Raw genomic sequence first — 72,089 nt, forward strand, 5'->3', positions numbered from 1 at the left:
CCCAGGTTTGACAGATGAGATACGAACTGTATCGTCTGTAAGCCGCTTCCTCCCTTCCTGGAGCGAGCCAGCCACAGCCGGTCGTCCAGGTAAAATAACACTCATCCCCATTCTGAGTAGCTGCTCCAACCGGCTCCACCCACTTGAAAAAGTGTGTGGAGCCAGGAATGAGAAATGCAGGACATTCTGTGTTTCGGGATGATGGTTACGTGGAGGACTTCATCCTTCAGGACTATGGATGTGCACCTCCCTGGTGAACACACTCCAGCACCTGTTTGATCGTCAGCATGGGAAAAGGCCATTCCCTTGTTGGACACTGACAGATCGAGGATGGGTCTCATTCCCCCCACCCCGTCTCCTTCGGGACCAGAAAATACCGGGAGTAAGAACCCCTGATTTTCTTCCCCATGAGGAACCCTGGAAAAAAGCTTCCTTTTAACCAGAGTTCCTGCCGCTCTGCACGGAGCGCGAGACACTGTTCCCGGGATGACAGGACTTCCTGTATCCCGTAGAACTGCGGGGGGGAGAGGCGAACTGCAGAGACTACTCTCTGCCCATCCGCCTGCTCATCCATCTGTCCATCAGACACACGCGCCGCCACCCTGAGTACCATACAGTACTCTGATAGCGCCAGGTGTACATTCTCTGGATGTGCTGTGGTTGGTGGAAAACCACGCCAGAGCCCTCCACACGCTGCATTTCACACAGGCTCTCAATATGTCGCCGTTTAGGAGAAGACTCGTAAACTGCGCGTTCACGCTCAACATCACTAAGGGATGAGCGGAGGTGTGTGCAGTGCTGTCCACCCGAGGCGTAATAATGGCCCTCCATGGGCTTATTACGACCGTGGGTAGGAGGTACGTCTGAGACAGAGGAAAAATCCGTGCTGCCTAAACCCAAAAAGTTTAAAGGTAGACGGATTGAATAGTAAGCCCTGCTGTTTTATTAACCGATAAGTTAAAAAACCCAGCCGGCTTAGGCAGCGAGCCATGCTGCCAAGTAACCAATAGGCTATTGGCAGCCGGCTTAACCGGGGAGCCTTGCTGCTTATTATCTTCCATCTGTCCATTGAACACAGGCGCCGCCACTCAGTGCGCCAACCTGCTCTGGATGTGCTGTGGTTGTCATGGTGACGAGCCACGCCAGAGCCCTCCAGACGCTGCACTTCACACAGGCTCTCATTATGTCCACTGTAACACATTTTCCTGTCAAACAACAGTAAAGCGCCGGCAGTCTCTTCACAGACGCCTGCACTTCACTGCCATACCACAGTACTCATACTGTGAAATGATTTTACAGCCTTTCTCATTAACAGTAAAATACCGACAGCAGAGACGCCAGCAATACACTGAAATTATACAGTATTCATACTGTTGAACAATTTCAGTTTATTACTGTACACAATTTAATAATTCACAGAAACATTCTGGTTAGGGGGCTGCCAGTAGATTAGTGCCGAAAATCAGCTGAAAAATAACAGTAATTGCTTACAGTGTTAAACTGGACACCGAGGTGCGTTCACGCTCAACACCCCTAAGGGATGAGCGGAGCTGTGTGCAGTGCTGTCCTCACTGTAATAATGGCACTCGTGGGCTCATTACCGTGTGTAGGAGGTAGGTTTGGGACAGAGGAGAAAAACTGAGCTGCCTAAAAACCAATAGGTTTTAAAGACACCCCATTCATGCAGCGAGCCATGCTGACTATAACCGACAGGTTAGGGGCAGCCGGCCTTGCTGCTTATTATTATTCATCTGTCCATCGAACACACACGTCGCCATTCTGAGTAATATTCTGAGAGCGCGCGACATGCTCTGGATGTGCTGTGGTTGTCATGGTGACGACCCACGTCAGAGCCCTCGCCGCCGTTGCCCATGAAGCAACCCAAGAGGGGGCCGGACCGAAAAGCTGCGAGGGGCCCTCCACACGCTGCATCTCACACCGGCTCTCATCCTGTCTCTGTTTAGGAGAAGGCTCGTAAACTGGACATTGAGGCGCGTTCACGCTCAACCCCGCTGAGGGAATGAGCGGAGGTGTGTGCAGTGCTATTCACACAGTGCGTAATAACAGCCCTGGGCTCATTACGGTGTGTAGTAGGCACATCTGGGACAGAGGAAAAAAAAAAACGTGCTGCCTGCTAACCGACAGGTTAGGAGCATCAGGTTTAAACGTCAAGCCTTGCTGTCTAATAACCGCCTGGTTAAATACAGCTGGCCTGCGCCACGAGCCCTGCTGCCTGCTGACTGACAGGTTACAGCCGGCTCTTGCACCTCCACACGCTGTATTGCACAGCGGCTCTCATCATGTCGCCGTTTAGGAGAAGGCTCGTAAACCGGACATTGAGGCGCGTTCACGCTCAAACCCGCTTGAGGAATGAACGGTGTGTGGAGGCATATCTGTGACATAGGAAACAAGCCCGTGCTGTCTAATCAACCGCCAGGTTTTAAAGACAGCCGGTTTGTGCCGCGAGCCCTGCTGCCTAATAACCGCCAGGCTATGAGGCAACCGCTTATGTCATCCGGAGGAGAGCTCTCCTGAACCGGGGGAACAGGGAGATCTCCTTAGGCGGCTGCCTTTCCGATGATCTCCGGGAGTTCCTGGAGAATACCGCCTCTACGGCAGAGCCGAGGTGGCGGATAGTGTCAGCCCGGCAGCCGAACCCACAGGCTCGGCCGCCGGGCTGACACCGGGCTGACACCGGGCTGACGCCGGGCTGACACCGGGCCCCGCCCTGTCTCCCCCGTCCGGAGGAGAGGGAGGATGGGGCCGGGGAAACCACATAGTGATCCGTGAATGGAGGGGAAGGAGTCGCCTGACTGCTGCCCGCCCGCCACTCGGATCCAATAATCAAGGGCTTGGCCAATCATCCCCGGCCGCAGCCGCGAGAGCGTTCGCTCTCCGCTGTCTATGGGCCAGAGGAAGACGGACACAATGAGTGCGCGACACCTGGGGATTGAGAGCCGCGCTTGCTTGCTCCAATCCCCGGCAGGACTCACCTGTATCGTCTGTGTAAAGCCGCTTCCTCCCTGGAGCGAGCCAGCCACAGCCGGTCGTAATTCATATGTCGGCTAACCCCGAGCCCCGCCCTGTCTCCCCCGTCCGGAGGAGGGGGAGGATGGGGCCAGGGGGAAATGTTTGCTTTCTAGTAAACAGCTCTGAAAAGAGCTTGTGCCTGTACAGTGCTTCTGCAACGGAGTGCTGAAGAAAAGTGGGAGCAGTTGGACGGGCCATCTTCCTATTTATACGGAAGTGAGGCCGGAGGTGGGGCCCAGGTGGGCGTGGATTAAATCTGTCAGTGCTGCACACGTGCAGTGGGATTACCCAATAGCGATAGCCTTAGAGGGCGAAGCCTCATACGAAATAGAACTCGAAATTTCCAGGGAGTTTCTCTCTCACACACTCCTCCCCTCCATGAATTACATGTAACAGACTGTCCTTGTTTGTTGTGCTTTTCTTTCTGTTATTTAGTTTTTGTTTGTTTTCTGTTCTGTTTTTTGGAATGTCTGTATGACGTTGCATGATAAGGCCCCTTCAAATAGTGAATCCATTCAAATGATTTCAACTTTGGTTCCCCCTCACCACACACATTTGCACCATTAACCAAAACCAAACTGTCTAGCGAGAAATGAACTTTAAGTTAACAAGGAATACAACAAATTAATTTGTTGTAGTACTACAACAAACCAAGTACGGTGGCTGTCACATGCAAACATGCTACAGCGGCCCAAAACACTTCCATTAGGAGAAATGCTTTGCACTATCGAAAACGATGCAAATAAAAAAAAACTAATATGCCAAAACACATGCAAATGAAGAAACATCTTCACAAACTTGACAACTCAGAAAACATTCACCAACTAGATGAAACACACGCAGGGTTTACTCAAAGCACTGCATGGACAGTTGTTGTTGTTGTAAGGCATTAATTATTGAGTGTTCTTGTTTTTTAATGTGTTATTTTAGACCTCGGGACTGTGGGAAACAGCATTTCGATCTTTCTGTGTGTACAAACATATGTTGAGATTGACAATAAAGTAGACTGACTTTGACTTTGATTTGCCCCTGTCGGCCACCATACTTTTGCTCTCCAAAGGGACTGTTTACCTGCATGAAACCAAACCCTTCAAGAATGTGAATAATCAGTACTACTCGGACTACAACCGTAAACCTAAATCTTCTCCTAATCCAACAGGATTTGTTTATTGTAAAATGAGGGGAAATACAAACACACACATACAGCCATCTCAACTGCAAACATATTACGTCCCAAATGAATCCAAAACACAGAATCAGAACATATCATTTTAATCTTACATTTACACCTTCATACAATAATGTACAGCAGTTGCTCAGATCACACGCTGAATAGCAAACAGCCTAACCAGTGTTGAGATAATAAAAGCCCTTTCATTAAGACATTGCTTTCTTAATTTATTGTGGTTTGTGTTAACACCAGTAAGCTGTATTGCATTGACCCACTGCTGTCATAGAGATAATGCAAAGATTTCAGGTGTTTACTTTGACAATGTTAGGTTAAATGAGACCTTTTAAGGTTAGGCTCTTGGTTTTTGTGTTTTCACTGTTTGCATATTTGTGTCATTTTATCCTCACGGCAGCGACAGGTGAAGATCACAGGAAGGCTAGAGGTTTTCTGACATGAACAGGAACGATTTTCTCTCATAAGAAAACATGATAAGCCATCTGTGGTACACAACAGTAGTTAGGAACCGAAGACATGGAATAAAGTTACTCTCAGAACCAGAATCATGCAGAAAAGGTCCATCAGTGGAGCATTTTTTCACAACCAATCAAGCAGGGATCAAACAAGTCAGAGGAAATTATATTGTCATAGCAGATGCTGAATACATACCATTACATAGAAAAATGCTTTATAAATAGAACATCAGCACAGTGGGGTCATTGGGAGGTTTGATCCCCCTGGCAGCAGCTGGTGTGACCGTTGCACCGGAAAAGTCCTACTGTTAAACTCTGACCCCTGCCCTAAAGCCCTGCTTTATTTATAAATCCTCTCTACAAAAGCTGCTTGTAAGGTCTCAATGATATAAAACAAGTCAATTAGAACTGGACAACCTTCACCTGCTGAGGATCAGGTGATTCACATCAACTTCTAACAGGAACTTGCTTCTGAGGTCAAAAATGTACGTTCAATTTTTTCAAAGTGATGACCCTTGTTATAATACACATTTATAACAGCACATAAATGATCCCAAATGTCTAGATCAAAATACTCTGTTAAACTGAATACACATGAAGGTAAACTTTGTATCTTGAATCTTGAATCTTTTTTTGTTTGGATGCCCCTAAGGCAGAAAATGCTGTTTTCAATTTAAAGGGAATACTTTGTGTTTCAGACCAGCAAGAAAATACATAAACAAAAATCATCTTGACCTTTGACAACCCGTGATTGACATTTTTCACTTTTTCCTACATTTGATACATTTATTATTAAAGAAAACAATCAGCAGATGAATCCATAAGGAAAATAATGGTTAGTTGCAGCTCTATTTAACAGGATCAAGCTGACTGGGAAACTGTGACAGACTTAAACATAAAAACTGTTATCAGTCTCTCGGAAATGTCTGGTTCAGCAATGTGAACCTTCCCTGTTAAATAAACCAATACATAAAGTACACAGTACATTACAACAGCAGTGTTGTAAACTGTGGTTTGGTTTTCGGTTCAGTTTTACAATTTACCAATCATTTTTAAGGGAAAATGTACATTTCTATGGCATATTATTTGTAATGATAGATTCTGATTAACTGTTGTAAGATGCCTTTAGAAAAAGTGTTTTGCTAATTAATGGATATTAGGAGCCCAAACCTTAAAGACAGCCACAGATAAATACACCATGTGGTTCGGGCCGTGCATTTAGCCATATAGTGTTTTCCTGAACAATTCTCTAAAAGATTCTCTTTACTCTTCTTTTTCCACAACTATGTTTTAATCAAGAGCAAGACGCTATCAGAAAAAACATTTCAATGTGACTTTAAATTTGTCCTGCAGTATGTAAAAAACAGGTTCAGTCTCTGGGGTAGAATGTCGGACATCTTGGCTGCGAGAAATAAATTATCTTTAAAAACATCCACATTTGTAACCCCGGGGGTCCTCTTTACAGTTAACCACTTTTTAAATATTTAAACTACGAAGTATATTTACACCAAGCCACAAGCGGTCACTGGCTCTTAGAAAAAGTGCTCTGACCCTCTTGCCCTCCGTGGTCGAGCTTGTGATTAAACTTGTGTTTCACTTTACACTCATCTGAACAGCCATCCACTGCTGGAGGGCAGATAAGAAAGTTTACAGATAACAATGGAGTCAGTCTTTGCATGGAGGCCATGTGGATCCCCGCAGATAGCTGATTGATCATCAACAGTCGACGAGGCAGGAGGAGATTATCTTAAGACTCTTTGTGATTTAAGAGTCATGTTCTGTTTCAGCGGAGATCCAAGGCAAACAGCCCGGAGGCTTAACAAAGTAGGGCCGATAAACCTGAGGAGCAAACGCAAACAGAGAATAAAACTCTCCTAATAAATTAATGTATTGTCATGTTGAAGAAGACACGCCACTGTCTGCCATCAGGAAAACCAGCAGCCACCATAAGAAAGCAAAGCTAATTCTTGAATCAACAATTTCATGTGAAACCCGAGACCTGTGTAAACATACTTGAAGCTTCTCACAAAGAACCAGCTTCAAAGAGAGAAAACCTTTTGATTAACATTTGAAATAAATCTTTTGTCTTCTCATTGAGAAATACTCTTGAAGTCCATCCGATTCACACACATGCTGATTATCAGATGAAAGATGTTTCACACACTCATTAACTCATTAGCATCTGGTTTGCATTGCCTAATCTACCCTGAAAGAACCAAGACAATTGTATTTTCTAGTCAGGTTCGGAGAGATTTTTTTTGCATTTCAGCGGATCACACAACACAAGTCTCGCTGTGCTTTCCTTTTTTTGCATCTGGGAGTTGTTAGTGCAGGCAGGAGTGCTTATTAAATCATCTGAAGTGAAACACATCTTATTCCTACTGTCCCCTTCCTCCACCGACATCAAACTGCTTTACTCCCTGTTGTCAGGTTGTGATCTTTGCAGCCGTGAAAGAGCGGCATCACAGTGAAGAGCATTCGTGAAAGCTTCCCAGCCTCCACAAAATCAGCCATGGAGACAACCAACAGGCATCTGCACAGGTACCTCTCCGTGCTCCATGCAGGGGGTCCCCAGCACATTTCACTGCGGGTCCACCTGTGTCATGCTACGCAGCTGAACAAAGCACACACAGAGGGCGGATGCCCCCAAAGTGAACAATCCAAAACCAGAGGTGTCACACTTGGCATTGGGTGTTTGCCCGGGGACCAATAGGAACTGGCGCTTTTTTGGCCTCCATGCAGCCGAGACAGGAGGGGAACAACGGGCTAAAGAGGCGGCCCAGACCTTTCCGGAAGACGCTGTTTGAGAGGCTGTAGATGAGACAGTTACAGAAGCTGTTGCTTATTGCCAACCATGTTGTAAGGAAGGATGCCACCTTATGGTGATACAGCCCAGCACTCTCCAAGAGGAAGTAAAGGATGTACGGCATCCACAGCACGTAGAAGACGCTGGTGATGCGGAACAGCACCATGGCGTAGCGTTTGTCCGGGCACCCTTCACACCGCTCCCCCCGCTCGCCTTTATCGCCCTCCGCCTGCGAGCTGAAGCGGGCATGCCGTTGGGTGATCTCTCTTGTGTGCTGCCTGCAGATCCGGAATATACTCCCGTAGGTGAAGCAGACGGTGAGCGCTGCTGGTGCGTAGAGCAGCGCCGCGATGAAGGTGCTGAACCCTGGGTTGGTCTTCCAAGAGTCTGCGCACCACTGAAATATGTCCCCATGGTATCCTGGCTTCCCCCAGCCAAAGAAGGATGGCAAGAAGATCAGAGCAGAGTAAACCCAGATCAGGACGATGCACACTCTCAGTCGGCATGGCGTCACCAGCGTTGCGTAGGACAGTGGACGGGTGATGGCGATGTAGCGGTCCACGCTGATGCATGCAAGCGAGGCCATGGAGACGCTCTTCAGCACAGAAACCATGTAGCCAAAGGCCTTGCAGGTGAGCTCCTCATTCAGGCCTCGGAGGTAGTGGAGGAGGGACAGCGAGGGCACCAGGCAGCTGACCCCCACCAGCAGGTCGGCGTACGCCATGGTCTGGATGAAGTGGCTGGTGGTGTGGTGGTGCAGCAATGGGGCGCAGTGGAAGACGAAGATCACCACCAGGTTGCCAGCAATGATGAGCACAGTGAGGAAAAGGATGATGACCACCTCCAGCACGCAGGTATCCAGGCTGCGGGAGTAACCCACGGAGCCCAGCAGGCAGAACGGGGGAGAACCACTTTGGTTCGCATCAGAAGAAGAGTTCATGTTTGAACTGGAGCGGGCAGGGAGTAGAAGGGGGGCGGTTTCAGCTCAACGTAGCCATTGACCTGTCCATAAAGTCTTTTTTCCAATCCTGAAGTTGTTCATCCGGTGCTCCTGTTATCCCTAAATCAGCATCTTTCTTCCCTTAGTGGGCAGGGAGCCCGTCCTTAAAGTGACAGTAATCCATTGTGTATGAAAAATGCAAACAGGCTCCACTGCTTCTGCTTTAGGTTGTGATATATGGGTGTAACCTCGAGAAGCAAACAAAACCCCATCAACGTAGAACAATAGTCTGATGCTGCAGTGCTAACCATCCTCGCCTCGCAGCTGTTTATCATAGCGTCCCCCCCATCCCACCACCCCTACACTGCAAATCCTGAGGTAAGCATTCTGCACTGGCACACTGCCTCCGGAAAAATACAGGGTTCCACTTCCTCTCTTGCAAAGGAAAAAGGGAGGGAAAAATAATGCCGATATTCGAGACAGCTGTGATGTTGTAACTCCTTCACGTTGACAGTGACGACTGTCTCAGCAAACAAAAGCAAGAGAGTCCAAGGAAGCAGTGTCAGACCTGGAAGTGGCAGCCTTTTCTGTGGACCGCTAACAGGGAACGAGCACACACTCAGAGCGCTGCCAGCAGGGAGAGTGCAGGCAGGCGAACATCCAGAAGTGGTGGATAATGTCACCGGGATCTCTCCTCTGTGAGGCTGGTAGTGAGGCTCAGAGGCAGCTGGCTGACTTCTAGTGTATGTGTGTGTGTATAGCATGAATGTGTGTGTGTCTAAGAGAGAGAGATAGATCAGGGAGGCAGGCTGCCTCTCCTCTCTGCTGTAGTAGCAGTAGTGATGATGCAGCGCTGCCACTGCTGCTTCCCCCCACTGCTCGCTCACACACACACACACACACACACACACCACACACACACACACACACACACACACACACACACACACACACACACACACACACACACACACACACACACACACACTGGTGTTCCCTCCCTTCTTCTCAAACACACACATTTTTCCACCCTTCCCTTTCTGTTCGATCCCCCTTTTCCTCCCTTTCTCCCTTTTTTTCTTTGACACTCCTTCTCTTCCTCACCCCTCCACACTGTTGATATATTTCCACTGTTCAAACACCATTTATTAATGAAAGCCCATCTGGGTGAAGTCAATATCCCAGTAGGGATGGCATTTTTTTATTTGCTGATGGTTACATAATACCGTTTTACCAGCGTTTCAAATGTATTTTAATGTAAAGCAGGTCCTAACATCACAATAAAAAAAATATTTTTTAAAAGTTTTTTTTACTGAATTAAGCAAGAGTGGACAGCTTTTTACTTGTAAATGACAAAATATATACTTGTCAGGTTTATGATTTTTCAATATAGCGGGCCATATTGTCATCAGTATGTCGTCAAAGATAGATTAACTTAAAAAACGCCTCAATACAATTTTCTGTAGTTTAGTTACACACAAGGCTGATGTTATCCTTTAAATCAAATGGTATAGATTGCCAGCCTGCCATGTGAATCATACTCAGACTTTGTATTTCACATCTTTTCTCCAAGCATTTTGTTTCTCTGGCTTTCGATTTCAGGCCACTTCAATATTAGACTCTCAAAGCAATGGCTCTGGAAGTCAGGTGACTTGGTTTAAGGGGGATGGGGTGGATGGGTGGGTCATTCAAACACATGACCCAATCTAAAACAAATGCTCAATGCCTTAATGTTGACTACCTAATTTGCATGGGTAACCTAATAAAATATAAGTCCGTAAAATTGCTATCGATCAATCAACAATATAAATACCTAGTAATCCCAGGGGGAAATTAGGTTTAGTGACTGTCACGGATGTGATCTCTGGGTCATAGATGTCGGCCTCCGTTACGGGTTGTATAGCTTCATTGTTGTTGATTGTGTTCACCAGGTGCCCTGTGTTGTCCCCTCCCCCCCCCCCCCCCACCTGTGTCTTGTTGATTGATTAGTGTGTGTGTATTTAGGCTCTGTTCTCCCTGTCAGTGGACAGGTAGTGTGGGTGAGATCCTTGTGGCTGCTGACTGTGTTTAGGTGGACAGCAATTGAGGCTGTGAATCATGTGCCCATGATTTGAATAAATGCCCACACCGGGTTGTATTTGGACGTTCTGCCTCTGCCTCCTTGCTTGGTCGGGCCACTCAACGGTCAGCTTCACAGTGACCATTGCACAGTATTTGAATACAATAAATAAATATTAATAGATATTGTGCATTAAAACTAGTTAAGAGAGCTTAATAAGTAACTAATAAAGTAACCAATACAAACATAACAAGTAAGATCAAATATGAAAGAAAACAATAAAAAAAAGTTTACATCTGTCAGGAGCAACAGCAACAGGCTGCATGCACTGTTGCCGCATGTGCATTGGATTATTTATACGCCATTAAATGATATTACGTTCAGAAAGCTGGTTTGCACCACACTTATGAATGATAAGAGGTGAATGGGAATAATCACATTTTTGGAGTTCCTGTCTGCCTACACTAGTTTTAGGGATTGTTACCGCTTTAGGATGTAAACTAAAATGATTTGATCTTTCAATGGCTTTCACTGATGCATGGATCTTTGTATAGTGGATATGAATTCAACCCAAAATTGTACCTATAACTCTCACGCTCCTCTTACAGAGCTCCGCCCCTTCGCATATGTTAACCAATGAGCAGCAAGCAGGTCTCCATCCCAACAAAGACTGTTCACGTCTACCCACGTGCGACGAAACACACACAGATACCCTCGCGTGCAGGCATCCCTCACATAGAAATGTACCCATGCAAATGCTAAGACATTGTAACACACATGTCTTCTGCAGTCAAATGGGTGGGCTAGAGAGGATTTGTAATGCAGTTGGGTGGGAGTTAAAATGTATAGCTTTCGGTGGAAAGTTGTGTCGGGCATTATTGTGGGATATGTTGATAATCACAAATAACAACAGTTTTACAATTATTATGTGCACAATTTATTCTCCGGACATTTTCTGTCCCGTCTCCTTTGTTTACTTCCTTAACATAGTGACATCACTATGTTACACTTGCAGTTCTATTGGTTAGCGCTCCAACACATTGTACTGGTCTGATAAGGGGCGGGACATCTCTAAGGTGTTGATTAATCACAACAGGGCCGGCCAGCTAACCAATCAGAGCAGACTGGGCTCTGGTTTCATTCAGAGGCTGAAAAGAGGTGCTGCAGCAGAGAAGAATAAAGACCTTTTTGAACATTAAAGCATGGAAACATGTCACAGTAGAGGCACACAATACAAAGTATGAACCTAAAAATGAGCACAAGAGGGACCCTTTCAAAATAATTTGAGCTTCATGTTTAAAATTAACTATTAAAAATGTAATTTAATCCATAACTTCCCGTGTCTTTTTCATGTGACCACAGAAAGCAATGGTTCTTTAACAGTATGCGTCACAACCAAACTTAGCTGTCTGCTGATGTACCACATAAAACCAAAGCCTCTCCTGTGATATTAAGACCATGGGGGACCCGAGGGATTACTGTGAGGGTGTCTTCCCCTTCCAGGCCTTCTGTCGATGGGAAACAGAGCAACCTTTCAGACACTGTTTGTTTTTTTGTCACCATATGGTGAGCACTGAGGTGGGTAGACGGCTATGTTTACGTGTCTGTTTTTGCTTTTAGTTTCCAGGTCACAGGTGAAAAGGTGCCTCATCTGGCCGAATGATGAGGCTGAACGCCGAGGCGCCTGAACAAGCAGTGGGTTGTCTGACATGTTGTAAAAAGACATGTTAACATGAATGGCTCCACCATGATTACAACATCAGCATGTTGGTCTGAGTGAACAGCAGACAGGCCGGCGGGGGGGAAAGCCACCTTGTGACCAACGTGAGGAATTGAGAGCTTGTGATGCCTCGGTGCGAGTCCCAGCAGTCGAAAGGTAACTCCCAACCAGGGCAGATACAGAGCAGTCTTAAGACCTGAGGGCCTGAAGCACAAGCGCAAAAAGGCTCTTGTTGTGTCAACATTACTTCAATTCATTTTTAAATATTGCTGAAGGATTGTTTTAGATTTTATGAGGGAGAATAAAGGATTCAGGGGTTTAGTATCAGCTGTTCATGAATGACACTGTGTTTATGCATTTTTAGTCTAGCCCCAAAGGCCTTTGGACCGAGAAATCAGTACTAGGAAGATCAGGTTGCTCTGTTACCGTTATAATACCCAATACATAAAGTGAAAAAAGTACAATAGACACTTTGATTGTATTTCTATTAGGGCTGTCAGTCGATTAAAATATGGAGTGGACAAATATGCTTTATGCAAATGTTTATTATCATTTGAACAATGACAAATATTCTAATGAATATTAAACACAACAACCTCTGAACATTACAAATATTCGCCTCAATTCAACCTGGAACCTCTCTCATACAATAATACAATACAAAGTGTGTGTGTGTGTGTGTGTGTGTGTGTGTGTGTGTGTGTGTGTGTGTGTGTGTGTGTGTGTGTGTGTGTGTGTGTGTGTGTGTGTGTGTGTGTGTGTGTGTGGTGTGTGTGTGTGTGTGTGTGTGTGTGTGTGTGTGTGTGTGTGTGTGTGTGTGTGTGTGTGTGTGTGTGTGTGTGTGTGTGTGTGTGTGTGTGTGTGTGTGTGTGTGTGTGAGTGATGGATCATTGGAGCTATGTGCAACTCAAGGCATATGCTCGAACGGGAACTGCCTGGACGCTGCGATCATGTTGCACGCACTATCCGTGCTGAGTGTGCTGACTTTTCGTACAATGTCCCACTGTCTGGCTTCCTGCATAAAGTCAAGTGCTCGGCGCAGTTGTCGGCGAAATGTCACTCCTCTGTTTTCATTGAAACAGCTCCTTATATCCGTTAGTGCAGCTAGCTAACACCAGATGCTAACAACAACAATACACGTAAGGTCTCTCCCGGTCCTCCCGATGGCCAGTCAGGGCCTGCCGGTGAGCGTGGAAGTGTGGTCTGCAGCAAGCGGGCGGCAGGAGCGGGGCTGTCAGCATCAGCTTGTAAATGGTATTTTAAACTCGATGCGCTCTGAAACTACGGGGTGGCCGAGGACAAAAAATGTACATATGCGTTAATCGCGTTAAAATAATTAGTGGCGTTAATTTTTTTATTAACGCGTTAACTTGACAGCCCTAATTTCTATGAATGTATTATGAACAGGGTATTCAGTGTTGTTTGGTCTGCAAAATACCGGATGTTGGCAAATATCTTGGAGCAATGAAAGATATTAACTGTAGGGTACAAGCCACTTCCCTTACATGATTTGAGTTGGAAAATGCATAACGACATCACTATGTAACACTCACGCTCCTATTGCCTAGCACTCACAACACATTCTACGTGAAAGGCTAAGGGGCGGGACATCTCTATCCGTTGACCAATCACAACAGAGCCAGCCAGCTAACCAATCAGAGCAGACTGGGCTCTGGTTTCAGACAGAGGGTGAAAAGAGGTGCTGCAGCACAGGCAGTATGAGACAAATAAAGTATTTGTTGGACACTAAGGCATGTTTCATAGTATAAGAAAATTATGATAACAGTTGGATTGTTTTCTTACGACTGTATACTTTAACGAATGTGTTCAGTTTCCTTAAATCAAAGGGGAAGGCTATGTGATTAGTAACAGCAAATCAAACTGATTGTTGGTCGATTCCTTTGTGCACTGTTCATGACCCAACAGGTTCATATATAATTAATGCACTCATACATCATTCATGTGTTCATGAATTGACTCTCTTTGACCCACTTTTTTTTCCAGAAAAACACTGTGACCAGCGAGTCCTCTTGTCCGTAGTAATCAGCAGCGAACCGCTTCAACACGTGTATTTCGGTTTATTCACGGCATTCAATTTGTTATTCTACAGTATTGTTGTTTTATAGTTATTTGTTAATGTAACCCAATTTGTGTTCTTTGAAATTGAAAAGGATATCGCCTTGTGTTTGTTTACTTTCGTTGCATTTGTATATGTCTTAAGTGTAATTTGGCTTGGCTTCCTATTTATGGACATGCTTTTATTTTGAAGGAGAGTTAGCGCAGTTGACAGGAAGTTGTTGTTGCTTTGGAAACAACGTGAACGAAATTAACGAAGAAAAGTAATATCTACATATAAATACGGAGAAAGTAAACAATAACGTTTATGGTTAAGTATTAGCACCCCCCGAAGAGGCTCAAGCTCTTAGGTTGAGTCTGGAGTTTCAATACATTCGGAATTTGGCCGTGTAAAATGTCCTCTTGGGCCCCGTCTCAGGTCGGTTAAATTAAATCCTTGCTTCCCTCACTTGCGTCGTTTCCCTGCCTCTAGTCCCTCCCACCAGGGAAGCATGGAGGGACGCAAGGAAACCACGAGAAGCAGGGAAATTAGTTTTAAGAGCACTGGGACGTCCTTTCCTCCGGAGTGTCACGTGAAGCGACGTCCGTTTGTGATGACGCCGCACAGCTGATCGTCTGACAGCAGCCAGCTCTGTCCCCGTTGTTTTCACAAACACCCACGCCTCTGTTAGTGCACATCTACTGACACAAATCATCTGTTGTAGACCCCAATACATTAAATAAGATAAGAACTCATTCTCAAAAAAGATAAACGCCATTCTTAAAATGTATAAACGAACAATAGTTTGATTAATATTGATTAGAGTGCACAATAGAAAAAAATAATTGAGAGAAGAAAAAGAGATATGTTATCTATCAAAACCCAGTTAGATTAACATTCATTGAAACAAAACACGGAAACTGAGGAGTGACTCCCGTGAGTTTCATGTGTTTTCTTCACTCCGCTGGGAAACTTCTCTCATGTCAAGAAGCATGAAATCAGTGCATGTACTGCATCGTCCAATCAGTGAGCGATACACAGTAAGGGGGCGGGGCGAGTATCTGAGGATTTCATCGGAGGATGGATCGGTGGTACCTCCATTATCGCTCCTCCATTATCGCTCCTCGATCCTCGGTCCTCCTGCAGAAATAAGAGCCATGGGACGGTACTCAAGATGGCGCAGACAAATCAACTTCCAGTGAGACCGAGGAGCGAGGAAATTAAAATAGTCGACATGAGACAGGGCCTTGGGTTGCCTTACAGCCAATGTGTGACGTCATTGGTAAGCGTAACGGACCCCGAACACATCTGGTAGGCCGAACACACATGGGCCCTTTCTCATTTCATCAAATCCCCCTCCTCGACTCCTCAACTCCTCGGTCCTCCGGTAGTGACCCGGAAATGAAATTTAGCGCGCCATGTTGAAGGACATCTCATTTCTCTAAATGCACTTCGAGGACCGAGGATCGAGCGTCGAGGAGGCTCTCTGGAGGAGCTATAACCGAGGATACACTGATGGGTCCTCCACGGTCCTCCACGGCCAACACACTCTCACTCCCTAAGCGTCCAATAGCGACGTTTGGTCAGTGTCCGTGGCGTCCAATTGTGACGCTCCTAGGCTCCTTCAGCGTCATAAAGGGACGCAAATAGCTTTCAACTGATTGCAATGTATTCCCATCTGCGTCGGGATTTGACGCTCATGGAAGAACGGCATTCGTTTATGCCGGCTGCCCTTAAAGGCAATGTGAGCATCCATTCCCATTGGATAACGGAGAATTTTACACCCGGAAGTAAGTACTCCTCTTACTGTCGATTGATTTTACAGTGATATCTGCACTACTCATCGACTAAAAAACACCAGATTATCCTTGTTAATTACACAACATTGATTGGTTTAAATTGTGTGCAATGCTTTTGTATATTTCCCCTTCGATTCGGAGAAACAAATATGTTTTCTGAGTAAAGGATGACACTACACTACCTGTGAGAGAGATTTTCTTTTCAGCAATGTTGATGGAAGAAATGGAGGCTGGAGTCCGCTTTATATCAAACACTGGGTTTATTGAGAGCCACGGCCGTGAGTGAGCTCAAGACATTCACACAACATGCTCTGAGAAAACCCTTCAACTCACTAAAGCATTACACAGAAAACACAGACAATCTACCAGAGGATTCCGGGAGGGGCCTCTGTTGCGCGTCTTCTGATCAATAATTACAAACACATGGATTCAGAGACAAAGACAGTCTGTTAAAGTCCTCTGGCAGTTAGTCACAGTCCCCCAACAGGAAAGCGGAACCTTTAACCCTTTAACCTATAACCCCCTGCTCTAAGTTATGGCAGACCTATGTGAAACACCAAAATGCACTCTGGTACAAACACTAAACAAAATATTTCTCTCACACTACCCAGAATCCCCAGCTATCGTTTGGCCTACACCATGTGCTCTGTTTGACAAACCCCGTTTTTTTTCACCATTCATTCCGATGGCTGGCGTCTATGTCACGTGATCTTCAAATTTCTCCCTGCAGAAAAAGAAAACATGGCCGAAATTCGTTTTATTCTCGGTTGAAAATGCCTATTTTAAAGTTAGTTTGGCCATTAAAATGTGTTTTGATGTCATTTGATGCGAGAAATATGAGTTGTTATTTCAGATTATGTGTGCAGTGGATGTACATGATCTTTAGTTTGCTAGTTATTACGAAGATTACTTCAGGAAATCGCGACGTTTTCATTGTTACCAAGGTGGTTGCTAGGGACGCTGCTATCGATATTATTTCTGTTATGTTGTGTAACTGTTTAATGGTGTTATCTTTATTGCTACCCCCTTCCCCGTCAATGTATAGTGTTGGTCCACAGCCTAAACATATTAGTTTAACAAAATCCGCATCTAAAGATAGCCTACGTTATTTCCCCCCTGTGCAATTCCAGTCTCACATCGTCATTAACAAATACCGGAAACAGACCAAAATAATAATAATACCTTATTCCGAGTGTGCTTGCTTTTCTCTTTGAAAGTCATCACATAACGGCATTGTAATACACGGTTTGGCTGCATTACATATTACATATCTGCCGTAGTTCTGTATTTATAGAGCCCTGATGAGAAGACAAACATGAGGAACTGAAAATTTGACGTGGATCATAAATATATCAGCCATTAAACAACATCTTACATTTCTTTTCACACAATACGTCTCCTTGCAGTATCAACACTAATTCGGCTCACTTTTATATTTGATCCAATTGGTAGATAGGCTGTATTTACACCATAAAGGTGCACAGCTGATATAAAGGGACACCTGGTGGTTAAAGCATGTTATTGAATTTCAATATTTTTATTATTAGATATTAATACGATCCCTATAAAGTATATTCATTACTCGTTATTCTCTACTAATTGTTAATTAAAGACTGTATGTAATGACTATTTTGCACATCCCTTTCAAGATTTCAAGATTTTCTAAGGTTTATTGACATATCATATAGGCCTACACAACTGTGGTGTAGTTCTGCACTGAATGAAAAACTTGGGTTGCAGGTTCCTCAATAGTGCATTACGAGACATCTATCAATATTTGTGCATACCTCCAGCAATGTTAACTATGTTGAAGCACTCATTTTAACTGATATTATACATAATGTATTATACTCTTATAAGATGTATGTAGATATTTCATCTCCGGCCTTGTCAGGTATTGAACAATCAATAAATAAAGAACACAGAATTGTTGAATATAAAACACAGAATTTATGTGATTATACTAAATGATTTTCAAATAAACACAACTGCATATTTAACTGTTACACATGCTGATGTAACGCAAATGTTCCAACTTGGGATCAATAAAGTATATCTTATCTTAAGCTGATCGATGGCTACTGCCATATTTGCAAAATGTGCCTCTGGACCTTGACAAGTGCATGTTTCAGGCTTATCAATTAATGTAATGTAATGTTATCACAGGGGTCACACACATAAGACCAGCTGTTAAATAAAGCTCTTCTGACCTTAGCTGGCATGTGGGTATATATATTAATACTGCCCATAATGGGCACAAGCAATTGTCAACCATTTATTAATTATATGTTTTAAATGTGAGTGTTTCCTGTCCCCTAAACCTCCAGGGATGTACACAGTTTAATACTGGCAACTTCTTATTATGGGAAATACAAAAACGTCTTTTAAAACTACAACTCCCAGTAGAGATGTGCCATAGAGAACATGTTGCGAAACAGAATAGCCAGCATGTGTAGTTCTGGGGACGGGGTGGGGGAGGGGGGACGCGGTGGACCCGTTCAAATCCAGTTTTGGACAGTCTGCCGTGGTTCCATCCCATTTCAAGTGCTGTTCGAGAATCGGCTTAACCCTCGGAGCACACTCTCCAATCACAGAGCTTGAGGACTATCACGGGGTTTGTCAAGAGCACATGGTGTAGTCCAAACAATAGCTGGGGATTCTGGGTAGTGTAGTGTCTTCTGCCATCCTTTACTCCTGGGAATGGACGCTCACATTACCTTTAAGGGCAGCCGACATAAACGAATGCCGTGCTTCCATGAGCGTCAAATCCCGACGCAGATGGGAATACATTGCAATCAGTTGAAAGCTATTTGCGTCCCTTTATGACGCTGAAGGAGCCTAGGAGCGTCACAATTGGACGCCACGGACACTGACCAAACGTCACTATTGGACGCTTAGGGAGTGAGAGTGTGTTGCCACGGCTCCTTCGTGGATGCATTTCCGGGAACAGAGATGTTTCAAAGTGTCGTGACACACGGCTGGACTTATCTCAGCCAATGACAGCTCTGCATGCATCCCCTGGATATTGTTTTATTAACTGCTCTCATCGCAACGCGATGTTTACAGAGAGAACAGCTGTGAGGTCCGTGCAGAAAGCAGAGCAGTGTGTAAAATATATCAGTGTAACAACACAGAAACGCCGTCATGTTGACAGATTATGTTGTTTTGAACCTGATCTTTCTGTTTAAAGCACAGGATGTTTCGTCTTCGAGCTCCAAACAAAGATGTTTTTCAGATACATATGCATGGTGTAAGTTGCTTTGGATAAAAGCGTTAGCTAAATGAAATGTAATGTAATGTGTACATTTTCGCTTGTAACGTCTGCTCCGCTCAAAGATAAATATTCAGGCAATCTTAAACAAGATCATAAACCATAATAATAGACCATTATTATTATTATAAATATGTATATACATTTTTAAATAACTCTAATTGATTTAATATTATCTAATTACATTTGCTTGTTTCTATTTCTATTATTTTCTGTCGTGTTTTCTTTCTATGTTTTAGCTGAATGAAATGAATGAAAATGGAAGAAAACGTTGAAAAAAGTATCTTTGTATATTGAAAACTGAAATAAAAAATAATTGTAACCCTAACCCCCAGTTTCCACTGGGTCTGTCTGTGCCGCGTTGCGCCGCGTCACGGCTGCGCCGCGGTTTTAGTCCGACCTCCTCTAGCGCCATAACCCACCGGATGCGTCCCAGAAGCGTTTCAGAAGCGTAGCGTCGTGCGTGCAGGCTCGCAGTTTTGTTATTGATTCGGGCATCCTGGACATTTGTACTTCTACAAGAAAGTAAGTAGGCTACGTAGTTAAATGTTTTATTTTTTGTGTCTGTTTAAATTGTGTTTATTGAATGGCTCTGTACTGTACCTACAAGTATTAATTAACTTTAAAACATTAATATGTAGTTGTTACCTTCCACTCCACGAACTGCAGCGACTAAAAACTAGGCCTTGTCCGTTCTGATGTTGTCCTTTGTTAGAAATTAAAATCAATGTTTTGAGAGCATAGGGCACCTTAAACACACAGTGGCTCGTGAGGCAGTCCGCAACATAAAACAAAAGTACACAACACGTAGGCACTAAACTGTGATCATACATTTATTGCCACAATCATAAAACATACACTGGAGTACAGGTAAAACAAACAAAAAGACGGAGGGGACTTGGGCCAACCACACCACGGGCCGTAGGATCCAGAGCCTTCCTCCGCTACCCAAAATCCAACAGAACCTAACGGGAGAAATAAAGCCGCGAAAACCTAATACTAACACGTCCTCCAGGAAACACAACAAAAAGGCAAAAGAGCTCTGACACAGCAGCGACATCCGGAGTAGTGATCGGCCTCCTCCTTCTCCTTCAGTCTCCTCTTTTATGCGTGGGCTGATTGGCAACTGGGAACACCTGCGCCGAGCTCGGCTGAGTATCAAGTGGGAACACCTGAGGAATCAAATCTCCCGGAGCGGTACGACACAGAGCGCTCCACCTCACGATCAGCTCCAGTACATCTGCCCGCTGCGCGTCAGGCAAGTGTGCCAAATGAGACTCCACCTTCACCAGAGTCTCCGCAGCAATCGGGGCCTCCGAGGTGACTTTCAGCACTGGACCGCGCCACCACACCGGCAGCGACAGATTTACGAACAGCCCCGGGGCTTATCGTACCCGTTTTCCCACCCTCACTCCATAATGGCGGGTCCCTGATCGGTCCGTCCAACTCCGTAGCCGTAAAACTGTCAGACAGATCACCATCACTAACGTCAACTCCACTCTTTGCGCGGGTGACTGCAACCGTATTCACCCCCGGTTTAACGAGCACTCTGCCACCGGCTAAATCATTCCCCAAGACCAAATCAACCCCTTCAATGGGAAAACATGGCCGAACCCCGACAGTTACCGGACCTGTGACCAGATCTGACTCAAGATGAATATTATGCAATGGCGAACCCACACACTGCATACCAAACCCCCTCACAAGAACACCCGAACCCACAGCAGACTCCTTAGAGAGGGGCAACACACCCCTCATCATAAAGGATTGCGAAGCTGCTGTATCCCTCAAAATGGTCACTGGAACCCTGTTGTTTTTCCCCGGTAAAGACACCATTCCCTCCATGAGAAACGGAGCAAAAACGTCCAGTTCTGATTTGAGAGACCCTGGCTTTCAAGTACTCACCAAAGCGACCGTCTTTACAGGCTTCTCCTCATCCCACAAAGAATAACAATTCGCAGCAATATGAACTCTTTTCTTGCAGTAATGACACACTGGCCTATCCGTAGATCCCCAATTCACCTCTCCCGGTTTTTCCTCAGCAACTCTTGGCCTGCTGGACTGCCATGGCACTTTAGTGAAGACTGGGGTTTCTCTGATATTATTGTCCACAAACCCGGCCTGTGCCCTAATCCTTTCACTGTAGACAGTCTTGTGAGTAAGCATATATTCATCCGCCAAAACCGCAGCATCAAACAGTTTCACCGGTTTTTGCTCATTGAGGTATGTGGCTACTGTGTACGGCAAACAGTTTTTAAATTCTTCCATGAGCACTAATGTTTTTAGGTCCTCTAGAGACTTTGTCCCCATCGATGAGCACCATCGCTCAAACGGAACCTCTTTCTCACGGGCGAATTCCACATACGCTTGACAATCTTGTCTTTTCAAACTACGAAACTTTTGACGGTATGCCTCAGGCACCAGCTCATAAGCGTGCAGAATTGCAGCTTTCACCTGTTCATAATCCCGGCTAACCTCCTCAGATAACGCAGTATACACCTCCTGCGCTTTACCCGCGAGAACGCACTGCAGCATAACAGTCCACATGTTCCCAGGCCATTTAAACGTTGTTGCTACACGCTCAAACAGGACAAAATAGCTATCAACGTCTTTTTCGTTAAACACTGGGATAAACCGAGTATACTTGCCTACGTCAAAATCATGAGGTTGCGCAGACCCCAACTGCTGAGTCTGGTGAGACGTCAGCTCCAGCTCCCTCAAACGTAACTCCGCCTCATACTTCCTCAATTCGAGACTACAGGCGATCTCCTTCTCTCTCAGTCTGTTATCACTCTCCTTCTCTCTAACCATCAGCTTGCGCAGCTCTAGCTGAAGTTGAAGGTCGCTCACTTTCTGAGAGACCTCTGTCCCGTCGTCCATGGGAACGTCTACTTCCTCCTCTGACAATACCTCCTGCTCTATAAGCGCAGCCAACAGCTGTCCCTTAATGATTTGTTTCCTGTTCTGCTTATTGACTACAACGTCAAATTTGCCTGCGATCAGACCAAGCTGCTGTTTGCTACATGCATCCAACTTCCCCCGAGTCGGATCACCCACAAACCCCTCCAAGTCGAAATCCATCACTGCCACTCTACGCTATACAGCCAAACAAACAACAAAATGCTGTCAAGGGCCTTTTAGAAAGTAATACTACTCACCACACCGGCACCTGCCCGAGACAGCCTTTGGACGAGCCCCCATATGTTACGACCCGCCTCCCTACTCAATAGTAGTGGCTCGTGAGGCAGTCCGCAAGATAAAACAAAAGTACACAACACGTAGGCACTAAACTGTGATCATACATTTATTGCCACAATCATAAAACATACACTGGAGTACAGGTAAAACAAACAAAAAGACGGAGGGGACTTGGGCCAACCACACCACGGGCCGTAGGATCCAGAGCCTTCCTCCGCTACCCAAAATCCAACAGAACCTAACGGGAGAAATAAAGCCGCGAAAACCTAATACTAACACGTCCTCCAGGAAACACAACAAAAAGGCAAAAGAGCTCTGACACAGCAGCGACATCCGGAGTAGTGATCGGCCTCCTCCTTCTCCTTCAGTCTCCTCTTTTATGCGTAGGCTGATTGGCAACTGGGAACACCTGCGCCGAGCTCGGCTGAGTATCAACTGGGAACACCTGAGGAAGGCGGAGCCAGGTGTTCCTGCACAGCAGAGAGAACAAAGAGGACAACAAAAGGGGGGGGGAGTATGTAACAAGTACTCATTATTTAAATTCTGTAACTGACACAACCATGGACAAAATAGAGATGACAAGAACAAAGCCAAACCAATTGTGGAGTCCCCTAGGGATAAGAGTCAGAATAGCATTGTTGATTGTGCTCATTACACTTGGCACCTTTTTGGTTGGATGGGGAGTACAATATCAAGTAAGACATGGATCCATTAGTTCACTCATAGAGAATGCCCACATCACTAACAAAACTCCAGCTGTGTTTCAGAGAGTTTCACTTATCCCCAGAGCCAAAAGATCAGCTGAGCAACAAGAGGAGGAGTTAGAAATACTCGGTCCCAAAGGTGAGGAGGTTACAATCAAGATGATTCACCCCCCATATATGCAGTTCTTGTATCAAATGATGAGATGGGTTTAAGTGATTGGGATATGCAAGTGATGGGGATTTACAGATTAGGGGAATCTCCAAATACAATGGATCCATGTTTTAGTCTGTACCAGAAACACCCCTGTTAAGTTTATGGACAACCGACCGGTGACCTGAGCAAATTATTGAAAATGATTACAGTAGAAACAGGCTACTAACCCACAATTACAGCTTTGTACGTACAAACTCTATAAACAAAATTCCCCAGCAGATTGTGGCGACATTGCAGATATGTCCAGTCACAAAAGTTACTTAAAATATGGGGACGTCATTTTATTGTGTGTGAAATATGTGGTGCTTGAAACATGTAGGTATTTTTAATTTATAGAAGAAAATGGTTTCCTGAAAGAGTTATTTGGAGTAGCCATGTTACAGTGGGTGGAAACAATGATTAGGGATAGACATTAATTGGGTTTAGATGGCATTTAACATCTAAGACAGATAGTAAGATTAGGAAAAATGGTGGAAAGGATTGGATATATTTTACCTCAGTTTGTTAGAATTAGTTATAGGTAATGCGTCCCGAGATCTCTCTCTCTCTCTCTGCCTGTCAGACTGCTACGACCCCATCTTCAGACAAATGACCTCACCACAGGAGACTCCTCCTCCCCCTCCTCCATCGAACAGACAGAGAACCCGAGCTGAACCAACAACGACCTGAGGCATCCAGAACCAAACCAGCATGCTGACAAAGAGGCAAACTCATCGGTCCCTAAATCAGGACACGAAGTTGCAAACTGAGCCACGAGATTTGGCACAAGAGCAGAGTGTGGGACATGAGAGCGGAATACGCCCTCCATGCAACAGCGTAGAGACTGAAAAGGAGGAGATGAAATGCAAAGCAGTTGGCCCACTGGAAAGAGTTACAGCGGGAGGATTCAAGAGCAGATGGACTGAGGAGACAGGACGGAGGAGAGGACAGGACGGAGGAGAGGACAGGACGGAGGAGTTGGCACGGGCCAGCAGAACCTGAGGGGGTCGTGGCTTGACGACCAGAGGGGGAGAGAAGGAACACAGGAGTGAGTGAGTTTACACATAAACACACTTATTAGAAAATAATCCTAAAAACACACTGAGGGTAGAAACATATTATTCAATCTTTTCATCATATCAACAAATTATTCTTTTAGAGATTCTTATTCATGTGAGAATTTGGGGAAGATTTAATTTGTTACAATATAGAAAGCAGACAAATCTTTATTTGAATGGAAAATGTTAAAGGTCGAGCTAGAACCAAGCCAAAGAAGGTATTCCAATCTAGAGTATTGATGTCTCCATTGTAGCATGGATATTACCATAAGAGAACTGTTAAGGTGGAAACAACATTTGTTTGTCGTCCAAGATGTAGAGTTTTTAAAAAGACACTAGGCAAAGAGCAATTGAAAATTTTAATTTTGAAAAACTAGTATAATTGGATCACTCATTTTAATGGTGCATATTTTCGACAACAAATATCGTTCAGGGAGAAGGGGTCGCTCAACCCACCCTGCAGATGTTTTAAATCTTACTTGCAGCTTCAGAGGGATGCACGGCACCAGAGTATGAGTTTTAAAAGACAAGTGCCACCAGCTCCTAATGCTCATCCATTAATCAGTGATGACCTGACATTTAGAGACGTTATTTAAAGGAGAAACATATCTGCCATGAGTGAACATTCCTGAATTGAACTACAAACCATTAAAGAAACCACTTCTGTTTTTAAAGTCCTTGTTAAAGGAGGGAGTAATTATCACATGCTCGGGCACCCAAGGTTCCACACACTGTTAGCATGGTTATTTAAGTAGACCAGAATTGAAAATAAATTAGTATAATGCATTAGTGATATTCCACCGGTTTTCACACCATTTCAGGGACCTTATCACTGCATTGATTGACCACGACGGCCTCTTCTAGAGAACATATTACTTTCATACCTTAAATGGTATGAAAGGAGGGAGGGTACATTTCTCATGAGGAGACAGTTACAAATGCTAGCAGAACCGGATGATCCACCCCCATATACAGATGTTGAGGAAAATGATGAATTAGTTTGAATGAGTTTAAATGATATGGATGTTCAGAGATGAGATTATTCAATGAATGTCCAGCCGATGTGATTCTTTAAATGATGAAATCATGTGAAGAAGTGAGCAAAATAAAATGCTAAAATGGAGTGAATCCATTTAAATTTACCTATACTATTCCAAGATAGTGTATTGTTTATTTTTCATTATTATCCTATACTATTTCAAGATGGTGTATTTTTATTTTTTATTATTACATTAAACTGGTACAAGATATTTTATTTTATTCTTTATTAGCCATACTGTTCTAAAATGATGGATCACATGTTGTATGGATCATTGATATTCTAAAATGGGTCGTTTCTTTTCACTTTGTAAAAACAAGTGCCTTAACACTGAGCGTGGTATGAGAACGGTTTCTGTGAAAGGAGGGAGGAAGAAATGTTCTGATACCAAGCCATTGCTGCTATTTTGAAGAACCATATTGAATGTTAACACTAGAAGTAATGCACAAGGGAAAACTTTTATGTTTGAACAGTCAAAGTATTTTTGTATTTTTCTAAGGTTGATATTAAAACCATTCCATTTTATTGTATGTTTTTGATAGGAGTTATGTACTATGCCGAGTTCAGATGAAGAACTCATTGATTTCAGTATTATACACACCTTTTAGGTGTGTAAGGAGGGACTGTTAGAAATTAAAATCAATGTTTTGAGAGCATAGGGCACTTTAAACACACAATCAGTTTAATTGCTGTTTTATACTGAAAAACCAGAAGTTCTTGTGCACAAGAACTTGTTAAGCTTTTATTCTGAAAATCCTTCATCTCCGGTTAGCATGAGGCTAATATACCATTTACTATAGAGGTGAATTTAGCACCAATATGATATGATGTTGCACATCGAAACCTAATGATTTCAACACTACAACTATAGACGTCGAGATATTATTATTGTTGGATAAGGTACAGTTTATTTGATTACGTTATTGTTTACAGATGTGGTTAGCATGTGACAACATTCAGACTGACCGGAAACCAAACTGCTGTGAAGTATTTCCTGTATTTTTAGGAGTATTGATTACAGCGTTTAGAATGTGTTAAATGAAAAGTCATGAAAGAGTTAAGGAAGAGAAAAGGCGTGTTTAGATATATATTGAATGTACAATGTCTTTATCCTCTGATATGCGTAACAACGGATATTGAAATGTCGAGAGCCGGCCCGCAGGGAGGAGCCAGCAGAGGATATATAAACAGCACGACCTGAGGGGTACGCTCTCTTTTCTTCACGACCAAGAGCCAGAAATAACAGCTGTATTTCTGTTCGGACTATATTCTGTTTGTGACATTATCACGCTTTTTATTAATTAAAGTACCAATTTGAACCTTCTCAGAGACTCCATTTAGTCTCCCTTTTAAACTTCTGTCCTGGACGCTAGAATAATCACACACAGATAACACCTTGTAGTAAGCATTGGTTACATCATATAAAATAGTGTGTTTTTCCACTTCCATGATGAAAACCTCGTCGTCCATTGTGCGTATCGTAGTGGAGGTGTTGTGATGAAGGAGGGGGGTCTGCTAAATTAGTATATGTGGGGGATGGGCCTGGCCCGGATGCACACCTTTCCACTTCCTGCGATGGGGGGCTGCCTGCCCGACCTTACGTTACGGTTGCGCCGCGGCAAAAATAGGATTCATCCTAATTTTAGAGAAGCGCTGCGCCGAGCCGCTTCTGGGACGCTTCTGGGACGCTTCTGGGACGCTTCTGGGACGCTTCTGGACCCGTCTGAGCCGTAACGCGGTGCGTGTGGTGGAATAGCACCCATTGACTAGAGTGGCCACGCAGCGCGGCGCGGCGCAGCGCGGCGCGGCGCAGCGCGGCGCAGACGGACCCGGTGGAAACTGGGGGTTATGCTGCATTCACACCGGACGCGATGCGAATGCTCGCTTCGCTCTAATCACTCGAGTTTCACCGCAGCTGCCAGCTGTGTTTACTCGCATCATTCAAACAAGACGTGCTGGCTCGGGAGCTACAACTACAACAAAATGAACATATTTTACCGTGATTAAATTGTAATACACGTTTCTAAATGATGCCGACATAACAACATACTGATAGCGGTTAGTAAAAACTATGAATTAATGCTTGACAAGTCTTTAGACAGTGGAAGGTTCGAGAAACAACCGTGTTTGCCGGGTGCACCGCGGCGGAGGTGGGGAGGTTCCAGTTAGGAACCTCCACCCCGCTGCGGGACCCGTGGGACCCCTGGACGGTGCGTCTTGGTCACGCTTCATATCGGCCAGCGCGGAGGCCCTCCGACAGTGGGTCGCGTTTGCCATTCGATCAGTGAGAGGAGAGGAGAAAAATGAAACAAAAATTGTCAAAATCCGTTAATATATGGATGAGTGTGGGGGGGGGGGGGCTGGACACAGGCCGTGGGGGGACACCCGAGACCGGGAAATGTCCCCGGTAGAAACCGGGTGAAATAGCCAAAAAAATAATAAAACCGGGGAAAAGTGAAAAAAAGTGTCCGAAAATAGGCACTCGTGAGGAGGGCAGAGTCCCCTGTCAACTCCCGTTACATTCCTCCATGGTGTCATTTGAGCGAAAAACTTTTACGAGAACCAGGCTGGGGGGGTCAAAAGGGCTTGAACAAGGCCGACCTAAAGTGCACGGTGGGCGGACTCATCACCTCCGTGATGAGTCTCCATTGTGATTTGAAAACTTCCATCAAACGAGTGCTTCGGTGGGCGGGAAAAAAACGCGTCAGAATCGTCACTTCCTGTACTTACAGTGGAGATGTCCTGAGAGTGGAGGTCTGCACCGGAACTGTCCTGAGAGTGGAGGTCTGCAGGCAGGCTCCCATGCTCACTCGCCCCCTTTTCTCAATTAGCAAAAGGCGCAACTCACCCCAGCTAAACAAATCGACTGTGTCTTATTTCCCACAGCCAATCACAGCACACCCGGCAAAACGTTTAAATCTGCTCTTCTCTCCCCTGTCAGCATCGTTCAGGAGAATTGATGCAAGCACAGTTATCTACTCGCTGCGTCACTCGACACGATAAAACAAATCATGTCCGATTCGGACCAAGATCCCTACCAGGAGGATGCCGATCCCAGCAACATCTGCAAGATCGCTTCCACATCCTCAGGCGGCCGGCGCACCAGCGCCCGGATAGCCTCGCAAACCGGCTCCCCCTCAGCAGAGACAGGCTTTCTCATTTCTCAACTCGATGAGCAGGGCATCTCCCCCGCTCCAGGACTTCCTCTTTCTCAGCTCCGCGGTTGGCAGTACTCGCTACAAGCCGTCTTCCCAGGCAGGAGTCAGCCGATCCAGTAGGACCCCTCGTCGGGCACGGGCGCGCACACGGGGGCAAAAGATCTTGCAAATCAGCCTACGCAGAGGCCCCTCCGGCTAAGAAGAAAAACCCTCTTCCCGCCAACCCTCCCTTCCCAGGGAGCTCCGCAGAGCAGCAGACACCAGCATCATCTCATCGCTACAATCCCTGGCCAACTGCCTGCACAACATCGATGCACGATTGCAATCTCTGGAGAGAGCATCCACCTCCGCCTCTTCCACTATCACTGCATCTCAATTTTCTACGTCGCTCCCAGGGCCTTCGCTGCTCCAGCCCATTTCACTTCCGCAAGACGGGGCCACTGCTCATTCCCTGGCCTCAGCCACTCTAGCCCCACCCCTAGGTAGGCCTTACATGCCAAAGGCAGCTAACATTTCAAACCGGCTGAGGGCAAAAATACTGCAAGGCAAAGACATCAATTAGTGATGGCCATCGGAGGCTCCCCCATGATCACCTGCATTCACTGCGGTAACCCGGGCCACATCGCTCCCTTCTGCCCCATAGTAGCACTATCATCCCCTCAAAACCCCCCGCCCCAGGCATTTCATGAAAGACAAAACCGCCAGGTGTGGCCATGGCAGGGTAACAACATCTGCAATAACTTCAATGAAAGTGTGTGTACTTACCCAAACTGTAATTTTCTTCATATCTGTAGTTCCTGCAAGGATGCTCATCCCCGATCTGTGTGCCCCAGGCACTCAGCCCCCCGCAAGATGCAGAAACTGCACGGGCAAAAACTCTTCTGAAATCTCACCCGTCCACACCAATTAACATTCAATTTCTGGCAGCAGAACTTTCTTCCCATCCCGATCCTGTGTTTGTCGATTACGTCCTTTCAGGGCCTTCCCAAGGTTTCAGAGTCGGGGTTCTCTCTCTCTCCACAACAACTTATGTAGCAACAAATCTGCAGTCGGCTATTAAAGAGCCAGAAACCGTCTCCCAGCCGCTAGAGAAAGAGGTCAGCAAGGGTTACATAATCGGGCCATTTACAGCCCCACCTTTCTCTGTATTTCGCACAAGTCCACTCGGTGTAGCTACCAGGAAGTACTCAGGGAAGAAGAGGCTCATTTTCGATCTCTCAGCCCCTCGTTCCGGCCCTTTCTCCAGCGTTAATAGCCTCATTCCATCAGAGCCATCTCACTTCACTACTCCACCATCGACAACGCTATCAAACTCATCAAACTCACAGGTCAAGGCGCTCTCCAAAGCCGACATCACTGATGCATTTAAAATAGTTCCCATCCATCCCTCCCAGTGGAACATGTTCGGCATTAGATGGAACGCAAAATATTATTTTGCCGTCAGATTAACATTCGGCTGCAGAAGCCAACTCCGTCTCCGAGGCGCTAGTATGGATATTACTCAACCGAGCGAGAATTCCCTCTGTACTCCACCTGTTAGAAGACTTCTTATTAATAGACCCTCCATGCGACAACTCCGGCGCGTCCATTAACAAACTTAAACACTGCTTCCAGGCGCTCGGAGTTCCTCTGGCAAAAGAGAAAACATCTCCAGTCTGGAGTTTCTCGGCATCACCCTGAACTCCCATCGATATGAAGGCATCCCTTCCCTCCGAAAAACTGCAGCGCATTCGAAATATAGCGAAATCCCACTGCGAGGCAAAAAACCTCACAAAACAAAAACTGCTCTCCCTCCTCGGGCACCTGAATTTCGCCATGTGCGTCATCCCGCAAGGGCACTCCTTCATCTCCTGCCTTCTATCGCTGGCGTCTTCCGTCAATAATCTCCACGACCTGATTTCCCTAGACGAGGGCTGCCGCTCCGATCTACGCTTCTGGTCCCACCTCCTCGACCACTGGAACGGCATCTCGTTCTTCTACGATGACCTGGTGCATTCCTCTGACTCCCTGAGGTTTTTCACAGACGCTGCCCCATCCGTGGGTTTTGGGGGGGGTTTCCAGGGAGAATGGTTCGCAGGCTCATGGCCGTCCCCCATCTCCCGTCTCGCTCCATCCTCTGCAATGCACAAAATGTACCCTGTAGCCGTAGCTTGTCACGTATGGGACCATCTCCGGACACGCAAACACATTTCAGTCCTCTGTGACAACAAAGCAGTAGTAGGTGTCATCAACAAAGGGCGGTCTTCCGCTAAAGACATCATGCCCTTTATGAGAAGCATCACATGGTCTTCAATCACTCATCACTTCATCATTACAGCTCGCCACGTTCTTGGTCACCTCAACACTTTCGCTGACGCTCTCTCTCGTTTCAACTTTCAGGCTCCGGAGATGATGGCAGTTAAAGCCCCAGTATCTGTGGGTGTTAGGCCGTTGTTTGCGGGGATTAATATGAAAGCAGTTGTGGAGGCTGACGCTCAGGCTCAGGTCAGGGCTGGATGCAGAGAGGGTGTGATGGAGTGCTCAGAGCAGGAGCTGCAAGTTGTCGCCTCAAGAAACACATCACTACACTGAGGAAAGCTTTAAACATAAAGTGCCTAAAAAAAGTAGTCGTAAATAATTCAATATGATCATACAACACCGGGTGTTTCCTCCTTACTGTCTGTTTCTATCTTTTTTCTTAATGGCCTGTCTCTCTTCTCCTCACATTCAGGGTTTAAGGGTAGCCTCATTAAATATGAATGGGGGCAGAGATGCTCAAAAGTGAGCCTTAGTGACAGAAGTTGTTCAACAGAAAAAGCTAGATGTAGTATTTCTACAAGAAACTCACAGTGACAGCAGAAATGAAACTGACTGGGGTCTATGGTGGGGGGGGGGTGTAACACATGTCCTTAGCCATGGGATAGTGCAGGCGTAGCTATTTTGTTCTCCCTGCTTTTAAATATAAAAATAATATCCAGCACAGAGGAAGTGAAGGGTAGAGTTATTCTAGTGAAAGCTGAAATAGATGATTTTCTGATTAGCTTTATTAATGTTTATGCACCAAACCAAGGCTCTGAGCGTGAAGAGATCTTTAAAGTATTGGAAGAGAAAATAAGTGATATTGGTCAAGGGGAGTTTATTGTTTTGGGTGGAGACTGGAATTGTTGCACTGACTTTACTTTGGATAGGACTGGAGTTGAGCCACATGTTCAGTCTTCCTCTGTATTGTCTCATGTTCTAAAGAAAAGGGATTTTGTGGATATGTGGAGGATGATCCTACATGCAAGCAATACACATGGGTTCAAATATCAGATGGTAGAGTTAGATTTGATATTTGATTTTGATATACTTTATTAATCCCCGTGGGGAAATTGTTTCTCTGCATTTGACCCATCCTGTGTTAGGAGCAGTGTGCTGCCATTTTGAACGGCGCCCGGGGAGCAGTGTAGGGAACGGTGCCTTGCTCAGGGAGACCTCGGTAGCACTTGGTCTTGCCGGGACTTGAACTGGTGACTTTCCAGTTGCCAAGCCAAGTCCCGATGGACTTCGCCACCACCGCCCCAGATTAGTGCAGCCAGATTGGACAGGTTTTATTTACCCAAGCCCTTTTCTGCTAAGGTTACATACCATCATTTAGTTTTGATGGATCTTATCTTCCAACGGAAAACCCAGATCTTTTTGTCATTTTAATAATAGATTATTACATGATTTGAATTTCTGTGAACATTTTAAAATGTTTTGGGCTTACTGGAGATCTAGGAAAGATAGTTTGTCTTCCCTTACTCAGTGGTGGGAGGTAGGAAAAGCCCAAAACACCTCCTATTCAGCAGCCAAAATTAAGAGAGTAGTGGAGAATTTAGAAAAAGAGATAATGGACATGGAAAGTGTCTCACATGCTGATCCACAGAATAATGCCAGTATAAAAGAAAAAAGACAGGAGCTTAACTCCTTTATGCAAGAAAGAGCCAAAGGAGCTTTAGTCCGAGCCCGTTTCACCAAACTCCAGGACATAGACGCACCCACTGCCTTCTTTTTCAGTTTGGAAAAATCAGTGGTAAAGAGAAAACAGATGTTGTGCATGAGGGAAAGGTGACCACGGAGCCGGCTGAGATGAGGAAGCATGCAGTAGATTTCTACACGGATTTGTTCAAGGCTGATGGATGTGATGTGGATTCTGCTGCAGAGCCTCTGCAGGGGCTTCCCCAGCTGAGCTCAGAGGAACAGAACACGCTCAGCTCTGAGCTGACTTATGAAGAACTAACTGCCGCTGTGTCTCAGGTGGCGTCAGGAAAGGCTCCTGGACTAGATGGATCATCATCAGACTTTTTAAAGTATTTTTGGAGTTTTATGGGACAGGACATTTTGGATGTTTTTAAAGAATGTTTTGAAGAAGGGATGCTCCCAGCTTCCTCCAGGCGTGCAGTTCTCTCTCTGCTTCCTAAAAAGGGAGATTTGACCTCTTTAAAAAACTGGAGACCAGTGGCTCTTTTATGTACGGACTACAAAATCCTCTCAAAGGTTTTATCAAACAGATTAAAACTTTTGATTGGTCAATTAATTGTTGTGGATCAATCATACTGTGTGCCAGATAGGTCGATGCTTGATAGTTTGTTTTTAATGAGGGATGTGTTTGACATATGTAAATTGTATAATGTCAATGTTCATATGCATCATATCATATCTATTGACCAAGAGAAGGCTTTTGATCGTGTAGATCACAATTTTCTCTTTACCACACTGCAGGCTTTTGGTGTTGGGGAGGGGTTCCTGTCCTGGGTAAGGATTCTGTATCATGAAGCGTTTTGTGTAATAAAAGTGGGGGGAGAGTTTAGTGTCCCTGTGCCGGTTGGGAGGGGGATCAGCCAGGGCTGTCCTGTCTCAGGTCAGCTTTACAGTATTGCCATTGAGCGTCTTCTCTGCAGGTTGAGGAGCCGACTGAGGGGTCTCTGTCTACCAGAGATGTCTCACAGCCCTCCTGTTGTTGTGTCAGCATATGCAGATGATATAGATATAATTATCCAGGGCCACACAGATGTACAGGAACTGAAAGAAAGCCTTGCCCTTTACGAAAAAGCATCTTCAGCCAGGGTCAACTGGGGTAAGAGCGAGGCTGTTTTAGTGGGCCAGTGGAGAGTAGGGGACATTCCTAGTCTTCCTGGCGGCATCAGGTGGGGTAGACGAGGGATTAAAGTCCTAGGGGTACATTTAGGGAGTAGGGACTGAGGAGTTTCAAAAACAGAACTGGGAGGGAGTGCTTGACAAGGTGGAAGCTAAGTTGTCTAAATGGAAATGGTTGCTACCTCAGCTGTCATACAGGGGAAGAGCTCTGATTGTGAATAATCTTGGTGCCTCTTCTCTTTGGCACAAGCTCATAGTGTTGGCACCACCACCAGGGCTGGTGAAGGAACTACAGCGGTGCCTTGTAAACTTGTTCTGGTCTGGACAACACTGGCTGAAGGCTTCGGCCCTGTATTTCCCTGTGGCAGAGGGAGGGCAAGGGCTCATAGACATTCAGTCCAGAACAGCTGCTTTTAGACTGCTCAGAGACTGCTGTACGGCAGCGGGCAGCGCTGGTTGGATCCTGCTCGGCTACTCCTCTGGAAGGCTGGAAGGCTTGGGATGGATAAACACCTTTTCCTAGAAGGAAAGGTGACTTACATCCTTCTACAGATCCGTTCTTAACGCCTGGCAGACACTGGCGCATTTCCACTGCAGCGGGTAGCCCCGTTTAAGCGTCCTGAACCGTCCTCAAGCGGCCAGGCCAGTTTTTGGTGGCATTTCCATATAGCCTAGTACCGGCTAGCGGGTACTTTTTCCCTCTTTTTCCGGCCCCATAAAATCGTGGTTCTATCAGACCAGGCCAGGGCTGTGACGTCAACACTCGACTGCTGATTGGTCAGAGAGAATCGTCACAAGATCGCGCGCGAGATCATCCCTCGCGTCACATATATATCAAGAAGCAAGCTTGCAGCATTTTGTAAACGGAGGAGCTACAAAAATGGCAACGTCGAAGAAAAGCACACCGTGGTCGACCGAGGAGGTGACGACGTTCCTACATCTCATTGGGGATGATAAAATCCAGCGGGAGCTCGACGGAACAACGCGAAATGTGAAAGTGTTCCAGGATGTCTCTGCACAGATGTCCGAACGCGGATTTTCGAGGACTTTCCTGCGATGTAGGGAAAACGGCAACGGCTTTACTGGAGTCCCTGCAAGGTACGCTCACTTCTAACAAAGAAGTCTATTTTATCCTTACATTAATGTTCGACAACCCATGCTTTTATGGAGCCCCGGAGAGCTACATAGCTAGCTAAGGCAGATAGCCTAGGCAGATAGCCTTAGCTAGAGCTATTGTTTGCTAACACCATATGTGCCATTGTTTACGTTCAGTTTTTCTTTTCTATAGTTGTTGTTGCTATTTAGTATTGTGCTGCAGTAGTTTGTGGAATTAACAAGTCATTTTGCTGTTCTAGATGATTACATTGGGACTCGTGAGGAGGAACATTCCCGAACAACGGTTGATGGCAGTGTTCCGTCCACATCGTCATCGAATCCAGAACGGACCCCAGCCGAAGAATCGACACCAACTCAACCACCAACACCGAGTGCCATCACGACACCGCAGCGTGTGGTTCTAGGTAAGAAATAGAAATGGCAAAGCGACTGGAATTGTGTTTTGTTTTTTTAAACCGTGGATCATCCATCGTCAGTAATTAAAATAAGCTATACCACTGTGTGGAAATGCTCTGTTACAAGTAAAGTCTTAGCTAGTAAGCAGCTAGTACAGTTGTGTGTGACATCCTATCATATACATATATTTATATTCATTATCAACAGGCTGGACATAATGTAATTCACTTTCACAATCATTGTAAACATCTAGGGCCAGAACTTTCTTTAGTTCACCTTACTGTTGTTCTGTTTATACATGTTATTCTTATATCCTTGTGTGACCTGTACCTGTCCTATGTTTTTTCCTTATTGCTAATTATTATCTTATTGTCACCCAGGCAAGAGGAAACGAGGAGGAGAGGATCGGGCCCAGCAGGAACGGCACCATGACTGGGCAGCCGACGTGGCCCGTCTCCTCCCTGATACTTCAAAAAACCTTAATAGTTATTGTACATATTATATATTTTTTATCTAGTTAATTTTTAAATGCAACATTTGTACTTCCTTGTTTATTTATTTTCTTTAAAATGTTCATTTTATTTTTACAATGCCATGTATATTTATGCTGGCTGCAATACAGTTTTACATTTTTTATTTGTATTGTTTAATGGCATGCCTTTTTGATACAACATTTGTATTTTTATACTGCCATCAATAAAGTACTTCTTTGACTTATCTTATCTCTTGTTGATAATGAATGGCACCCAACAGAAAAAAATCATAAACATACATGAATTTATAAAGCAATAACAAACACCATCAGTTAGGAAAAAGCCCCTTACTTTTAAGAGATTTAAAGCAAGAAATTGAGTTTGCTAGCTTGAGGTCCTCCTCTAAAACATTATTACATGTTTATTTTGTAATGGTATTAAGAATACATGATAAATACATAATACATGTAGAAATTGCTCAATTGTAATACCCTCGTTCTACTAGACTCAAACAACACATTCCTTATATATTTCAAAGATGAGAGAACAAAATAAACCTATAACCCATTCAAGCAAGCTTTTAACATGTCTAGAAGAAAGATTGAGGTTATATTTAATATATTATTTTATGTTGTGGATACTTTAGTCTCCATCCATGTTTACAATTGTCCACACTATTTTACACTTGCATTTATGAATATAGTTTTGCTGTGTTTTACACTTTAGTATTTATGTTTATAGTTAGCTTTGATATTCGCTTAATTTATTAGAAAGATTTTCTTTTCATGATCTGATATTTCCTCAAATGTTCTTATTATGGGGCAGTACTTACTGGTGCTTGAAATTCAAATATTTACTAAATATTCAATTCAGATAACATTTGTTTAAAAAATTTGACAAACACATGTATATGAAAAAAAAAAGATTTATTTATCCATCCATCCATCCATCTTCTCCCGCTTATCCGTGGTCGGGTCGCGGGGGTAGCAGTTCCAGCAGAGAGCCCCAAACTTTCTTTTCCCTGGCGACATCAACCAGCTCTGACTGGGGGATCCCAAGGCGCTCCCAGGCCAGCGAAGAGATATAATCCCTCCACCTGGTCCTAGGTCTACCCCTTGGTCTCTTCCCAGCTGGACGTGCCTGGAACACCTCCCTAGGGAGGCGCCCAGGTGGCATCCTAACTAGGTGCCCGAACCACCTCAACTGGCTTCTTTCGACGCGAAGGAGGAGCGGCTCAACTCCGAGTCCCTCCCTGATGACCGAACTTCTCACCTTATCTCTAAGGGAGACACCAGCCACCCGGCGGAGGAAACCCATCTCGGCCGCTTGTATCCGCGATCTCGTTCTTTCGGTCATGACCCATCCTTCATGACCATAGGTGAGGGTAGGAACGAAAATGGCCCGCTAGACAGAGAGCTTTGCCTTCCGGCTCAGCTCCCTTTTCGTCACAACGGTGCGGTAAAGCGACTGCAATACCGCTCCCGCTGCTCCGATTCTCCGGCCCATCTCACGCTCCATTGATCCCTCACTCGAGAACAAGACCCCGAGATACTTGAACTCCTTCACTTGGGGTAAGGACTCATTCCCTACTTGGAGTGGACAGTCCATCGGTTTCCTGCTGAGAACCATGGCCTCAGATTTGGAGGTGCTGATCCTCATCCCAGCCGCTTCACACTCGGTTGCGAACCGATCCAGTGAGTGCTGAAGGTCGCAGACCGATGAAGCCATCAGAACCACATCATCTGCAAAAAGCAGTGGTGGCAATCCTTAGTCCACCGAACTGCAGACCCCCCCCCCCCACGACTACGCCTCGAAATCCGATCCATGTATATTACAAACAGGATTGGTGACAAAGCGCAGCCCTGGCGGAGGCCAACCCTCACCGGAAATGGGTCCGACTTACTGCCGAGGACCCGGACACAGCTCTCGCTTTGGGAGTACAGAGATTGGATGGCCCTGAGTAGAGACCCCCTCACCCCATACTCCCGCAGCACCTCCCACAGTAACTCCCTGGGAACCCGGTCATACGCCTTCTCCAAGTCTACAAAACACATGTAGACCGGATAAGCGTACTCCCAGGCCCCCTCCAGGATCCTTGCGAGAGTAAAAAGCTGATCCGTCGTTCCACGACCAGGACGGAATCCGCATTGTTCCTCCTCAATCTGAGGTTCGACAATCGGCCTGACCCTCCTTTCGAGTACCTTGGAGTAAACTTTCCCGGGGAGGCTGAGTAGTGTGATGCCTCTGTAATTGGCACACACCCCTCTGATCCCCCTTTTTGAAAAGGGGGACCACCACCCCCGGTCTGCCACTCCTTCGGTACCGTTTCCGACTTCCACGCAACGTTGATGAGACGTGTCAACCATGACAGTCCCTCAACACCCAGAGCCTTCAGCATTTCCGGGCGGATCTCATCCACCCCCGGGGCTTTGCCACTGTGGAGTTGTTTGACGACCTCAGTGACCTCCCCCCGGGAGATTGGCGTTGATCCCCCGTCATACTCCAGCTCTGCCTCTAACATAGAGGGCGGAGTTGTCGGGTTCAGGAGTTCCTCAAAGTGTTCCTTCCAACGTCCCAACACTCCATCAGTTGAGGTCAACAACGTCCCATCCTTACTGTACACAGCTTGGATGGTTCCCTGCTTCCCCCTCCTGAGGTGTCGGACAGTTTTCCAGAACAACTTTGGTGCCGCCCGAAAGTCCTTCTCCATGTCTTCTCCGAACTTCTCCCACACCCGCTGCTTTGCCTCGGCCACGGATGAGGCTGCTGCCCTTCGGGCCTGTCGGTACCTTGCAACTGCTTCGGGAGTCCCCCGGGATAACAAATCCCTGAAGGCCTCCTTCTTCAGTCGGACGGCTTCCCTGACCACCGGTGTCCACCAGGAGGTTCGAGGGTTACCGCCCCTTGAGGCACCTAAGACCTTGAGACCACAGCTCCCCACCGCGGCTTCGGCAATAGAGGCTTTGAACACCGACCACTCTGGTTCAATGTCCCCAACCTCCACAGGAATGCCCGAAAAGCTCCGCCGGAGGTGTGAGTGAAGGCCTCCTGAACTTGGGCCTCCTCCAGACGTTCCCAGTTCACCCGAACTACACGTTTGGGCTTACCAGGTCTATCCAGAGGCTTCCCCCCGCCACTCGACCCAACTCACCACCAGATGGTGATCAGTTGACAACTCCGCCCCTCTCTTTACCCGAGTGTCCAAAACATACGGCCTCAGGTCCGATGATACGATAACGAAATCGATCATGGACCTTCTGCCTAGGGTGCTCTGGTACCACGTACACTTATGAGCATCCTTATGTTCGAACATGGTGTTTGTTATGGCCAATCCATGACTAGCACAGAAGTCCAGTAACAAACCACCACTCCGGTTCAGATCAGGGGGGCCGTTCCTCCCAATCACGCCCCTCCAAGTGTCTCCATCATTGCCCACATGTGCGTTGAAGTCTCCCAGCAAGACTAAGGGAGTCCCCTTCAGGAGCCCCATACAGGACTCTTTCCAGGGTCTCCAAGAAGGCCGAATACTCTGAACTGCTGTTGGGTGCATAAGCACACACAACAGTCAGAGTTTTCCCCCCCCATAACCCGCAGGCGTAGGGAGGCGACCCTCTCGTCCACTGGGTGTAAACTCCAACAACGAAGCACCTAACGGGGACTTGTGAGTATCCCCACACCCGCCCGGCGCCTCACACCTTGAGCAACTCCGGAGAAGAATAGAGTCCAACCCCTATCCAGAAGTAAGGTTCCAGAGCCGACGCTGTGCGTAGAGGTGAGCCCAACCAGATCCAACTGGTACCCGCTCCACCTCCCGCACAAGCTCCGGCTCCTTCCCCCCCAGAGAGGTGACGTTCCACGTCCCCAAAGCCAGCTTCTGTCGCCCGGGTCTGGTCCGTCGAGACCCTCCGCTTTCACTGCCACCCGTCCTGGCAGCGCACCCGACCCCATCGATGTTCCCGTAGGTGGTGGGCCCGCGGGAACAGAGAAGCGGAGGTGTTGCCCACGTTGCCCTTTTCGGGCTGGGCCCGGCCGGGCTCCGTGGCAAGCCCGGCCACCAGACGCTCGCCGACGAGTCCTCCTTCTGGGCCTGGCTCCAGAAGGGACCCCGGGCTTCCTCCGGGCCGGGTATCCTCACTTCTTGTTTTTCCTTTCATGAGGTCTTTTGAACCAATCTTAGTCTGGCCCCTTGCCTGAGACCAATTTGCCATGGGAGACCCTACCAGGAACACAGGTTCCAGACAACACAGCCCCCAGGTTCATCAGGGCACACAAACCTCTCTACCCACGGTAAGGTGCTGGTTCTTCAGAGAGGAGATTTATTTATGTTCAATACAATGAATACAATACAATGCATATGTAGGTATTCAGGTAGCGCATCAAACCCTCTCTGATGTCAGTGCCCTCCTCCTCTGCACCTTGATACACTGCTACCCCAGGCTCTGCTGCTGGTGGTGCATTCCACCCATCATCATAGTCCTCTCCATGACTCTCGCAGACGTTATGCAGAGCACAGCATGTCAGCACCATGGATTTCACAATAAACAAGAAAACGATCGCTTCCACATCCTCCATTGTTTGTGTGGTTTTGTGAGTTGTTGTCGCATTGAAAATGACGCCACTGCAGTTTTTACCCAGCGTCGCTCCGCCAAAAAAGCCGATCGTCCGCCTACACTGCGTTGCTACCCCAGGTCCTAAACTGTAATGGAAATGCGCCACGGCCTCGGACGGCCAGCGAGGCAGCCCGAGGCCTGAGCGAGGACGCTTAGGGACGCTTAAACGGGGCTACCCCGCTGACACACCAAGCAGTCACCAGAGGACTAGCCGCGACGCTGAAGTCGGCTGTTGCCTGGCCGTGTTCTCCTGCGTTTGGCCCATGGTGATCGCACGGGAACACACCGCACCGACTTCAGTACATGAGTGGCAATACTCTCCTTACCAGCAGCGGCGGTAGTGTGTATTCGTCCTTCAAAGAGGCACCCACCGGAAGACAGAGACGAAGAAGAGTATCTTTCTTCTCCGTAATAATCATACAGAGCTGGCCTCCTCCTGGCATCAAGGTGATGAGCATGTCTTCGTTTGGCAGGTCATTCCAGATCGCCATGATGAGATGCAAAAGAAATTAAGTAGCAGTCTGTGTGTGCCTTCTTAAATCGTTTGTTTACGTCCCTCACTTCCGCTTCGCTTCTCATGCACTGATTCGCTAGCTGAACAGCCAATCAGAGTGATTATTTGGTCCGACTGCCAGACCCGATGCATGGCCGATTCAACATGTTGAATCGGCCATGCATCGGGTCTGGCAGTCCAAATAAGGCGTGTCACGGTCGACGGTGCGGGACACACCAACCTGACTACGGCGCCGCGAATGCCCGACAGCCTCTGACGGCCTCTGACTCCCAAAATCGGGTTGGTGTGTCAGGGCCTTAAGGGAGACCGGGAATGTGGTTGTTCAAGGAGCCACTCCAAAAGAATGACCTCAACTGCCACCTTTTCATCTGTAGCTTTGGGAACAAAGTTTGTTGAGGCTGGCATCACCAAGCTGGGTCATCTGAAAAGAACATCAGTTGAAACTCTTTGTAACACCATAAACATCAGGTCTTCCAGAGTGCAACAGAGGATCGTTGAAGACATCATGCAGTCCCTGTCGGCGCCAGAGAGGGCATTCATTGAGGATCCTGCTAGATTGGACACTTGGAAAGAGGAAAATGACTATGAGTTTCCCTCACTCACCGTCAGTGCTGCTGTCGGAGAGTGGCAAGAGGAGCGGGGAAAACTTCTCTCGCTAAAAACTCCAATTCTGGGCGGTTTCAGTTCCTGTGGGAAAAAGCAGCGGTACCAGTGCTGTGTCAAGACGCTTAACATCCGTCTTCTGGCTGAGGTCAAGGAGTCAAGGTGAAACGAGTTTTTCCCTTCAGACTTTACCCCTAAAGGCAGGTGGAGGGTCCTGTGGAGGATTATACATGGAGCATTAGCTACAAAGAGACACCGAGCTCACCTTGATCCAAGTGCTGGGGACGAGTGCCCTTGTTGCCAGCAGAGTGAAACAGTTGAGCACCTGGTAGTTTCTTGCACGCGGCTAGCAGGCTTATTTGGGCTACTGAAAGGATGGGTGGAAGGGTTAGGGGAAGTGTTTTCACTTCCACTCTTTGTATATGGGCCTAAATATGTGGCAAAAAGAGGAGTAACTCTCTCTCTGATTAATGCTATTTTTGCAACTGCTAAGCTAGGAATTTGGAGGAGCAGGAAGAACCAGATGCTAGGGCAGGGCTGGACTGATGCTGTTCAGAGTGTGAAGGGTTTGGTGGCTGCTCGGCTAAAAGTAGAACATGCCTTTTACAGTGTGACCCACAACCTGCCTGCTTTCAGGACTCTTTGGGGGTTCAATCACGTTCTATGTACGGCAAGGGAGGATTGTACACTCATCCATCAGAAAACATTATGGAGTACTTTTTGAATATTCATTTTATTATGTGAGGAGAGCACAACACTTACATTAGGATTCATGATTGCTAAACTGTCCCCAGTAAAGAAAAAGAGCGCAAAAGAAACTAAGAGGTTTAAAGACAGAGCGCTGGACCCATGACATGTAGTATGTAAAGGGGTGGGGGTCGTAAAGACAAGCGCTATATTAATACAGTCCATTTACACTGATAACAAATCCATCAATTGTATAGCAAAGGCCATACGAATATGCATTAATTTAGTTTTTATATTGTGACACTGGTGTTCTCTGTAAACCAGCCTGAACAAAAATGAATTCATTTATCAAATAGAATAATTAAAACATTACTGCAGCTCTTGTGCTATCACTGGAACCTTAAATAGGTTTTTAAATATACATATTAATTGTTTGCCTTGGAGCTTAACAATAAGCATAGGAGAGAAAAATACAAACAATTCGAAAAATAAATAAATTACAAAAAGGAATATTTCATATTTACAATTATAAAATATGTTCAAATAAATGTTTAAGTTGTCGGGTTTGTTTGCCTGTGAGTGGCTTTATATATGAGGGAATTAATTAGATGTAATCAATACACTGAAGCCCTGTGCAGCTGTAAACTGTTCACCCAACCATCACAATAACTTAATAATCATAATTGCATTCCATTGTTTAAATGGAGCGCTCTGGATTAGCCGACTCCCTGTAGATTAAACACACATTTGTCCTACAGACACTCCAGCTAATGTCTCTTTGGAAAGAGACGTTACAATCAGACGAACGAGGGCCTCCACTTATCGCGCTGAAACACACACAGCTGGCAGACCAGCGCTAATTGTAGCTTTCTAATTAAATGCTTTCTCAGTGTTGTGATGATTCAAAACAATGCTAATGGGCGCGGGATTGTTCGGCAGCGCTTCATGGTTTCGCGCACTAACAGATAGCACATCAGAAACACCTCAGCCGTTTCCCCACGCACCACTGATTTCTCAATTAGCATTGGGATGCAGTGGGGGGGGGGGGGGGGGGGGGGGGGGGGGGGGGGGGGGGGGGGGGGGGAGGTTGTGTACAGTGTCTTTGTGACTTTTCTAGCATGTGTTCTACTGTACTCAGGTTAAGTTCAGTGGGTCTGCATGCAAGTCTGTATATGTGTATTCAAACCTTTGCTCACCAATTTGTTCATTTTAGTTTCAGGCAAGATTAACAATTTCCTAATTGTAACTACCTGTAACAAAATCAACATGTCCCAGTAGAGGCAAACATACTAATATTAAACTGAAAATGAGCATAATAGGACCCCTTTAATGATTAGTGTTTTGTATTTTATGTAAAATATGAATCTAAGTAGAGTAACGATTATCTATTGCTGTCAAATAAATTGAGTAAAGTAGACTGTACAATATTTTCCTCTTTAATTTGAAATAGAACAACAACAAAAAATTACAAAAATGTTCCATTTGAGTACACAATTATTCAGTAAAGCTAACCCATCTGTCGACATTTAAACTTAACCAATTCGATTTTTGTTCTGCCTCAGAAACGTTTCTTTCTTTGAAACCACGCAACTGCACACACAATGTAACTGCTGTCCGAGGCCTGAGACTCACGTGTGTTTTCGGGATAAACAAGTTCAGTCCATCAGAGACTATATAGTCATTTGTATAGCACTGTAGGTGCCTCACTGATCTCTCCATCCAACCGTTTAATCTCTCCATACTGCACTGTGTCTATTCATCCATTAACCCATCTGCCAATGTGCATCAGATCATCCATCTGTGGCCTCCAACCCCACTTACACTCCACATATCTGCAGGTAAATACTGTCAGCGTACAGAATAACACAGCGCTAAATGGTTTATATTACCTGCCCATGCTACCAAAATGTAGGATATAGGCCGAGATGGACTCTGTTACCAACAACATTTACTCAAGTACTGTAACTGGTCATTTATTTAAGTATTTATATATTACACTTCTCTGTAATTTTGCTACATTATTTTGCATATTGATGTTGCATATTAAGATATTTAAATCAAACTGAAAGAAAAATCAATGTTTAGATACCCAACCACACCCGACCTTTATCAGTTGCAACATTAAAGTACTTAAAGCCAGTGGCGGCGCCAGAGTATTTGTGTTGGGTAATCTATGGTAGGGCTAACCCATACAGTGGTGGGGCTCAAGTCAGTATTTGCAATGTAATTACATACACACTATATCGCCCCCCGTGACAGTTTAGATTATTTCCCTGTCTCAATCCAAATTGAACTGTTTGAAATAAAAAGGCACATTTGTCTTGTAGTAAATAAAAAGGGCGACCTGGAGCCAATCCTGCAGTTTCCCCACAGGTGAAAGAGTTGACATGCTGAAAGCCCAACCCCTGCAGGGGGGTCTGGGGGGATTCTCCCCGAGGAGATTTTTTGAAATACTAACATAAAATACACATTCTACTCTCTTGAGAAGAAAAATAAATAAATCTATTACTACGACATATTTAAAAAAATGAATGCCATTTTAGTTTTTTGTTTTGAAAGCTGAACCTGCTGCTCCTCACAGAGAAAAGAGGGAAGAGGCTGTGTGAATTACTTATCATATTCCTATTCTCCAATGTCACTTTCTGAAGAATAAGACATTTTACTTAATGCCAATACCTTTGACATTTCTTATTAAAGTGTAAAGATTTTCAATGCAGGACAAGTACTTGTTACAGAGTTTGTTCACTATATTAAAGATCTGAGCACTCTGAAGTGGGCCAATCTAATTAAGGACTCACCCGCCTGCAGTAATAGGTCTTTCCAAATAAGATTACATGTAGAGCAAAAAGACACATGCTAAGTCATTATCCACCAGTGAGTCGTGTTGTGAACAAAAGCAGCAGTGGGGTCAGGGATGAGTAATGACAGGAAACAGGCTCTGACCCTGAAACAAGTTGTCAGGAGTTATTTCAGGCTGGAGTTGTTCAACAAAGAGCCTTTATGTCTTTAAAATTGATCTTTTGTAAAAACAATGGTCCTAGTATGGAGCCGGAGTCGGGAAATAGAAGGGCTAAAAGTGCGTGGAAATGTCAAATAGGCCTGTGGTGCAAACATCTAATATGACTCCAATTAATATTGTGCTCGATCTGCACAGGGCTTAACAGGTTAACAAATCAGATTTGTTAACCTGTTAAGCCCTGAGCCTGTTTTTCAGGTCTCAGGCTCGAAAAGGACATGCCCAGAACAAATTACTATCTTCACTTGTAAAAGGGGTAAATGAATAATCTTTTTTCTCAAGGCAATGATAAACCTGTGAGTTGGATGTAGAAAAATCAGAATCAATATAGAATTTAATTTTAAAGTAAATTCAGATTGAACACAGTAAAACAATGTAAACGATAGTGTCCGTCCAAAAAATAGAACATTACTTATAGTGAAAACCACCCTTGAATGATGGGATAGTGGACTAAAAGCTTTAGGAATCCAAACTATAACATATAATAAGTACCCTGTATCAAGATTGATATATAACAAGTGACTTATATTGTGCAATTTTCCAAACTCACATGGGTTTCTCATACAGCATCTCTGTAAACTAAGTGTATTCACTGCATTTCACTCTCTGCCTATGGAGCTAATTTCCTGCCATAACTCCACAAACAAACTAAACAGGTTTTACAAATGCCTTACGATTCACTAACAAACACAATGTGGTTTGCAAATACAAAACACCATGGCATCTACAAACTTATGCATTTAGTTTTGCAAAGAAAAAACAGAGACAAATTCAGCATAGGTTTTACAAGTACACAACTTTTTTTTACATCTACAACACTTTTTCTTCTCACAGGCGGAATATTACTGCCAAAAGTCACGTGACTTTTGGCAGTAATATTCCGCCGTGGCATGCTCACTCACACTTGCTCCACGGCAGCAGGGGGCGCTACTGAGTCCATTGGGTAGGCGGGAGGTTGAGCAGAGCATGGAACAGCCCTTGCAGTCTGATGGCAGGTGTTTCTAGCGATCCAGCGATCTGGGTCAGTGTTATAGTGATAATATTATAAACAAGGTGCATTTAGCGATCACAACGAAAACAGCCAAGACACATATTGAGCCCAGAAAATGAATGTTATTAGGGCTGTAAATATAATAAGCCTTTGTCTAAAATGGACAACATTGTAACGAAGGAGGTTTAAACTATACAGCGATTCTGCACTCGGTCAATCAGCTGCTCTTCATTTTCTTTCCTGCTATATTCAATGAGTGATACAAATATTTGTTACCACAAGTTCTTAATAAAACTGACACTGTTGGACTCGGTACTAGTTGACTGCTACCAGAAATAAAATGAAGTACTTTACTGTGTACTTCGTGAGTAATCCTCTGTCCTTACATAATGAATGTTTTCTGCTATCTTTGATGAATGATAAGAATAAAATGCTACCATTAGTTCGTAAGGAAATTGATACTGTTTGACTTTGTATTAGTAAGCCTACTACTAACAATATTGAAGTACTTTTACTCTGTATTTTTTGAGAAATACTCTGTCAAAGTCCCCTGCTGAGAACAAAATCAAGAGATTGATCCTGTTGGACTCGGTACTACTGAAACTACCCCCACAAGTACTATGAAGTACTTACTGTGTACTTTTCCAGTAATCCTCTGTCAATGTCCCCTCCTGAGAACAAGAATGCATGTTTCTCTGCTATTTTGAATAAGCGTTTAAAAAAAAAAAAACCTTTCTTCATGAGACTGATATTGTTGGACAGAGTATTTTAAGAGGATGGTAGACTTGATATCAGCAATACTTCCAGTCAGTACTCCGGCAGCAGCATTTTACACCTTGGAAAGTCTTTAGAGTCTGGCCTGGATAGCTGGTCTATCCTTCAGCAAAGTGACACACTCTGTCACATGGTTGCCCTCTTATGATGCTGCTGTCTTTTAATATATAATTGTTCCTCTGCCGCTAGTTTGTTCCTCACAGATTCTTCAGTCTCATCAGCCTCATCCTGCCATCAGTCCCAGTCAACGCCTCCAGGACACTTCCAGTGTCCGACTCCATATGATATTGTCCTGATGCTGTAAGGGTGATGCCCCATGATCACAACATGACCCCTCTAAAGTCTGAGCGCCAAGGACCTCATATTATGTCATTAATGTTACATCACCCATTATAACAATTTGCTTTCCTTTTTCTCTTCTCTTCTCTTAACTGAATAGCCCTTTCTTTAAGTATAACCCAATGTAAAGTCCTTTTCCTGCACCATTTTAAGGCTTCAAAACAGGCATTTGTACAGTATGTGTTTGGAGAAATGACAATCTATGGCCCAGAATTGTACTTTATAAACTATGAATCTTGTGGTGCTTGAAGAATTACACACTGGCTAAGCCGGCCAGGTTATTTATATATATGCCTTTTTTGGAGCCCTTTTTTGCAATATTTATTAAAATGTCACTCGTTATTTAAACAAACAACTATCTGAGGATAATACAAGCAACCATAAAACTCCCTTTATCTAGAGAGCCATTGAAGCCCACGAAGAATTTATCCTTCCACAAATCTTTTCAACTGCTGTATTAATAAAGTTGCCACGTGTTTTCAAATTCAAGTTAAGGCACTATCTGTAAAAAAATTTGAAAAAAAATTCAAATATTCTTCATTTGCAGTATTTTAAAAGTGTTCAGAAAGACTGCATCAATTATATGATATATAATATCAATATTGTTATTAACTTCAACCAAAGTCAATTTAAATAGCAGGCAAAAATGGGTTAATTGCCATGGATGTGGTGTTTGATATAGTTTACGTTCAATTTTAACTATTTTAGGCAGAGAAACGTATATTGACTAAACCTTTTTTAATAATTTACTATAATTTTTTTAATCATTTCAAAAGTAAACTTCTTTTTCAGTATTAATTTATACATTTTTATACATTTTTTAAATTATGAATCCATTTATTTTATTGTATTTCCTTGAGGCTGGGGAAGATATCCAGCATGTGGTTAAACATGTAATACAAGTAAGTATATGTACAACATGGAAAAGTAAATAAAATAAGTTTCATAGGAGGATGTGGATTTATTTTCTTTCACCTTGTAATTACACAATCAAACAATCTATAATTTTGCTCTGACCTTCACAAAAACATTTTGTTGAATTGGACACATTTTTCGAAGCTCTATTGACTGACATGCAATGACTGGGACTGATGGAAGGATCTGAGAGGAATGAACTGGAGCAGAGAAATAATCATATTTAAAAGACAGCAGCCCCATAAGAGGCCAACAAGAGTCACACGGGTGTGTCACTATGCTGAAGGATAGACCAGCTATCCAGGCCAGTCTCTAAAGACTTTCCAAGGGGTAAAAATGCTGCTGCCGGAGTACTGACTGGAAGTATTGCTGATATCATGTCTAGCATCCTCTTAAAGTACTCTGTCCAACAATATCAGTCTCTTGAGAAAGGTGTTTTAACGCTTATTCAAAATAGCAGAGAAACATGCATTATTGTACTCAGGAGGGGACATTGACAGAGGATTACTCAAAAAGTACAAAGTACAAGTACTTTATAGTAGGCCTACTTGTGGGAGTAGCTTAACTAGTACTGAGTCCAACAGTGTCAGTTATATTAAGAACTTGTGGTAACAAATATTTGTATCACTCATTGAATATAGCAGGAAAGAAAATGAAGAGCAGCTGATTGACCGAGTGCAGAATCGCTGTATAGTTTAAATCTCCTTCGTTACAATGTTGTCCATTTTAGACAAAGGCTTATTATATTTACAGCCCTAATAACATTCATTTTCTGGGCTCAATATGTGTCTTGGCTGTTTTCGTTGTGATCGCTAAATGCACCTTGTTTATAATATTATCACTATAACACTGACCCAGATCGCTGGATCGCTCGAAACACCTGCCATCAGACTGCAAGGGCTGTTCCATGCTCTGCTCAACCTCCCGCCTTCCCAATGGACTCAGTAGCGCCCCCTGCTGCTGTGGAGCAAGTGTGAGTGAGCATGCCACGGCGGAATATAGAGTGGCGAAGTCCTTCCCTTTCCGGTGGACCTCCATGAGACCTTATTTGGAAAAAATTATGTATTGAAGTCAATGGGCAGAGAAAGATTATCTTTCGATCCCGTTTGAATTGTGCCACAAATTACACATATGATGTTTGTCAATTTAAATAATAATTTGCATGTCAAAAAAGTCACAGTTTGTCGTAAAACTGTTGAAATATAAGACTATGAAAAATACGCAACTAGAAAGACTACAAATCCCAGAATCCCGGTCCCGCATGCTGGCTCTTACGGAACCGACTAAACTCCCCTTTTGTGTATGTACAGTTCTCAACATGCCCAGACTTGTAGTGATTTTCACCTCTTTTAATACTTTTCGCCTCATTCTGAAAGAAATAAGTGAAATGTGCCAACGTGACGGCCATCTTGGTGTGTGGTGCGAGACGGGAGATGTAGTTCATTGAGCGGTTTCACACAAAAAAAGTGTTACTTCTTACACATTTTAATTTTTTTGACTTGCAAAATTATCTTTTTAAAACGGGATCGAAAGATAATCTTTCAATCTCCATTGACTTCAATGCATAACTTTTCAGAAATAAGGTCCCATGGAGGTCCCCCGGAAGGGGAGGGACTTCGCCTCTCTATTACTGCCAAAAGTCACGTGACTTTTGGCAGTAATATTCCACCGTGAGAAGAAAAAGTTTTGTACTCGTAAAAAAAGTGTTGTAGTTGTAAAAAAAAGTTGTGTACTTGTAAAAAAAAGTGTTGTTGTAAAAAAAAGTTGTGTACTTGTAAACCCTGAATTTGTCTGTGAAACATGATTTATTAGACAAATGTTATGTGTTTGTTTGATAGATACGTTTTTTCTTTGCAAAACTAAATGCATTAGTTTGTAGATGGTGTTTTGTATTTGCAAACCACATTGTGTTTATTAGTGAATCATGAGGCATTTGGAAAACCTGTTTAGTTTGTTTGTGGAGTTATGGCAGGAAATTAGCTCGTTGGAGCTCCAATAGCTCCAGCCCCCACCCTCCCTGTGAGCCCAGTGTGCTCTGATTGGTCGGGACGTTGTGAATCGCGCTGAGCTCCATGGAGGTGTGGTTTCCTTGTTTAGCGATAAACAGCGAAACACAGCCAAACTCACCCTGAGCACACACAAAGTCACAGCCGAAGTAAAAACAATAAGTGTGGCTTAATATTGAGAAAGAAAAAGGTTGATAAACGCTGTGAGAATGGGTCTGCAGAGAGAATTGCGCCGCGATCCCAACTGTCTGTTATCAGCCTGCAGCCAGGGAGGAGAGATCAGCAGAGCTGCTTGCACTGAGTGAGTGAGTGAGTGAGTGAGTGAGTGAGTGAGTGAGTGAGTGAGTGAGGAAGTGGATTGGTCAATTTGGACCAATCAGCGGGGGCTTAACGTAACGGCTCCGCAGACGTAACGTAACAGCTCCACGGATTGGTCCATTTGGTTCCGGGTACCGCATGACGTTAGGCCGTACCAGGAAGAAACATTGGACAATGACGTATCTGACGAATCTCCAACGAGGCGTTTTGGGGAGGTGTGTTAGAGTTGTACTCGCTACAGGGTGTACTTTGAGGGTTTTTGACTCTGCAGACCGTTTACATGCATACAAACCTTCATAACACACAAGGGGACGGGTAATAACTGGAAAAGCATGACATGGGCCCTTTAAGCATTAAGTGGGATAATACTTTAGAACAAACAGCTTCTGTTTGAGGTTGGTAAAATAAGGTCATCCTTGTAAGTTAGAGATATTTTATTGGGCAGGTAACTTTATGGATAAGGTTAATTTAAATTCGCTATGACCGATTATGTAGACAAGCTAACGTCAAAGTAGTGTTGAAGAGCGGCGTAGTGTATATATGTGAAATGGACCTCACAATAAGATGTGTGTATACTACAAATATTAATGTCATATTTTAAGATGATTACTTAGATATTACAATATGCTTGAGCTGGAGTTCATTATTGAGCTTACACGTTAACCTCACAGTCATATCTGAAGAACAAACCCAAACCTTGTTCTTTTTATTAATTGTATTACCAAATGGGTATCAAATAAATAGTAAGCATTGGTAACACAAATGCTGATAAAGTAAAATATTTTATTTGTGTCTGGGAGAAGGTACTGTACCCAGCTCCTATGTTCGGCAGTTATAGACTGGGCTTTCTTGTACAAGAGAATACGATTACATTTTTTTTAATCAATTTGGACCATTACTGTATAATTATCCTTAAATGATGTTATACAATGCACCTAATAAACAAGTATGGCATTTTGAAACATGTTGTGCAACCATTTCTACTGTAATTTGTGTGCATTTTGTTTTTAACTAAGATGATGTTATGATTTATTTTTTGTTAGTATGCACATGGACGCTTTGGACATACCTGGAGAAGGAAGAAATGGGTCTTCGGAATGATGGGAGTTAAAGACAAAAGGCGGAGACTAGTGTTGAAACTAGTGGAGAAACTATCAAGATGCCACCTTGTCCCTCCGATTAGACGGCATGTTAAGTCAGGAAGTAGCATATTAGTGATGAGTGGAGGGCATACAGGAGAGTGCTGAGTAACATGGGGTACAACCACTACACCATAAACCACAGCAGGTGGTTTGTGAACCCCCAGAAGGCAGTCATACCCAACATAATGAAGAGCTAGTTCGACCGTCAAAGGACATGTCCGTAGACTGAGAGGAAACCGTACAGAGAGTTTGTTGGAGGAAAACCTCAAGGTTCTTGAATGGTCATCTTATCTTGGCTCTGCTCACCCTGATGGACTGCTTGGACGCTTGTTCAAGGATATACACAAAGTACCATTATGTCTTACCAAGTCTTTAATTTATGTCTGAAAAAAGCTTTTATGTTTAAATATGTGTATCAGTCATACTAAATAGTTATTACTTTGAGTCCTGATTCTCTTCATGTGTGAATAAAATGCTTTGCTTGGCTCTGTTGCATCTTACTTTGCATTTCATGAGAAAAATGTGTTTTAGGTCAGCGTGAATGTAATAACTCATTCATAAATGGACATGTATTAAACTTAAAAACAACGCACCCCAGTAGTTATACATGTTAGTGACTCATCAATAGATGGTGATGTGTTTCACACTTTACAATAAGGCTCCCTTTCACCAATTATAAATGTTAGTAACTCATTCATAAATGGTGATTTGTTTTACACGTTACAAATGTTAGTAACTTATAAATAAATGGTCATACAGAGATGCAAAGAAACATCAAGATGGAAGGGGGAGAATCAACTCAGAAACCAAGGATGCTGGCTGATGAAGAAGACGAAGTAAGCTAGGTAGCCAATATAAGGCTTATAGTTGGGTGGGTAGAAGGGGGTATCATGCACCCCCCTGAAATATACTTTTAATCAGATTTTCTAGAGTGAAAAAATCGTGTAGAAAACGATTAGCTATGTTAAAAAGTTGAAAAATTGTCCCACGTATATTTTTTTCCCAAATTAGTGTTTATTTACCCTAAAAATCGAGTTTCACTCTTTTTACACCTTTCACTATATCTCAGCCATTATTGCAGATAACTGAACAAATAAGGTATCCAGATCCATGTTTTGAGGGTCAAGGAACACAATAAAACTATTCTTAAAGTGATCACATGTGTCTGTGGCATGCTATTATGCTAATTAGTGCCGCCATTACAATAAAATAGCATTTTAGTCTTGTACCAAGAACGATGTATTTTGCACCGACAGAGAAATATTCTTATAATCAGTGTTTCCTAAGTGTAAAAAGTATGTAGAAAATGATGAGCTATGTTAAAATGTTGTCTGGATGTCCCACATGTATTTTTTATGCAAATTAGTGTCACAATTGCCAACAACGGAATGTTCACACTTTTCACTCTATCTCAGCCATTATTGCAGATACATGGACAAATAATGTGTCTAGACCCATGTTTTGATGGTCAAAGATCACAATAAAACTATTCCCAAAGTGATCAGATGTATCTGTGGCATGCTATGCAAATTTAGAGACGCCAATATTGCAGTAGAGTAAGTGAACACATAGGGTGTCCAGACAGATGCTGTGTATTTAACCAATATTTATTTGTTTTGTACTAGCCTACAGCAAGGGTCAAACATCATAATATAAGTATTGATGTGACTACTCTTTCCCATTCCAGATAAGCAGTCAAGGTTTGGCTCTCCACTATCTGATTAATACTCAATTTGAATCATCGTTTTCAATGCTATCATCAGAGTCAAATTCCTCTTCCTCTTCGTCTTCCTGTTCACGCTCTGCCGTGTCCAGGAGATCAACCAGGGAGGTTGGCAGGACAGGACCACAGGACCACACCGGTCTCAACACTCCATTAATCCTCATCCATCCCTGCTCCTCATCATAGGGGTTTGGTTTTTCTAAAATTGATTCATCAGCTCGCTTGTATAGAGCGACGCGATGGTTCACACGTTGGACGTGCGGCTTCAGAGCATCATAGCATGGAGGAAGGCGAGCCAGGTCAACCTTAGACTTGGCAGTGAGTTTATCGTCCTGCCCCACCATTTTGCGCAGCAACTTGGCACGGACTACGTCCACTGAAGACTCACGACTCTCTCCATATATCAGACAGGTGAATTGCTCCAACTGCTTCAGCACCTCAGGCTTGACATTCCAGTTGTCGCCCAGTTGACTGAACGCCCTGTGAAACTTCGGGTTCTTCTCCAGCTTTTTCAAGGGCCCCACCTTCCCCTTCCCTTTGAAGGCACTGGGGCAGTCTTCTCCGCTGAACACATGGAATCCAAGAAGTGTGGCACAGTAGTCTTCTCCCAGGGATTCTGCGAGCTCAGAGAGGTTGAGAAGTTGTCTATGTTTCCCTGACCCCGTATCCAGGTATATATTCAGCCTGATGGCACGAGCGTGGTAAAGAAGAATCACAAAGATATCTGTGTCAGGTGTTCAGACTACAGCATTCTTGTACCCAAGGACAGCAGCATGATGAAGGTAGAGTACCACCCTTGTATCAGTCTCTTCCTGGTTGCTGTAGATAGTGGGGAGCTCACGTACCTCAACCTGATACACAATGGGACATTGCACTTTGATCAACAATGACAGAGACTAGACACAAATCACAGATAATCACTTAGAGTATAATTAAACCATCAATCACTTTTAATATGGGCTTTCAATTTACCTTGCCATTTGAGGAGAGAAGTTGATGGGCTCTCCCTTCCACGACCAGCCCTGCCATTTCTGTTCTCTCCAGCCTCGAAGCTGCCTGTTGATCACTCCATACTCGCAGCAGGAGCTGGCAGAGTTGCTTTTTGTTGTCATCATTTGTGAGAAACATCTTGAAGTCATATGGCTTCCTGGTTGCTGGTCCAGCCAAAATGATCTTCTCTGAACTGCCACGTCTCAAGCTCTCCTGCTTTGATAGATCCTGGATGGCAACTGTCAGTCGAGAACAAAAAGTGCTTTTTGGCCATCATCTGATCAAGCAATTGTGGGCATATCTCCCCACAGGGTGGAGGAAGGTTGGTGAGGACATGGAGCAGAGCCATGCCATCCTGGATGAACAGGGCATCCTTAGGGTATGGCAGATCCTTTGGGGTGGTGTCCGCCAGAATGTAAAGAAAGGGTCCAATCATAACCACATGACGGACAAATGTATCTGGCCAACACCAGATGATGGGTAGGGCTTTCATACAGACACCAAGATCAAATGTATTCAGGACCCACCTCTGATCCACCTGATCAGTGGCTAGCTCAGAACGCTTCAGTAGCTCACGAACAACTGTATTGTCAGTGATTGGTTGATGGATGGGCGTGCCGTGAAGTAGTCCACTGTTGATTTTCTGAGTGGAGGAGTACCAGTTGCAGAGGTGAAGCCCCCTAGTCCAGGCACGGGCTGCGGTCCATTGCTTCCGATGTACCTGATAAAGAGCCAGCTGTAGTACACTTGCATCTCAGTTGCATAGACTGTGTCATTCTCTGCTGGCGGTGTGAATGATGAGCCATCATTAAACTTTGGGTCGGCGCGAGTGAAATGCAAGGGTGGGAGTGTTTCTGGTGTGTTGACTTTCAGGCTACGCTGTTGCGACTTGTCGATGACGGGTAGCATTCGGACCATGTTGCTCTCAAACCCAGGCTTGACCTCCTGGACCATGATTCCCCCAGCACTGTTGACAATGTTGCTGCCGTGCACACTGGGCGTGGTTTTATTCAAATTGTCCCACTCACAGTGGAATACCATGTTTCAATCTCCTATGACAATTGCGGGTGTCCGATAGGATGAGACTTTGTCCAGGACCTTTGCCAGGGCAGTTTCCAAATCCAAACCAAATCCGTAGCTCTCAGAGTGGCCAAGCCTGTGTAATAGTGTGGTGAGCTGCTTGCTTCTGAACAAGTGCCTGACAGTCACACAGAGTAGAATGTGTTTTGGTAACTTCCATTCTCCCTCTGACACTGCACGGCACAGTTCTTGCCCAATGGAGAATACCAGGCGCTTCATCTTTTCATTCGTCTCCATGTCTTCCTTGCCAGCCATAACCATGCTGAGAAACCGGACGAGGTCTGTGGGTAGGAGGTTTTCAGGAGTGAGCTCCATGTCGTCAGCTGTTGGCGGCCACTGTAGGTCTTTGGACCCTCTGAAAGCCTGCAGAATATTCTGGCGGAGTAGGAGAGCAATGTTTTTGTACTTGTCTGTGGTTCCGAGAGTGTAAGCCGACCCAAAGTTTAATGATGGCTCATCATTCACACCGCCAGCAGAGAATGACACAGTCTATGCAACTGAGATGCAAGTGTACTACAGCTGGCTCTTTATCAGGTACATCGGAAGCAATGGACCGCAGCCCGTGCCTGGACTAGGGGGCTTCACCTCTGCAACTGGTACTCCTCCACTCAGAAAATCAACAGTGGACTACTTCACGGCACGCCCATCCATCAACCAATCACTGACAATACAGTTGTTCGTGAGCTACTGAAGCGTTCTGAGCTAGCCACTGATCAGGTGGATCAGAGGTGGGTCCTGAATACATTTGATCTTGGTGTCTGTATGAAAGCCCTACCCATCATCTGGTGTTGGCCAGATACATTTGTCCGTCATGTGGTTATGATTGGACCCTTTCTTTACATTCTGGCGGACACCACCCCAAAGGATCTGCCATACCCTAAGGATGCCCTGTTCATCCAGGATGGCATGGCTCTGCTCCATGTCCTCACCAACCTTCCTCCACCCTGTGGGGAGATATGCCCACAATTGCTTGATCAGATGATGGCCAAAAAGCACTTTTTGTTCTCGACTGACAGTTGCCATCCAGGATCTATCAAAGCAGGAGAGCTTGAGACGTGGCAGTTCAGAGAAGATCATTTTGGCTGGACCAGCAACCAGGAAGCCATATGACTTCAAGATGTTTCTCACAAATGATGACAACAAAAAGCAACTCTGCCAGCTCCTGCTGCGAGTATGGAGTGATCAACAGGCAGCTTCGAGGCTGGAGAGAACAGAGATGGCAGGGCTGGTCGTGGAAGGGAGAGCCCATCAACTTCTCTCCTCAAATGGCAAGGTAAATTGAAAGCCCATATTAAAAGTGATTGATGGTTTAATTATACTCTCAGTGATTATCTGTGATTTGTGTCTAGTCTCTGTCATTGTTGATCAAAGTGCAATGTCCCATTGTGTATCAGGTTGAGGTACGGGAGCTCCCCACTATCTACAGCAACCAGGAAGAGACTGATACAAGGGTGGTACTCCTTCATCATGCTGCTGCCCCTGGGTACAAGAATGCTGTAGTCTGAACACCTGACACAGATATATTTGTGATTCTTCTTTACCACGCTCGTGCCATCAGGCTGAATATATACCTGGATACGGGGTCAGGGAAACATAGACAACTTCTCAACCTCTCTGAGCTCGCAGAATCCCTGGGAGAAGACTACTGTGCCACACTTCTTGGATTCCATGTGTTCAGCGGAGAAGACTGCCCCAGTGCCTTCAAAGGGACGGGGAAGGTGGGGCCCTTGAAAAAGCTGGAGAAGAACCCGAAGTTTCACAGGGCGTTCAGTCAACTGGGCGACAACTGGAATGTCAAGCCTGAGGTGCTGAAGCAGTTGGAGCAATTCACCTGTCTGATATATGGAGAGAGTCGTGAGTCTTCAGTGGACGTAGTCCGTGCCAAGTTGCTGCGCAAAATGGTGGGGCAGGACGATAAACTCACTGCCAAGTCTAAGGTTGACCTGGCTCGCCTTCCTCCATGCTATGATGCTCTGAAGCCGCACGTCCAACGTGTGAACCATCGCGTCGCTCTATACAAGCGAGCTGATGAATCAATTTTAGAAAAACCAAACCCCTATGATGAGGAGCAGGGATGGATGAGGACTGATGGAGTGTTGAGACCGGTGTGGTCCTGTGGTCCTGTCCTGCCAACCTCCCTGGTTGATCTCCTGGACACGGCAGAGCGTGAACAGGAAGACGAAGAGGAATTTGACTCTGATGATAGCATTGAAAACGATGATTCAAATTGAGTATTAATCAGATAGTGGAGAGCCAAACCTTGACTGCTTATCTGGAATGGGAAAGAGTAGTCACATCAATACTTATATTATGATGTTTGACCCTTGCTGTAGGCTAGTACAAAACAAATAAATATTGGTTAAATACACAGCATCTGTCTGGACACCCTATGTGTTCACTTACTCTACTGCAATATTGGCGTCTCTAAATTTGCATAGCATGCCACAGATACATCTGATCACTTTGGGAATAGTTTTATTGTGATCTTTGACCATCAAAACATGGGTCTAGACACATTATTTGTCCATGTATCTGCAATAATGGCTGAGATAGAGTGAAAAGTGTGAACATTCCGTTGTTGGCAATTGTGACACTAATTTGCATAAAAAATACATGTGGGACATCCAGACAACATTTTAACATAGCTCATCATTTTCTACATACTTTTTACACTTAGGAAACACTGATTATAAGAATATTTCTCTGTCGGTGCAAAATACATCGTTCTTGGTACAAGACTAAAATGCTATTTTATTGTAATGGCGGCACTAATTAGCATAATAGCATGCCACAGACACATGTGATCACTTTAAGAATAGTTTTATTGTGTTCCTTGACCCTCAAAACATGGATCTGGATACCTTATTTGTTCAGTTATCTGCAATAATGGCTGAGATATAGTGAAAGGTGTAAAAAGAGTGAAACTCGATTTTTAGGGTAAATAAACACTAATTTGGGGAAAAAAAATATACGTGGGACAATTTTTCAACTTTTTAACATAGCTAATCGTTTTCTACACGATTTTTTCACTCTAGAAAATCGAATTAAAAGTATATTTCAGGGGGGTGCATGATACCCCCTTCTACCCACTAGACTATTAGCAGTACAGATAAATGTGGGCTCACTATTTGGCAAGCAATCGGTCACAGTTGCCCTGTTTATCTCATGTCTTATAAAAGCTTCTTAATGATTTATAAAGTGTTCACAACCTAATTAATAAATGAATTAAAAACTATTCGTAAACCCTTTATAAGGCTAGTCTTATTGTAAAGTGGTACCATATCAGGGTTGCCAACTCTCACGCATCTGGCGTGTGACACACGCTTTCACTCTCAGCTCTCACGCTGCCCAAACTATTCTCACGCCAAAAACAAGATGAACCGGCGATCGTTTTTGGTTGGTTATTTACAATGTTGAGTCTACAGTTGCTCAAGCTGTCGATCCGCTTCCACCACTCTTAACAATGTTAACAGACAGCAGAGCAGTGGGAGCCGGTTGGTCAACCCCCGACCTGTATTGCGCATGCGCAGATCTAAGATCCAGAAGAAATGATAAAAAGTAAAAGTCTGCTGCTTATTGTTCTACTTGGCCAAAATAGAGTCAAAGAGTATATGAGTGCATTAATTAATATTTTTGGCAGTTTGGAGTAAGTCTGTAGATTTGTGTGTGTGTGTTTCATGTATAGGCCTCTCACGATAATTAATTTTGTTGGATACATTTTCCCGGAAATTATTGCGATAAACGAGAATATTGTCGGCACCGTTGTATGACCATTTTAGACCACTGACATAATGATAATATATAATAATAATAATTCAAGTACATCCTTTCAAACTGCTAGTCACATCCTCATGTAAATGGCAATTTATCGAGGTCAGAAAAGTTATCGAGTTCATTTTCATTTAAAACAGTGGAAACAAACATGTGTTTGACTTTCATTAGTGAATGAAACTTTGTGCCCTTTATAGTCTGTGTCCAATATTGTGTATTTGTATATATATATATATATATATTAGGGCTGTCAAGTTATATATATATATATATATATATATATCCTATATATATATATGCTAAGGTCCCGCTACTGACATGATAGCAGTCATTTAGTGCGCATATGTGTAATTAAACCCATGATCAAAATCTCACTCCAGCCAAAGTTGGCAACCCTGCCACATGAAGTTAGAGCTAGCAAGCGATTAGCTTAGCATACAGACAGGAAGGGGGTTTTGCTTATTATGTAACAAACTATAAATACTAAATAAAGCTATGCGCTTGAATGATTTCTTGACTAACATAAAATCTATTTCCCCAGTATTTCTGTAGGGTGACAGTTTGTTTGGTTTTAGACTTTTATTCAACCTAGTAAAGTTCCTGCACAAATTCCTCATGAAGCCACAAACTTACATTTCTGTTTGAGTAAGGATAAAGGAAACAAGATGCCACATGTAATGAACCAAGTTGAAAGGTGTTGTTACAAACAACGTTAGGGGTTAAATTAAGTCTTCAACACAGTGAATCACTGTTTGGAGTTTCTGTTTTTTTCCATATAGGAACAAAACCCAATTGTTTCCATGCGATATGAAGTATGTAAAAACTTAACTCATGGGTTCAGGTTATTTATGGGACTAATTATCTTAGCATGCTAACAATTATTTTCTACTTTTCTAAAAGGCAAGAAGATGCTTAAAAGAGAGTACATTTGAGAATAAATGTTTATACAGTCACTAATGGCGCATTTCCACTGCAGCGCGTAGCACAGTTTAAGTGCCAAACCCGGACCGTTTTTTGTTGCGTTTCCACTAGGGGTAGTTCCGGCTAACGGGTACTGTTTCACAGTTTTCTGGCTCTCCAAAATCCAGTTTCTTTCCGGGCCAACAACCGGGCTGAATATGCTAAACTAGTGAGAGAATCGCTGGCAAGGGGGCTACAACTACAACAAAATGAACATATTTGACCGTGATTTAATTGTAATACACGTTTCTAAATGATGCCGAAGTAACAACATACTGATACCGGTTAGTAAAAACCATGAATTAATGCTTTGACAAGTCTGCAGACAGACGGCTGGTGAAAAACCTTTTAAGATGCTTGTTTTCTGAATGGAGATCGGCTAAGCTAACGCAGTATATGCTCCGACCGTCCACACTCACAACAACGGCCTACAGACATAAATAAACCAGCGACTGTATTCGCCATGACACAGACAGTCTGTGGTTTGTACTTGTTTAACTTTTGTCTAGTTTCTGAACAGATATGAGGAGCTGTGAGCTCTGAGTGCTAACAGCTAACGGCTGATGATGGTTTTGTGTTTCGCATTGAAGATGACGTCACGGCTCCGCCTACACTGCGTTACTATAGTTACTACCCCAGTTCCTAAACTGTAATGGAAACGCAGCATAAAGTGAGACTGGCCTACCAAGGCCTAACTATACCGTACTAAGCCGTGCGAGGCCCTGCAGTGGAAATGCGCCATAAGATGCCAAATGGTCAGGTATTAGTAAATGCAGTGATTTATTGTGAGGATCTTCCTCATCCTTTCATTCATCTCCTGACTGAACGCAAGCTAAAGCACTTACTGTAATGCATTTTTCTTTTTGCTTTGAGAGGCAAATGTATCATTCCAAAACAGTGAATTAGCTGTTCAAATGTTCCTTATTCTTTCCATTTAGGAACAAAATCCTTTTCTTCCATGCGATATGAAGGATGTGAACACATTCCTGGCAGGAAAAGGGTATTCTCTCAGCATGTAAGGGATTTTTAAAATGATGTTTCTGCTCTATATAAATGGCAAAAAGCTGCTTAAAGGGAGTGCATTTGAGAAAAATTGCTTATATTTACAAAGATGCAAAATGACTTGACAGATATTAGTAAAGGCAGTGATTTATTGACTCATGGAGAATTGTTGTCATCCTTTAATTCGCCTTCTGACTAGACGCAAGCTTTCAAAGTTAATGCATTGATTTGTTTACTTTGTAATATAAGGCAGATTTAACGTACCAGCACTGTTAGTGGGTTAGTTAACGGAGGAGTCTTTGATCTTTAAAGTGGACCCCCTCCTCTCACAGCTCTCCGTTAGCGCAGGCCTGCATGGAAACCATCCTGGTGGGCCTGAAGCCACTGTACTTCCCGTCTGGACTCGGGTACTCTCCCCGGACTCTCCCTATGCAGCAGCTGGGGATGGCAGGGTGGCTGTTGCTGGGTGGGACCCCAAACCTCCAGCTGATGTACTGACTATAGGCGCAGTGACGCAGGGCGGTGTGGCCTGGACCAGCGGGGGCAGACAGAGGGTCCCGGTACAGGAGCACGGCCTCCAGCAGGGAGCGACGCAGCACCAACTGCTGGAACAGAGGAGACGAGGCGATGCAGGCGCCCTCGCTCCGTCTGCAGCACAGCTCCTCCTGGGGGAGGGAGGAGGGGGTGCAGCGGGCACACTTACACCAGGCAGGGGGGCTGGATTTTGGGGCCGGGTCAGATTTATGGTCAAGGGGAGGCTGATGGTCCTGATCCATGCTGACGCCCGGCAGAAGCACATAGGCTCCGAGGTGTCTTGTGTCCTCCTGTCAGGAGAAGCACACATCACTGTATCAAATGGAGAGAGTATTTTGGGGGGAGATAAAACAAATACAGGTGTGATGCTGTAAAAAATAAATGTTTAGTTTTGATGATTTTTCAGTTATTGACTAGAAGACTGAAACAAATTGTTAACGATAAGCACGATAAAACAATACAATGCGTAATCGAACTTGATAAGAAGCTCTATAAACGTGATTTCCCACCGTGGGTCATAGCAATGGAGCGGGAAGCAATGAGCTTTTATTGTAATTCTAACCCGATTATGTTTCAACCCTGAAAGTTACAACAAAAATGTAACTTTAGCTTGGAGCTAAATATTTATTTTAGGTTTGAATGTCATTATTAGGACAGAACCACTACTATGTATTATTGTTCAGACGTCTGCAGCAGGCTCACCTTGTGCGACTGGACAGATATCGGTGTGATGTCTTGTAAACTATTCTTCTGTGATATCTTCACCAGTCGGATATTGTTTTCATCGACGTAAGACACGCAGAGAACGCACTGCAACACACATTATGAAAACACTTTAACAATGGGTTGACAGAAACATTATGACACCACATCATCTGCTGTATTAAACCATTCATCACCTTCTGTTTGTCCTGGACTGACTCCACTTTCTTCCCCGAGAAGTTTTGTCCGACATCTGCAGAGTAACATCTGGTTCCAATCACCCAGTCGATAATCAAAGTCGTCTTGAGAATAAGACAGAGAGTTTTACACTTCATGTACAACACACTCATTCTGCTTCAAATTCGCTTTCCAATCCTCCAGCTGCCTCTGATTTGAGTTTAAAACAAATATGCCTGTATCAATTTAAGAGGATGAGAAAACCCTTTCTCTGTTAAGTGCCTCCATAACCTAAAGCATTCATTTGTTTTCATCTTACAATTTATAAATTCAAATAGTCATCAGTACAATTTCATTTTATTTCACTCTACAATATTTAATTTGACATTCTGTTCTTGTATATCTTATTCTATGTACATGTACATAGACTCCTGCATTGACTTGATCACTTACACAATTCTCTGGGAACTTTGGGATGTTGGCCTTTAAAGACCATTTACACCAGTAATATAATAAACAATATTCTGAAATAGCCCATTCTGCATAAGCTGCACTTTTTCTAGTGATACTTATGGTGTTTATTGATCCTAATATTGCTTTATAAAAAGGGGTTTAAAGACAGTCGAGAGAGATAAAGTCAAACTCCAGACTGGGAACATCCGCCTCAGTTTCATCACAGACGCCTCCTCCATGATTTCCTAACGTGGTTTCACTCTGACTGAACAAGTCATCTCTGAACGGAGACCATCATGCACCGAAGTCCACAGTGGAATCTGTTTTGTTGCATACCAATGTATTCTAAATAAGACTTTGTTTCTGCTGCAGCCACAGCTCTTACTCTCAACATTCCCACCAATTGCGTTCTGTGGCGTTCTTCTCACATACTGAGCTGATTTAGCTCTTTTCTGTAGTGAAATTCATTCCGTTAGTCCAGATGCATCCACCATTTAAAGTCTCACTTTTGTATACTCCAACACTGACGGCCATTGTGTAGAAATGCATGAATGGACACTTTTGTGGTCTCTCACCAGAGCGTAGTACGACAGTGTTGATCCGATGTAGATGATGAGCACGATGAAGCTGAACTTTCCCGCCTGGAAAACACATCAACGGTCAATTTGATTTGATTTTTACACATTCTCGTCAAGGGTTTTAGACAAACTGCAGTGAGGAGCTCCTGTGTGCTGTGTGTCCTGTGTGATAGGATTTTGTATTGATCAGATATGGCATTGTGAACAATTTCCTCTCCACAAAGCAAATAATTTATTCCCTCGATTCTTTGGGTCCAGGTACATTATTTTTCCGTTTAATCAGAGCCAATTTGTTTCTACATTTTCCGCCATATTGGAAAATATTATTTAAATAATATTAAAATATTTTTTCAACAATTACTCCTAAACATTTTGAGCAATCATCACTTCTAAAGAAAATCACTGCTATCTCACAGATGAATCTTATGTTTATGTTTGATACAGTGTTGCCTTAGCTGGCGTGGGACCCTAACGGCCCGGCCACACGGCGGCGTGCGTTTAAGCTTGGCGGTGGGCATGTCTGAAGCTGGGGGAGTTCTCGCGAGCAACGCGACCAACAACCAATCACATGAATCTCCCGCCCCCGACATACAGTTTACGAAGTAAACTGGATATAAACTCCCCAAACAGGCGAAAACCTACCAGTTTCACCCACTATCTCTGCCACCTCCCTCCATGCCTGGCTCCTCCGGTTTGTATCCCGGTAAGCGATTCCCTACCGCTATGATTAATTTCTCCTCCATTTTTTGGAATATGAGGAAATGACCTGCGGTGTGTCTCTCCCAGCATACATGGGGTTTGATTGGCTAGCACTTGTCCTGGCATATTTGCATAAACGGGATTTGATTGGCTGACGCTTCCACCGAAGCTTGAGAAGCTTCAAAAGTTGAACATTTCTCAACTTTTGCAGCAAGCCACGCCAGCAAAGCTCCGCTTCGCTTCCCACAATGCATTTCGGCAAAAAGTCACCCTATTCAAGTGAATGGTGAAGCTCTAAACGCACGCCGCTGTGTGGACGGTGGCAAGTAATATTAGGCTTGGTAATGGACATGAAACTGTCTAACATTGCAAAAGCACTTTTAATGTATTTTTTGTTTTTATTAACCTGTAATTTTCTGATATGTTCATGTGCAATGCATTATTTGGTAGGTAAAGTAAATTGTATTTTGTCGTAGTTTTACCAGTTAAAAGTTGCAATATGTGATACAATGCGTCACCTGCTAGCTTAATTGGACTAATGTCTGTATTGTAACCACCTTTAACTAAATAGCAAGTGCTGAAAGTGATAGTTAATGTGTTAGCGGGTTAATTGTAAGCAGGCTTTTGATATTTTATGTCTGATGTAAGTTGGAGAATGTAAATAATAACAATAAAATGTTTTGCGAGATCTCGCAAAACCCCGTTGCAGTTTGTAGACGGTCCCTAAGCACTCCTCTCCCTCCTCCAGCTGCAGATTGTGACCAATTCTTGATGTTTAGCTCGGATGACGGCGCGTATCGAACTGTTCTGATAAAAAAGACTCTGTAGCTCGTTGTCTACCTTGCTATGATTGTAAAGTCATGTTGTTTGTATTTTTACAACGTTATGTTCGTGAGTTATTGATCCGCGAAATTCGAATCTGTCAATAACTCAGCTCAGAGGGACGTGCATGTCCCCTCGCTCTGAGTGTTCTCTTGAGGTGTCTTCACTTATGTGAAACCCTTTATACATACAGTCTATGTGTGAAACCCGTGCCTCTTGCCAAGCACTGATGTTATATCTTTATATTTAAGGCCAAGCTCAAAGTAAAATCGATGAACCACTCCATTGTTGTGGTTTCTGTGTTGCCGTAGCAGCCGAACTGACCAGGAAGTACTAAATGAAAAGTATTGTGAAATCTCGCAAAGGGGTTTTGCAAGATTTCACAAAACATTTGATTTTAGTTCAAATGTTTTTCTTTTTCTTCTCCATGTCCCCTAGGGGGCTCCGTAGATTTGAACAAATGGAGAACTTAAAATAAATAAATATATGAAATCCCAAAAAGTAAAGAAAAAAAGAAATGGGGGAAAACCAACCCACCTGTCCAAACACCATGACGTCAAACCTGATCCCGAAAGCTTTGTATAGCGTCCGCTCCTCCACTCCATTCACTGTGTTGTACTTTGCATATCTGATCAGAAGACAGCCGATATGATGGATCACAAAAACACTGCAGCACACAGCTTAACCTGACAGAAGAGCCTCGGAAACTGAGCGGTTTATTTTTACGTATATATATAGTACTCATATATAGTCCTGGCCTTGTCTTATCAGCACAAACCTTTGGCTTTTGGAGGACTTAAATAAACAAAGCTCCTACATTTCTGACTGTGAGGTTGACCTTTGACCCCGGCTCACCTGAAGTTGAGGCCGGGGTACAGGGTCCTGTTGCTCTCCTTCTCGTCCAGCCGTCTGAAGGAGTATCTGGGCAGGCAGCGCTGCATCAGCCGGTCCAGGTTGCAGTCCCATTTGATCAGGATGCCGATAACGCCACCCTGTGGTCAAACAGAGGGAGTGTGGGTTAAATTATTAAACTCAAAACTGATCATAGGAAGAAAACACAGAAAAGGACCTTTTATATCACTCCCTGTTGTAAAGGCAATGTTGAATATCACATTCCGAAAAGCTAATTGAACATGTTGGGGTAGTTGGTGGAGGTTGTTTTTTCTCCTGGAGGTGAGGAACTAAGTGCATTAGTACTGCACTTGATGAAAAATAATTAGAACTATTTTGGAGCTACAGAATAATTGAATGCATCCTCAATTTAATCTCATCAAGCAAAAATATAAAATTGCTTGTTTTCATGATGAAGTCACAGCATCATTTCTTTCTATGACTAAGTCCTTCAAGTCTTATACATTGCCAATGGAGTTTCCAATTGAAATTATAGTATTTTTAGATTTTTCTAAACATTTAAAATGTGTGTCTTGACATTTGAAAGAATCATGGCTATAGGTGCAGTACAATCTTTTTTTAAAGTCCATTTGGAAGGAGGATATTTTTTATTTTTTCAGAGGCCCTGTTATGCTAGGGGGTTTTCTCTCTATAGTGTTTTCTATAGGTTTTAGTGCATGTAAATGGTCTGCAAAGGCTAAAATCCCTGTGTTCCCTCCAGAGGGAGTTTCTCTTCCACACACTGCCTCCTGCCTGAAACGCCTTCATTGGACTCCTTTGTTTACTTCAGTAACATAATGACATCACTATGTAACACTTGCACTTCCATTGGCTAGCGCTCCAACACATTGTAGGTGATCGGCTAAGGGGCCAGTCACCTACAATATATACTCTAATATACTTTACTGTGACATGTTTTTATCTACCGAGTAGAGGCACTAAATACAAATATGAAGCTGAAAAAGAGCACAATGTTCTAGAGTGAAGAAACATCAGATAATTATGATAACAAATAAGAGCAGAAAACTAAAGTGATTTCTTAAGTACAAACATTGTTTGGTATTTATAGTGTCATAGCTAACTTCCCACTTGCATCCAGACAATTTGAAGAAAGTTTGCAGAAGCTAGACTTCCTTTTTTTGCTTGTTTCATTTCAACAGTATTTGATCCGTAACTAAGGACAACAGAGTGAAACCCAAACAGTGAAAGTGAATTAGAGAAAAGCAGATCTGCTCACTGTGGTGTCAGTGAACTGTGGCTAAAAACCAAAACGTTGTTGGAAAAAATGATTTACAGGAAAATGTTTTAAAACATGTGCCCTAACCTCTACGGCCATCTCAGAGAACTTCTCCCCGGCCTCTCGAACGATGTCCCCCAGCCTGAAGATGGGACACAGAGGGTCTCCTCCTCTCTGACAGCTTCGCAGGTAGGCGTCGTTCATGTTCGGGAGGATGTTCCTTCTGCGACAAAAGATGGACTTTAAAATTCACAGAAACCAAAAAATGATAAAAAAATAAATAAATTTGCTTAATGCTTAAACAGTTTGATGATATGCAAATGAGACATGAAGAATGGTAAATAAACCCAGCCAGAGGAGAATAGTACCATTTTTCTTAATAGTTGCACCCCGACCATTTCCCCACATCATCTCCTTTACTTCAGAATATATACATTCTTACTTTTTATGACATTCATATTTCTCAAATATACATTAAGGTGCGAGGAACAACATACTTTAAAGCTAATTCAGTGTGTTGAGGTTTTTCTCAATGTTTTTTTAAGATTTAAACTGCGGCACACAAAGCTGCGTAAAGTTAGGAAATTGTTTCAATGTCCATCAACATACAGCTGCCTCACCGGATGTAGTTGAATGCAGGAAACCTGATATTGTTTTTGATGAGGACGGTGAAGTTCTCAGCTGCTGCCAGCAGTGCAGGCCTGCATCAAGGACAATTCTGAACGTCATACAGTGTCGGCAATGCAGTACATTTTCATTGGGAAACACAGATTAAGAAAAATACTCTAAAAAGCCTCTGCAACATCAGCAAACAGCAGAAACGTGTTAGAGACTAGCCGATGTAGATAGTGTAGCATTTAGCAGCTAAAGGAACAGATTTCCCTCGTAAGATGGTGGAGACCAAAAATAGAGCTAAAAGAGAGACAATGCGACTGTAAATGAAAAACAATGTGCAACTTAAATGTTATGAAGTCAGTGTTGTGTTCACAACATGTGTTACATAAGTTTTAGGCATGTAAATGGTCTGCAAAGGCTCAAATCCCAAACTTCACGCAAGAGGCCTTTGCCCATCACATCTTGCGAGGGAAATCTGTTCCTTTCTCTGCTAAATGCTACACTATCTACACCGGCTAGTATCTAACAATGTCTGCTGTTTGCTGATGTTGCAGAGGCTTTTTAGAGAATGTAACTAAATGATGTGTCTCATATTCTCAATCACAACAGAACAACCAATCAGAGCAGACTGGGCTCTGGTTTCAGGGTGAACATTGGTGCAGCAGCACAGGCAGTGTGAGAAAAATAAAGACTTTTTTCAAAATTAAAGTATGTAAACATGTCACAGTAGAGTCACAAAATACAAATATGAACCTGTAAATGTGCATCATATGTCCCCTTTAAGTTATATTGTGTTCTATTGGTTCTTCAAAATGATATCAGAGGATCAAGTGAAGTTAAAGAGGACATATCATTCTCATGTTCAGGTTCATATTTGTACTTTGGGTTACAACTATGATATTTGCATGCTTCAGTGGGTTATTGAAACACCCGTACCCACCCTCTCACTGATACGCTCTATTTTAGTGCATGTCTCTTTAATTACCCTTCAGGAAATGCCAAGTTTGCTTTGATTGGCTTGCAAAAACATATATTCTGCACATTAACAAGCTGTGGGTGCCGGAGACCCCTCAGATGGGGGGCAATATTCTAATGAGCCTGCAGCTCACAAAAAAAGACCTGCCCAAGTCAGTGGGTTGTTGGGCACTTCAGATACATACAGTAAATGTATGTGCAGTTTACCTCGGAGGACTCCTCTTTGTTTCCACTGGACACCAGGCAGAGACCTCGCAGGTTTTCCTCAACACGTCAAACTTCACACATGATCCCGTCTTAATCCCTGTACAGGGAAATAAACAGTGTTGTATTTCAACTCAACTGATCTGTCACAACTCAGTTAGAAAAAACGTAAAAGATAAGCTGTTTACAGTTCGACTGTGGCACAAATCTTTAGCAGAGAGCTGAAAGCTACTGCCTGAGGATAACATTGCAACACGTTATTGATAAATTCCTCTTCCTCTTGTGGAAACAGCTGTTAAATGAAACATACTCGCTTGGGAAAAGAATGTGTTGGCGGATAAGACAGGAGTGAAATATTCCATAAATTATAGTCACACAAAGTTGCCTCTACAAGTCTAAATAACATTTTTGACTTGTATCAACACTATTGTAATAATTACATTTTTCTTCCAACTAAATTAATGGGTAATGCTCCAAAATGAGGTCTGGACTGGAGGAGTAAACAGATATGTTGCATGCAGCGGTGGAAAGTAACCAAGTACATTTACTTATGCACTTTACTTGTTGAGCATTTTCCGCCACTTTCTTTAACTCTACTACACTTCAGAGGGAAATGCAATGAACAAATAAACTACGCTGTATTATTTTACATTTAAATAAAACTTTATTGATCAAGGGTCAATAAAATAACCTCCATATTTACAAGATGCAACATTGGAGGGATAAACACATTATTGCATCAATAGTTATGATGCAATGATATACTATGTTTCATTTTGAAATTATTTTGAAATTAGTTTTACTTTAGTTCTTCAAGTTTACGTTGATGCATATTCTTATATACTTTATGTTTTGTAGGAGTTCTTCGGCACAATGGTGTTAAAACTTTTACTTCAAGAAGACTAAATCTAATTTCAGGTCAATACTCCAGAAACCCACATTTCATTTACAATAAAAAATGCTGCAAGAAGCTCAAAACTGAAACAGGACCACAAAAAAGTGATGCACAGAGCTGGGACCATTGGCTTGTTGATGTTCGCGGATTATAAATTAGGCCAACTGTCACTGTTGGCAGAGTTAGTCTGTTTCATAATTGTGATAGCATATTTGAAATGGCTAGGTTAGCTACGTTAGCTAGCTAGCTTATAGCAGATCTGCAATAACATTTGAAGGAATCATGCAATCACTTTGTCATAAGCCAAAAATGTATTACATTTCAGGTAAATTTTCCACTGACAGTTTTCCAACTTTATAATCCCCGAACGTCAACAAGCTCTCCGGTTCCAGCTGTGTGCATCACTTTTTATCGTCCACCATTTTGTATTTGCAGCGTTTTGTTCATACAGGGCTTTCAGAAACATTGTTGGTGAAGATGTTTCTTTAGCTGCATGTGTTTTGGCAGGTGTTGTTTTTCATATTTGAAACTGCAGCGTGTTTCTCAGGATGGAAACGTTTTGAGCCGTTGCATCGCGTTTGCACCTGTAGGCCACCATCCTTTTTTTAAACTGTGGCTTTATACTGAACAAAGAAATTGCAATCTTGAGCACTGTCTTTGTCTCTTTTTTCCCAGCCTCCTCTCTTAAAATAACCGGCCCAAGCACAGGCCCCCCCCAAGGAAATTGTTCAAGAACTGCCTCTGTATAAATCTTCCATCATTGGTTGCATGTATAGTAGGCTTTACATTACCCAGGTTACTACAGTAAGTTGAGTGCATGTACATGTAGAGAAGGAGCAGTGAGTGTACCGTGGCTCTGATGATCCCAGCCTCCTTTCTCACAGTCCTTATCAGTGCGACACAATCTTCCTTTAAGGGGAACCTGGAATATAAACACTGATGCGAAATAAGTAATAACCTTTCATCGGAATCATTGTACAATTAGGAGCACCTTTAACTACATAACATGTGATCAATAAGGATGGTAAAAAAGAGCACCTCTGGGCATTTCCCCTGCTTCTGATTCTTTGTCATGAGGACATTGGTCACCACAAAGAAGGAGTTTTTTTCCTGAAAGTCAGAAAAGAAAACATAAATTCTGCTCTTTACCAAAGACCTAAAAGAGTGGTATAGGAATGAGTGATAAAACCCGGACATGACTTAGCATTTTACCAGTTCTCTGGATCTCTCTTCTGAAAGTCAGTGTTTTTTCTTAACGTGTTTTAGTTGGCCTCCTAAATAGGGTCTGTAGTTAACACAAGCTAAAGAAATGTTTGCGTTTTGTTCTACAACATTAAATATGTCTGCAATTACCTTAAGCTTCTATGTGTTATAAAATGGGCAGTTACTTACAAGCGACTAACTGACACTACCAAACTAAACTAAACTAAACTAAACAACTAAATATTGGTTGCTTAGCGCTAGGTAGTTAGCTGGTAGTTTGCTTATGCATTATGTTACGATACTTCAAAGATCACAAAGAAAATGTAATGGGGTTATAATGTTGAAAATACATTTAAGTATCATGTTTGCCACAGATCTTACTTCCAAACCCTATTGCTTTTTGTCAATGGAGCCCTTGTGACGCTAGCTCTCGGGTAGGCATACAAAAATACATTATCACTGCACCACTCTATGCCCGGAGCACAGAGGACCTCCTACCTGTGAGGGCCCGCTGTAGTCCACCACATCCCAGACGACGTCCCCGACCCCGGGGAGCTGCGTCTGAGCCACACCCTTCACCTTGGTTGTGACAGAGCTCACCACCTGGTCAAACTCCTGGTAGCTCCTGTTCCACAGCAACATGATGCTGCAAAATAAGAACCAAAAAAGAATCGGTTGGTTGACAATAAAATGTAGTCTTGTGTAATGCCATGACACACAATATGTTAAAAAAGATTCAGTAAAATACTCACACTACTATAAGGGCAATGTGAATAACATTGCTAACTTATCTAATAGAAATGATTGGATTTTATTTTTTAATGCGTTAATTAACGCAATTCACATCAGGAGCAGTTTCTCCACTAATGTGATTTAGATCTGAAACAGTGTATGGCAGCAAATCCTCAC

The 72,089-nt window shown here is 43.8% G+C and overlaps 2 protein-coding genes and 1 long non-coding RNA gene across 4 annotated transcripts in view; 1 reads left to right on the forward strand and 2 right to left on the reverse strand.

Moving 5' to 3' along the window:
* Window positions 1-6,363: 6,363 nt before the first annotated feature.
* LOC117452942 (probable G-protein coupled receptor 21) lies at window positions 6,364-9,222 on the reverse strand. The gene has a single exon (XM_034091768.1). It carries the CDS (start codon window positions 8,415-8,417, stop codon window positions 7,347-7,349), a length of 1,071 nt encoding a protein of 356 aa, XP_033947659.1. The 5' UTR covers window positions 8,418-9,222; the 3' UTR covers window positions 6,364-7,346.
* A 25,428-nt stretch (window positions 9,223-34,650) lies between these two features.
* On the forward strand, window positions 34,651-35,804 carry LOC139434388 (uncharacterized). Its single transcript, XR_011643735.1, has 3 exons — window positions 34,651-34,867; window positions 35,125-35,289; window positions 35,662-35,804. It is a non-coding gene; the product is annotated as an uncharacterized lncRNA (long non-coding RNA).
* A 25,520-nt stretch (window positions 35,805-61,324) lies between these two features.
* Window positions 61,325-72,089, reverse strand: part of LOC117452986 (P2X purinoceptor 4-like) — an 11,982-nt gene continuing 1,217 nt past the window's right edge. The window contains exons 2-13 of one of the 2 annotated variants that reach the window (XM_034091811.2): window positions 71,679-71,826; window positions 71,016-71,087; window positions 70,827-70,899; window positions 69,086-69,182; window positions 67,909-67,989; window positions 67,376-67,508; window positions 66,016-66,152; window positions 65,698-65,788; window positions 63,637-63,702; window positions 62,629-62,733; window positions 62,432-62,539; window positions 61,325-62,019 (exon numbers count right to left, since the gene is read on the reverse strand). In XM_034091811.2, the coding sequence (XP_033947702.1) occupies window positions 61,522-62,019; window positions 62,432-62,539; window positions 62,629-62,733; window positions 63,637-63,702; window positions 65,698-65,788; window positions 66,016-66,152; window positions 67,376-67,508; window positions 67,909-67,989; window positions 69,086-69,182; window positions 70,827-70,899; window positions 71,016-71,087; window positions 71,679-71,826 (1,609 nt within the window). In that variant the 3' untranslated portion in view covers window positions 61,325-61,521. Of the gene's footprint in view, window positions 62,020-62,431; window positions 62,540-62,628; window positions 62,734-63,636; window positions 63,703-65,697; window positions 65,789-66,015; window positions 66,153-67,375; window positions 67,512-67,908; window positions 67,990-69,085; window positions 69,183-70,826; window positions 70,900-71,015; window positions 71,088-71,678; window positions 71,827-72,089 lie in introns of both variants that reach the window. The other variant, XM_034091810.2, reaches the window with a different exon arrangement.

The sequence above is a fragment of the Pseudochaenichthys georgianus genome, chromosome 9, assembly GCF_902827115.2.
Source record: "Pseudochaenichthys georgianus chromosome 9, fPseGeo1.2, whole genome shotgun sequence".
Lineage (NCBI taxonomy): Eukaryota > Metazoa > Chordata > Actinopteri > Perciformes > Channichthyidae > Pseudochaenichthys > Pseudochaenichthys georgianus.

What these genes read in the sequence shown, in the direction of transcription:
- LOC117452942 (XM_034091768.1), bottom strand. Translation starts at nt 8,417, where the DNA reads ATGAACTCTTCTTCTGATGCGAACCAAAGTGGTTCTCCCCCGTTCTGC.